Source organism: Odocoileus virginianus, chromosome 18 (assembly GCF_023699985.2).
Source record: "Odocoileus virginianus isolate 20LAN1187 ecotype Illinois chromosome 18, Ovbor_1.2, whole genome shotgun sequence".
NCBI classification, from domain to species: domain Eukaryota; kingdom Metazoa; phylum Chordata; class Mammalia; order Artiodactyla; family Cervidae; genus Odocoileus; species Odocoileus virginianus.
In genome coordinates this window covers 5,623,007-5,695,095 of record NC_069691.1, presented here as the reverse complement: position 1 = coordinate 5,695,095, position 72,089 = coordinate 5,623,007, and positions in this window count along the sequence as shown.

Sequence of the window (72,089 nt, the reverse complement as noted above, 5' to 3'; positions counted from 1 at the left end):
ATTCCACTCAAACATATCTTACCCATCCTTTGATGAAGTGTCTATGGAGGAAGTTTCCTCAGTGTTCTCCAGCTCTTACTGATCTCCCTTGTTTCCAGACTCTTAAAACATGTGTGGTCTGCTATACACTAAAGACAAACAAACCAAAAAAGTGTCTTCACTCCAGAGGTATTTCTAACCCTTAAAGTAGCTACTCTTAGGAGAGAAAAGACCTAGAAGTAGACTTTGAAACTCTGGGCTCAGAACCTGGTCTCTACCTAGAGGATGTGGGAACTTGTTACTTAACATCTCTAAAGCTCAGTTTCTTCATGGGTAAAACAAGGATCACATTCTAAAATTTTATCCTTCCACAGGGCATGGAATATGATTTGTCAATCACTCCTTGATTTGACTGATTTATTGAGTGATTGAAAAAATTCTCACCGATAGTAAAACTACTGCAAGCCCCACAAAATTCCCCAGTAGAAAGCAGATGGTCAATAAGGTTGTCTTTGTGTGGCTACTGTTTCAGCATATATCACCAAGATAGAGTTTCTTTTCCTGATACCTGTGGAGTTCAAGAGAGCTGCACATGCTCTGAGATGGTATGGAAAATTACATGTGTACATTCACATATGCATTTGAGGGACAGGAGAGACCAAAAGTGGTGAGAACCACCATTCTCAGACAATATGAAAGACTAGAGCAGGTAAAGGAGCAAATGGGAATAAGCAACTCAAGGTGCTATGAATTGGTGAGGGTTGGAGGCAAGACCCGTGGTCAAAGCAACTATAGGCTGAGTGCTATTCTACATCTGATCTGCCCTAACTAATCCATGACTTCTTTATAATTTGTCTAACTAGTCAACTTTGCCTTGTTGTCTACAATATCCCCAGTTCCTGCCACAGTGCCTGGAATATAATAGGCATGTAACAATTACCCAGTAAAAAAATTATTTTAGTTTTCATACATGGAAAATGAAAAAGATTGAACAAAACTATCTCTAAGCTTCCTTCCAATTATAAAACTCTATTACATTTGAAACTAATTATTTTATGAAAGAAAACCATTGGAATTGCCTCCCCCAACTAGCAAGGGTCAAAATCCAGAATCCCATTCAAGCATGACATTTAATAAAAATGCTTCTCAGAAAGCTTTCTCCTCAGAAAGATGACTTTTATTAGTTTATTATTATTCTCTTAAGTAAGCTACAAATGTTTCCTTAAGATTCCTGCTTCTTTGGGGGGCTTCTGAAAAAGGGCAGATAACAGATACAGTACATTAATAAATCAGTATTATTTGAAGAATTAGTCCTCTCACAGCCAGGCCTTTAACAGGCCTGAATTCAATTGGCATTTCTTTCACACATATTTCCTTTATCAGCATTTGAAGTTTCGAAGAGCAATCAATGTCAAGGATGTAAACACTGAAATACAGGAGACCTTCAGAAATGCAATTAGCATATTCTCCTATAGATAATTAACTGAAAAAAAGTTACCTCTACTGAGGTCTTCTTAGAAAATATCAATGAATTGTAGGTGCTTTGAAAGATTTAGGTGTTCAAGCTACAAAGTGGGCTGCCTGGGCTTTGTGTAGCTATTCCAACAGTGGTGATTATTTTGTACTGAATGAGCTTCCCAGAGCCACCTCTTTATCCCCCTGCCCCATCCTCATACTCACATTAACTCCAAAATACTCTTTACAACACTGTTCCTCAGGGCAACAGCCTATAGTCAGAAAAGAGTTCTTTCTGGTGCATGCAAAGGGGCGTTAGAGGAATTAAGCCTACCAATGTTCACTTCATACTCCTCTGAAGAAATATAAGACAGCTGAGGCAGAAAAGCAAAGGTAAATGATACTACATCAAACTAAAGACTTCTGCATAGCAAAGGAAACCATCAACAAAATGAAAAGGCAATCAATAGAATGGAAGAAAATACTTGTAAGTCATAAATCTGGTTAATATGTAAAATAAAGAAGCCATACAACTCAACAGCAAAAAACTAAAACAAGCAAAAACAAATAAGCTGACTGAAAAATGGGAAGGGAAACCAAATAGGTATTTTTCTGAGGAAAATATACATATGATCGTGAAAGGTCCATGCAAAGTACTCAGTATCATTCATCAAGAAAACGTGAATCAAACTACAAAGCCCTATCACCCTACAGCTATTAGAATGGCTACTATTAAAAGATAAGAAATAACAAACGTTAATGAGGATGTGGAGAGAGGGAAGACTTGTGCAGTTAGTGGAAATACAAACTGGTGCAACAACTATGTAAAATCTTATGGAGGTTCTTCAAAAAATTAAAAAATAGGACTACCACATAATCTAGAAATTCCACTTCTAGGTATTTATCAGAAGGAAACAAAATCACTATCTTAGAAAGTTATCTGTACCCCCAAGTTCCTAGCAGCATTTATAATTGCTATATATGAGAACAAACTTAATAGTCCATCAAGAGATAAGGAAAATGTAAGATATATACACACACATAAATACATTGGGTTGCCCAAAAAGTTCATTAGAGTTTTTCTGTACTATCTAACAAAACCCAAATGAACTTTTGGCTATATATATATATATGTATATACATATACATATGTAATATTCACTATGTTGTATGCCTTAAACTAATGCAATGTTATATGTCAACTATATCTCAGGAAAACTTTGGGAGAAAAGAACAGAAAGCAGCTGAAGTTGACTTTAGTACTGAAATGATAAACATCACAGCACAAAAGTGTTGCATTTGACTAAATATAAAGGCATTTCTAACAGTTAACAGTTGTCAGAAATGAAACAGGATCCCTTAAGGGTGGTCTACTCCTTGTAACCAAATTTGATCAACCAGATCCATTGGGTCTGCTATAGATGGGATTCCTTTATAAAGTAGAGGCCTCTTTTCAGGTCTTCCAAAGCTTTGAGTTTCTCCCTTTCTCTGAATCAAGTCTTGTTTGATAGTAATGACATGGAAATTAAACACAAAGAGACAGGAGCCTCACATAATATTTATCCTCTAAAATTTTATGCCAATATATCTACATTTATTTTTTTTTCTTTTATATCTACATTTAGACTGGCCTACGTTAATCCTCTATGGGACTCCTCCATGATTTAAGCATCCTTGAGCCCCACAGAATGTGTCATCCCTTCCTTACTGGGCAGATGGAAAAGGTCCCATCAGTTCCCCCAAAGGAAAAAAAAAAAAAAAGTTACATGGTCCTACTAGAGCATAATAAGTCTCACTTGAGAATTTTCCCAAACTTCTCTCATAACAATTGTGTCCTTCTCTTAAGGAAGAAGGGTAGTGAGCAGTATTTGTTGTCAGTTCAATTGCTCAGTAGTGTCCGACTCTTTGCAACCCCATGGACCACAGCAGCCAGGCCTCCCTGTTCATCAACAACTCCCGGAGTTTATTCAAACTCATCTCCACTGAGTTGGTGATGCCATCCAACAATCTCATCCTCTGTCGTCCCCTTCTCCTCCTGCCCCTCAACCTTTCCCAGAATCAGGGTCTTTTCCAATGAGTCAGCTCTTTGCATCAGGTGGCCAAAGTATTGGAGTTTCAGCTTCAACATCAGTCCTTCCAATGAACACCCAGGACTGATCTCCTTTAGGATGGACTGGTTGGATCTCCTTGCAGTCCAAGGGACTCTCAAGAGTCTTCTCCAACACCACAGTTCAAAAGCATCAATTCTTCAGCGTTCAGCTTTCTTTACAGTCCAACTCTCACATCCAAACATGACTACTGGAAAAACCATAGCTTTGACTAGATGGACCTTTGTTGGCAAAGTAATGTCTCTGCCTTTTAATATGCTATCTAGGTTGGTCATAACTTTCCTTCCCAGGAGTAAGCATATTTTAATTTCATGGCTGCAGTCACCATCTGCAGTGATTTTGGAGCCCAAGAAAATAAAGTCAGCCACTGTTTCCACTATTTCCCCATCTACTTGCCGTGAAATGATGGAATCAGATGCCATGATCTTAGCTTTCTAGGTGCTAAGAGAGGGCATCAGAGGGCAGACAGACTGAAACCACAATCACAGAAAACTAGTCAATCTAATCACATGGACCACAGCCTTGTCTAACTCAGTGAAACTAAGCCATGCCATGTAGGGCCACCCAAGATGGACAGGTCTTAGTGGAGAGTCCACTGGAGAAGGGAATGACAAAATACTTCAGTATTCTTGCCTTGAGAACCCCATGAGCAGTATTTGTTAAGTACCAGGAAATAGGCTAACAGGCTCACATATTTATATTTCATTCATTCATTTCATTCACAATAACAACACCTTGAGGAAGCTTCAGGATGTCCATTAGACAAATAAATTAAGTCTGAGATCCATAAAGTATAAGTTAAATGCACAAAGTTACATCACAAGCAACTACAAAAGTTGGAATTCAGATCTAGGTTTATATGGCCTGAAAAATTAGGCCTAATTCCCTATTCCATGATTTTTCCCCTCTGAAGATCTTTGCTCAACTCCAGACCAAAAGCTATTAAACCACTTCACATAAACAGTTGGTTATTCTACTACTAAATCACTCTAAGAATTGGTGTTTTTAACCTTCCTTGAAAAATATCCTAAAAACTTAGTGCCAGCACCTAATGTTTTCACTGAAATTCCAAATAAACATTAATATGTGGTCTTGAGTTTTGTCCTTTCCTGAATCAAGTCTTTCTTTCTCTGACTGTAATGACATGGAAGTTAAACACCAAGAGATAAGAACTTCACACAATATTTATCTTCTAAAATTTTACACCAATATGCCAATATATCTACACTTAGACTGTCCTACTTTCATCCTCTAAAGGACTCTTCTATGATCTAAGCATCCCTGAGCCCCACAGCATGTGTCATCCCTGAAAGTACATAAAATGAAGGCTAAATCTTCCCAAAGACTTTACTCTTTTATTCCTTAATGTGCCAAATGACTATGATGTGTCTTCACAATGTCCCTCCAGACCTGTCTAAACTCTAGCATGTAAAAGTGTGCTCATAACCAGGAAAAAATGACTTGTGTTTTAAATTAAAATATGCATCTTTATTCTAACCATGAAATTATCTTTTCATCGGGCTTCACTAGAAATAAATCATTGGAATGCAAATAAACTCAAGAAAAAATCTTTTTCTCCAAAAACTCAAGTGAAAAGATATGATAGAGCCAGGCAGCAAATTGTTAGTGAGCATCTCTACTGCAAGAAACTCATACACATCAATCAGCTCTTGGAGTCTGTGCCCTAAGAGAGAACTGACAGGAAATTACACAAGAAGTTATGAGGCTCAAAACACGGAAGTTCTTCTTTGGGAGGAAAATCATCTTTCATTTTCAGCTGACCTGATGAAGAGAAGGGATGGAATAAACCTGGAGATGACAATCTGAGGAAATGAGGTAGGGTTTTGGTGCAGTGCGGATGAGAAGATATATTTTTAAAAATTGAACATCTGCATAGAACATGCTGAAGTTAAAATGAATGCCTCTTGTTCAGCTAATATTTCAGGAGTTCCTCCATGTTCCTCATGGGGAGAAAGGTACCCAGATAAATAACCCAGCATCAGAGAAGCTAGTGGTAGGATAGACTCAGAGCAAGACTCACAGTCAGAGCACACTCACAGATGGTTTTGAACATTAGACCTCTGTTCTTACATAGGCTGAAGACTCATGAATTTAACAGAACTCATGCTGGGAATTGAGAATCCGTGAAAAAAGAATAGGGAATATGCAGCATTTGGTGATAATATCTTGATTATAGCCAGAAGAGCGTTTTTTTCTAATTCTCAAGGCACTGGAAAAAAGAATCTTGGCCTCTAGCTCACACCATACCCAAAAGTTAATTTAAGAAACTATACTGATTTTAGAAGAAAATAGAGTATTTTGTGAAAAATGAAAATTTTTTCTTGGATGGCAGAAAAAAGTACAAACCATGAAAGCAAAAGCCGCAGACTTAAGTTTATTCTTTCCGATGCAATGTCCAATTCCAGCTCTCAGCTTCTCCATGAAGGCTTTCTTGGGAGGCAGGGGTGTGAGGGGTAGACACACACACACACACACACACACACACACACACACACACACAATGATATTTCCCTTCTCTCAATTTCTGTTGCAATTAATGACTGAGTTAGTTTAAAATTATCTCACAAAGCTATCATATTTATTGTATTGTTATTTACTGGCTGCCAGCAGTATACTGGGAAATGTTTAGCAACTAGCACTCTAGGGGATAAAGCCCTGATATGTAACGTTTGCCAATTTCTGTGGTGTAAGTACTTCCATGACTGATTTCAAGGAATCAACATAAACTGACTAGATGCAGCACTGGGAAGAGATCCAGACAACAGGAGTGCATGTGAGCCAACACAAGCTGGTTTCAGGGCATCCCTAGTTCCCTGTCTTCCCCCATTGTGTCTGTAAGCAATCTCTAATGGTATAAATGAAGTTGACATGGCTCCTTATTTGGCAAAAGTGGGTAAACACACCCAAAAAAGTAAATCCCTTAGAAGAGACTTAAGTCTAGAGCTCTATTTAAAGTTTAAGAAATTAGAACGAACATTTGCAGAATGTCTCCAACATCTGTATCTTCTACTAGATATAGACTTTGTTTTCTGTTTGGGTTCCATCTCTCTTTTAGTCCTTGGTCTTTGGGTTAAGATCCTTGCCCGACTAAGGGATAGATCAGGTGACCAAGACCAATTTCCACATCCTATCCTGTGGTCAGTGATTGGTTGACAGGATTGTCATGTGATCCACTGGTAACAATAAGAAGCAGTGGCTAAAAACACTGAGATATAATTGGACATTTGTTCCCTGGGACTTCAGCCAAAGAGAATATAAGATCTGGAGCTACTGTCATCTCCTTGCCACTGCATAGAGCCTGCAAATTATACGAATCCAATAGGTAGAGAAAAGCTAATAAATAATGACAATGTTTGAGTTCTGAACTCAGAAATGCTAAGAGCAAAACTTCAGCCTTAGACCTTTTGTTTATGTAAGCCAATAACTTTCCTTTTTTCAAATGTCAGTTTGTATTAGGTTTTCTCTGACATACAGCAAAAAATTTGCAAACTGATGCAGAAACATACCCTGATTAACAAGCTCACTATATTATTAACACAACTAGAAATATTAGCAAAATTTTATAGCATATCAAAATACTTTTGAAAGCATCATTTTGGTATTTTCTTATAAAGTTAATATACACTTGTTGCATGTCCCAGTTTTGGTAGGCACAATGAGATCCCCACACCCAGCCCACTCCAAAGATATCTGCATCCACATCCCTAAACCATGTGGGCCCAATGTAATTATAAGGAAGACAAGGATAGAGTCATAGAAGATGTGACCACAGAAGCAGAGGTCAGAATGAGGCAGGACCACTGGCCAAGGAAGAGGGTTGGAGTCTAGAAGCTGGAACAGGCAAGAATGTGGATTCTTCCCTACAACCTCTGGAAGAAACACAGCCTTGCCAAACCAGTTTAGACTTTTGACCTCCAGAACTGTAAAAGAACAGATCTATGTCATTATGTTGTTTTAAGTGATTAAATTCATAGTAATTAGTTATAGCAGCAAGAGAAATCTAATAACCTAGCAATCCCACCTTCAGATATTTTACCAAAGAGAAATGAAAACTGATACACAAAAACCTGGATGCAAATGTCTATGGCAGATTTAATCATAATTGCAAACACTGAAAACCTTCTAGTAAATGTTTTTCAACTGCCATATGAATAAATTAACTGGATGGTATTGAATCCAATGAAATACTACCCATCAAAAAATAATGAGGGATAAATTGGGAGATTGGGTTTGATAATATACACACTACTATATATAAAGTTGATAATAAGGATCTACTATATTCCATAGTGGCTTCCCTGGTAGCTCAGATGGTAAAGAATCTGCCAGCAATGCAGGAGACCCAGGTTCGATCCCTGGGTCAGGAAGACCTCTTGGAGAAGGAAGTGGCAGCCCATTCCAGTTTTCTGGGCTTCCCTGGTAGCTCAGATGGTAAAGTATCTGTCTGCAATGAGGGAGACCTGGGTTCGATCCCTGGGTTGGGAACATCCCCTGGAGAAGGAAATGGCAACCCACTCCAGTATCCTTGCCTAGAGAATCCCGTGGACGGAGGAGCCTGGTAGGCTATAGTCCACAGGGTCACAAAGAGTCAGACACAACTAAGCGACTTCACTTTTCATATACCATAGGGAACTCTTCTCAATACTCTGTAATGATCAATGGGAAAAGAATGTGCAAAAGAGTAGAGGGTCTTCCCTGGTGGTCCAGTGGCTAAGATTCTACACTCCCAATGCAGGTGGCCCATGTTCAATCCCTAGTCAAGGAATTAGATCCCACATGCCACAACTGCTGCAACTAAAGATCCTACATGCTGCAACCAAGACCCAGTGCAACCAAATACTTAAAAAATAAAGTAAAAGAAATTGTAAAGAGTGGATATGTGTATATGTATAACCAATTCACTCTACTGTACAGCAGAAACTAACACAACACTTTAAATCAGCTATACTCCAACAAAAATTGAAAAAAAGAAAAGAATGAACTACTGATGTATGCAAAAAAGGATGAATCATGAATGTATTAAGTGAAGGGGGCTAAATTCAAAATGTTACACACATTACAATCATTTTATATGACATTTTGGAAAAGACAATACTACGATGATAGAAAGCAGCAATTTCAGTAGAGGGTGGAGAAAGGGTTGATTGCCAAGCAATGGCACAAGGAATTATAGGGGTGAAGAAGGAGTTGTTTATCTACTTCACGGTGGTACTTTCACAACTCTGCATTTGTCAAAACTCACAGGTCTAGATATCAAAAAAGTGAACTTTATTGGACACAACTTACAAAATAAATTGGTCAACGGTTCAAAAAAAAAAAAAAAAAACAGCATCTGTATGAGAACAAGTTTGAGATGCTCACATGAAAATGCCTACTTGAGGACCTGCTTTTTCTGTTCCCGTCTCAATCACATTCAGTCAGGCTTTCACATCCAACCACCTTTCTTTCCCTTCAGCCATCATTTCCACAACAACTAAACAACAGCATAAAAAAAAATGCGCTAAGCTAAAAATTCAGAGTATCAAGAGGCAAGTCCCTGAAGGGTCCAATGTCTCTAGAAACTCAGTCAACAATAGCTCACCATTCTTTTAAAAACACAATGCTTAACGAAACTCTGACCCTATATTGTTCCCTATTTTTCTGTTCCTTTTATTCCCTTATTAATTTTTAAAAAGCAGGCATTTCCACAGTTACATTGGGTTTAAAACCAAATATATATATTTGTGTATATATATATACACACACACACCTTCTGGTTTTAAGATTTCCCATCTTTGACCCTTTGTGCATCACCAGAGAAAAGCACTGACTCTATCTTTAAAAAGAGAACTAGGGAGAAAAGAAGAGCATTCTGATAAAAATGAATACAGTAAGTATATTTCTAGGAAATGAATACAGTAAATATATTTCTAGGAAAAGTCAATAGATGCATGGAGAGCTGTGGGTGACCCCTGGCAGGGGAGGGCAGACGTCCTCCTTCATGGCCCAACTTCATCTCATCTTATTCTGTAAGAGTACAGTGCCTCATTTCCTTTGCGGTACAAGGTCACAGGTAGATAAAAACAGAGAAAGAAAAGAAAAACAAGAAACAACAGAGCCATTTTCCCCCGGATCTCAGAAATGGAGCTCAGCATTTCTATAACACTTTAGTGGTAAATGAAGGAGGTGTACCAAGCCTAGTTTTTTTTTTTTAATGAGTTCCCCCTTTCTAATACCTGGAAATGTTTCCATATTACTCCTGCCACAAATCAAGGAAGTAAAGGCAGTCTGTCTTTATTCTACTATCACATGATAATGACCATGAAGTCCAGCAGATCCTTAAAGAATCCCAAAGTGCTCTAAGAGTGATCCAAATGTAAGCCGTCACAAGGTAAATGTGAGTTAAAGGTTTTACCTCTACCATTTCACTACTTCTTGTCTCAAAAACCCAAAACAAGAGTTCCTTTCCCTAAATAGGTGATCTTGAAATCTCCAAATAGAACTCACTTCCCAATTCTATAAACAAGATACTCCTTCTTCTTCCCTTCTAGCCGATCAGTCCCTGTTCTTTCCCTCTAAGAAAACAAACTCACAAACAAAAAACTCATCTCCTCCCAGGATTTCCTTGCTAATTGATAACTCCCATAGCTACTTACTCAATGCCTACACAATTTTACAGACAACTCATTTTTACGGTGACCTGGGAGATGGGAGGTCACAGAACTGAAAATTCTAAATTATTTCTTTCACAAAACAATTAGAAAAAGCATGTCTGTGCTGTACCAAGGGAACAAATGACCCTAAAGGAATACACAAATTATAGCAAATCTTATTCTTTTAAGCAGAAATAAAACTGAATATTATTTTAACTTGAGAAAAAAAAATGTCAGGAAGGAAAAACTGTGGCATGCTCATGTCTCATGCTCAGTGACTAGAAACCTGTGAATTAGACTAAGAAAATAGACATTAACAAGAGAAAAGGCATACAATTTTTATTGCTGTATTACATACACAGGAGTCCCCAGAAAAGAAGGAAAACTCAAAGAAGTGGCTAGACTTAGACACTCACATACAAGTCTAACAAAGGAAAGGGAGTTTGGGCTTCAGAGGATGATACATCATGGGGAAGTGGCTAGAAAATATATAGGGGAAAGTAATGGACAATAGGGTTATCTTAGTGACGTTTGTTTATGGGAACTCATCTCAGGGTTGACTGTGTCTGGTGATAAGAGTCCTGCTCCTCTTCTTGGTATAGGTGAAGAACACCTTCACCAAGGGAAATATATGCCCTGCTTTTAGGCAGAGAACTCTTCCTGCATCTGTTGATTCTCAATTGCTTTCAGCACAAATAATGTGTACACCAAAATGGCCTGTTTGGGATAGCATAGCCTGATTCCCCTTAAAAATCTTTCCAAAGTATGCTTGACCCATAGAAAATATTGAGTTGGCCAAAAAGTTTATTTGGGTTTTTTCATACCATCTTTTAAAAAAATATTTATATTTATTTGGCTGGGTCGGGTCTTAGTTGTGGCACACGGGATCTTTTTTACATCATGTAGGATCCTTTGTTGTGGCACACAGACTTTCTAGCACAGGCTTAGTCACTCCACGACATGTGAGATCCAAATTTCCTAACCAGGGATCAAAGCCACATCCCCCGCTTTGCAAGGCAGATTCGTAACCACTGGGTCACCAGGGAAGTCCCTTTCCATACCATCTTATAATAAAATTCTAACGAACTCTTTGCCCAACCCAATATAACAATCTTTTTCTAAAAACAAGGTCATCACTAGGAACACCAGTTAACATGACAACATGCGAAGAGTTGACTCATTGGAAAAGACCCTGATGCTGGGAGGGATTGGGGGCAGGAGGAGAAGGGGACGACATTGGATGAGATGGTTGGATGGCATCGCCGACTCGATGGGCATGAGTTTGAGTAAACTCTGAGAGTTGGTGATGGACAGGGAGGCCTGGCGTGCTGCAGTTCATGGGGTCGCCAAGAGTCGGACACGACTGAGCTGAACTGACTGACCGATAGATTAGCTCTGACTACTTCATTTTCGAACAAACCATGTGGGAAGAGAATATAGGATTCAGAGTCATACAGACCTGAGGGGCATTCTGGAACTTCTTGTGGCTTTGCGACCCTGGCTATGTTTCTTAACTCCTCCGAGGCTAAGGGGTTTTAATCTGAAACACAGAGACACATGTCTTCTTCCCAGGAATGCTCCAAAAGAGTATAAAGATATTGCTTATATCACTAAAAAAATGATGACTAGAGGACATGATTGATAGGTCTAGGTCACATGATTCATTTCTGTACGAGGCCTATTAAAACATTTTAAAAATCAACAAAAACAGAAATTACTATTATATTTTCTTCTTGATTTACTTTGGTGTCTGTTTTTTCCAAATGATTTTCTGTTATTTCTTTCACTGTCCCAGTATCAACTGCCTATTTATGTATTACTCTGTTGGTGCTTAAGGCAAATTATACTCTTTGTCTCACGTCTTCACTAGAGGATATGCACACATGTCTCACAATGAAGAAAGTACTTGACATCCAATGACTTTCAGTGTGACCACATGGTCTGCTCTGGCTAATGAGATACTAGCAGAATTCTACAAGCAGAGGTTTTAAATGTACTAGTGCAGCTCAACGTGTTTCCTTGTATTCTGAAAAGAAAAAGACCCAGGTAGCCCCTAGTCCAATGAGGACAAAATAACAAAGAGCAAACACTTACCCATCTAGCACTTTGGAGCCAAACTCAACTTATGTCGGCTGAACTCAAACCAACATGCAGAAGGGTAATTTAAGAATAAATGATTTTGGATTTGGGGTTGTCAACACAACTTCATGCATGTAGCAGTATATAAATAACAGCGCCCTCAAATCTTTAGGTTTTATCTCACTGACTGATTATAAATTTCTCAAGAACAACAAATTATCACTACTATCATGGAAGTCTCTTCCAGACTCCCTACACTAGACTTATCCCAAGACCACTTTCTTTTTTGATTATTCTAATTGCTAGGCAATTTTTAATTATATATGAATACTTTAGATTTGTGTGAAGAATAAGGATTAAAGAAGATTGTAAACTCCTCCAGGAAGTAACTACTTCAATTCCTTTCATATTCGGGCAGTCTGAAGTACCCTATCAAGCATGGAGGTCTTTGGGCAAAGGAAGGTTACATAATATTTGTGGATGTGACTGATGATAAATGGTCACTGCTGTAAGGTTCCTAATCCAATGAAGAAGCCCATGGACACTATCTGCTGTTTTCCAACCATGGTAAATTCTGAATTAAGCCCCAAACATTGTCAGTAAAAGACCACATGCCCCCTTATCCATGGCCCAGAAATCTCCTGTGGGTGACATGTGAGTTCTCTCACTCCTAGTTATACCCACTAGCTGTCAGGAAAATACAAATGGAAGTCAGGCTCAAAAAGTTTCACAATATAAATGATTTTAACATTCTATTTTAGTTTAATTTCAGACGGTTCAAAAACTTCATTTATTTCAGATTATTTTTAATATTTTGGCTCAGAGATTAATATTAAGTTTTTATCCCCTCTTTCTTGATATTGCTTTCTCCAACCAGTCTGTATGGTTAAAACTCTAATTAGAGAATAAAAGCATGGGTAAATTATTTTCAATATGGCTAAGACCAGACTAACTTCATAATAAAAGTCTTTTTGTTAATTAATTTAAAATAATCTCAATAATGACTTTTCTATTGACAATGATAACACAACACTGTTGGAATTATAATGATTTTATATTTTTTCTACACAAAGGAGAAAATTAATATTTCATAATGATTTACACTTTCCACAGATTTAATACAGCCCTATGAATAATTTTTAACAATTAGATTCTCCGTAGAACATAATCTTACAGCAGAAAATATCTGTGCCATGGTAAGGGTGTGGGATGAACATCTACAGCATGAGATTACCACTCCAAATGCTCATAGAATTAAAACTATTTGAGTTTGACCAAAAAAAAAAAAAATTCAGGATGAACTATCAGAAATCAACCAGCAGGTCCATAAACTATCAGAGTAGAGAAGAAAGTAAATGCAGATGTTAGGATTTTTTTTGGGGGGGGGCTAATTTGCATAAAATTTCCACCAATTTCTAGATATGATTTTCATATCTTGAAGTTACAGTACCAGGAAGGAAGGAATTTAGAGGCAACAAGAAATAAAGTAATATTGAAAAGCTAACAAAGTTTTCACCTATTTTCAAGAGTCTGTTTTGCTTTTATTAATACATGCCTGCATTTTTTCTAGTTTTCATACGCATACACTCTCCATATTTATATTTATGTAGAGAGAAAAAGTGCACTATATATATGTCAGTTAAGTCAGAATGGTGATTTTATAAAAATCAAAGATATTCAGATACAGGTTTTTACATTCAAGTCATATATTATTGTAGTAAAGGAAATAAAAAGGTGTTGATAAATGATTTTAATGCAAATTTTTTAGAATATGAGCTATAAATGAGATTTTTCCAAGGCTCATGGCAGGAAGGGGTGGATTTTCTGAGAGCACAGGAGAAAGATGTAAAATATTCTCAAAATGAAAAATCAGAGTCAAAACTGTTAGGTAGTTAGAATAGGAAAAAGGAGTCAGGAATGGCAGTAGCTAAAAGACAAAGAAGGGGAAATGCCTGCAAAAATAGAACAAAGGAAGATCTGAGGACTGGAGTGAGAACCTCAGGTAAAACAAACAGCCCTCCTGGCTAGCCCAATTTACATAGGGCAGGCTCAGGGGGAGGAGAAAAAGCATATAAAAAGAGGAGCCAAAATTAGGCCTCTCTTCTCTTCTCTTTGCTTCTTTTGGGTCTGCCCGCCCTCACGCCTACAGGATGTCTTTTCCTTTGCTTACCAAATAAAACTGAACAGTAAACAGGCTGTAACACTGGTCTGTCCATCACTTCAAATTTTTGCTGCAGCAAGACAGAACTGAAGAAATTACAAACTCCCCTGACAAGATGAAGGAGAAGGTGATATTCACTCTAGTTATAATCATGTAGAGGTCCAAAAACAGAGGTGACAGAAAGAAAATACTCCTAGCTTGCAAAAATGTCTGCAACAGAGAAATAAGATACTTAATAAAAGAAAATTGTAAACTCATTTGTTATTCATACATCAACTCATTCTCTAAAATATTACAGGTAATTCAAATAAATGCACATAAAATTAATAAAACAAGAATTAGAAGATTTATTCATTTAAAAAAGAAAGGTTTTTGAGTATCTCACATGTGCCAGGCTAGTAGAGAAAAAAAAAAAAATCTCTGCCTTCATGGAGTTTAGTGTGAGAGACTCACAATATAGAAAAATACATAAACAAATTTGTGATGCTATGAGAAATATAAAACAGAAAAAAAGAGAAAGAAGATTAATAGTGAAGCAGATCAGAATATGCTATCCCAAAATACAGTACTTTAACATATAGATTACTTTGAGCTGAAGGCAATTGAGAATCAAGAGATACAGAAAGAAGCCTTCCTAGAGCTTCCCTTATCTGACAAAAAGCAGAAACTTTTGAGAAACAAGAACTGCCTGCCATAAAGCCCCTCTCCCAGGACAGTTTTACAGTCATAAAGATGACTGGAAGTCAGCACCAAGAGAGTCGTATACAAACAAGTCTTACTAAAATGACCCTTATCTCTCATCAGTTTCCTCCATATACCTACCCTTCCCATAATCTGTCACCCTTGGAAGCCTGAAACTTTTTTTCCTTTGTCTTGTCACATTTTCAAAATTTATTTCTCTTTATTACAAATGGTATATAAGCCCTCAGGCCTAGCAACCTCTTTGGTCTCCATTTCTTTTCTAGGTATGCCAACATGTCAAGTAAAAAGTTAATATTAGTATTATTTTTTTTCATACCTTTTCTCCTGTCTTTTTGTCAGTCTAATTTGTATGGCCCCAACTGGAGACTGAAGCGTGTAGAGGAAAACTTTTCTACCCTTCCCTACACTGGATAGCGGAAGATATGCTATTTAAGATACATCAGTCAAAGAGTGCCCCTTTGAAGAAGAAGTTTTTAAGAAGAGACTTGAACTAAACAAGGAAATGGCTTTGAGTATATCATGGAGTCTCAATGGATGGGGGTCTTACACAGTAGCTTAGGGCTTACAGAATGTTCCCAGAAGCCCTAGTGGAAACTGCAAAGCCTCTTAAGAATTAGCTTCAAAAGACACATAATTTCACTTCCACCTCATTCTAGTCAACAAGCCATTAAGGTCAGCCTAGATTCAAGGGGAGAATTAGTCCCCACTCCTCAGTGGCAGAAGTAGCAAGAATGTGTAGCCATCCTTAGTCCTTCAGAGTTGTGCAAAAGCTTCTAATCAGGTGACATGTCTTTTAATAAAGCAAAGGTCTACATCAAGGGTCAGCAAATTATGCCTAAGCAGAAAATAGCCAGCAGGCCTAATCCACCTTTGCTTTGTAAATAAAGTTCTACTGGAACACAGGAGTACCCATTCATTTACAAATAGCCTGTCTATGGCTGCTTTTATCCTTCAAGGGCAGAGTCCAATAACTGCAATAGAATTCATGGCCTTCAGAGATTAAAATGTTTACTATCTGACCTTCACAGCAACAGTTTGCTGAGCCCTGTTCTACAGGAAAGTAATCATGCCACATAGGTCTCTAGCAACTTTATTTTCAATCTTGGCTACAGATCCCTAGAAATAATTAACTAGACTTTGAGTAAATCCAAGTTCGGTTAAGCCAGGTTCAGTGGCTCAGTCATGTCTGACTCTTTGTGACCCCATGGACTGCAGCCAGGCCTCCCTGTCCATCACCAACTCCCAGAGTTTTCTCAAACTCATCTCCATCCCGTCGGTGATGCCATCCAACCATCTCATCCTCTGTCAAACCCTTCTCCTTCTGCCTTCTATCTTTCCCAGCATCAGGGTCTTTTCCAATGAGTCAGTTTTTCCCATCAGGTGGGCAAAGTCCCGGAGCATCAGCTTTAGTATCAGTCCTTCCAATGAATATTCAGGACTGATTTCTTTTAGGATTGACTGGATGGATCTCCTTGCAGTCTAAGGGACTCTCAAGAGTCTCATCCAACATCACAGTTCAAAAGCATCAATTCTTCGGCACTCAGCTTTCTTTATAGTCCAACTCTAACATCCATACGTGACTACTGGAAAAACCACAGCCTTGACTATACAGACCTTTGTCGGCAAGGTCTCTGCTTTTTAAAATGCTGTCTAGGTTGGTCATAGCTTTCTTCCAATGAGCAAGCATCTCTTAATTTCATGGCCACAATCACCCTCTGTACTGATTTTGGAGCCCCTAAAAATAAAGTCTGTCACTGCTTCCATTGTTTCCCCATCTATTAAGTGATGGGACCAGATGCTGTGAAGCAACTGGAGCTTGGAGCCGCATGCTGCAACTACTGAAGCCCATGTGGCTGGAGGCCGTGCTCCCCAACAAGAGAAGCCACTGCAAAGAGAAGCCTGTGCACCTCAAAAAAAAGTAGCCCCTGCAGCTAGAGAAAGCCTGAGAGCAGCAACCAAGATCCAGCAGAGCCAAAAGTAAATAAGCAAACATTTTTAAAAGAAATAAAAGCATCTTAACCATTGGAGGTGTTTGCCATGATGTCTCTTTGGCATGCTTCCCAATACCTAGCAAATCACCCTCACCCAGAGACAAGACGATAGCACATATTACACCTGTCCTAAAAAGTGGGGGCATCCACTGACATCAGGGTTCCAAATTAAATGCACTAGAGTAGGATTCATGTTTCAATAAGCCAAATGAGCTATCTTATCTCTAAGGAAAGTGGAGGTATGTAAAGCGTACAACCATAACTGCTACAGAATAAATTTTATAATAGGCATATTAGGACTGAACAGCATACAACATCAAAAGAAATATTCTCATGAAACAAGTGTGATATTTCTCTAGATAAAACCATTTTTGATGTTGGAGGGCTTCTCATGCATATCTTCTCATAATTTGAGATTAAACCTGTATGTGTAGGGGGCAGTGAGCAGGGTTTTCCCTCTGCTGCATGCATTCTTGCCAGCCATTATACAAAAGTCAAGGACTAACTAAAACAACTACAGAAATCTAATGAAAGTTGTTATTAAAAGTACACAGTAGGTATTTTTAAAGTACACATTGATAAAAATTATGTAGAAAAGGAATATAAATATATATTAACATTAACAAAAAGCAAGTAACAAAGCCTTTAAAACAGTATGTGTTTTAAATATAAATGCCAAATAATTTTAAACATAAAGCATGAACATAAGAAGTGACCTTAACTAATTAAATATGTTTAACATGACATAGATAATAAAATTCAAAGTTCAAAGTAAGGATAATATACATTCATAAACCTGGATTTCAAAGTAAGAAATTAAGAATGAGAGGTTTTTAAATCCATGGCTAATTCATTTCAATGTATGACAAAAACCACTGCAATGATGTAAAGTAATTAGCCTCCAACTAATAAAAATAAATGGAAAAAATAAAAAAAAAAGAAAGAAAAAAAAATAAAAATTAAAAAAAAATAAATAATAAAAAAATAATAAAAAAATTTAAAAAAGAATGAGAGGTTTTGAATTATGAAATAATAAAATGAACAATTAATATAGATGATACAAGGTAAAACTAGCAAAATAAAAGCAAGCTAATGAGAGTTAACAGGATAAAATATTAGGGACAAGAATTAGAAGATAACAGAAAGACAATTTTCAGAAAATATAGGAAAACACTAGATGTAAGTTAGCAAAGTCCTGAAATGAGCTAAGAATGGCAGATAAAGAACAAACAAAAGAGCATGAATCAGTCTGTTAGCAGTCCTCAAACCCAGGACTATGAAATGGTTCTTTTTTTTATTTACTTTTAATTGAAGCATAAGTGCTTTACAGTATAGAATCCTTTATTACAAATAAACACCCTAAAAAGAACAACTGCCCAGAAACAGACAAGTCACAGGACTCAACAGAAACAGAAACACCAGCTTGTCCTGGGCAGAGCGCTCCAGGACCTGAGAGGCTGTGAGGATGAGCAGAGGGAGGTGCCCTTTCCTCCTGCCTGTCGTGGAGAGGGATGCCCTCTGTTCAGGCTCCAGCTCAGCCTTCACGTATGTGCTCTGTGCATGAGCGATTGACTGCCTAATAAGGAATGCATGAAAGGTAAACAGAGGGAAATCAGGCCAGACACACAGGATACTACAGAATGCTTTAAATGCCACACTAGATCGGTGTTTGCCAAACCCGGGCATTTGATAAAAAATATAGGTCTCATCCTGGAGATTCTAATTTCATAAATTTGGAGAAGGGGAGGGGATGGGGAGGAAATGCTGTGTGATTGTCACTGACAACCTTTTTCAAACAGGTTCTGACTTTTTAACAGGTCACACACACACTCACCCCCAAAGTAATTTTTATATTCATCCAAGTTTAGAAAATAATGATTTATGATCTTAAGACAACAGAGGCTTTTCAATATCCACGGGGTCAGTTTCTAAAACATAGGTGATGAGAAAAATGCTTTGAGTAATAGCAGGTCAGAGTTACACAAACCCAGTAAAAGTTGCAGCCAAGTAAGAGTGATGCTAGAAACTAGTTGCTTTCATTTGAAACTCAACTGTTTTTAACACTTTTTGCTACTGCCAAGAACCACCAAGTTAAGAGGAAGTCATGAATATACGTGTCACTAGTGGCTTTTAAGTATCAGAATATTGCCAAAACAAACAGCAAGGGTCCTTTGATATTCATATTTCTGTGAGATCAAATGTATGCACTCCAAGTCATATCAACTTGTAGCAAGACACTGAAAGGATAAAAACTAAGATGACTCAAAGTCTTTCTTCTCAACTGCTGCAGCGTCCAGTGCTATGTGTATATTGCTGGCACACCTAGGAAATGATCATGTTTGCACAGCCCACTGAATAAGCTGCAGGGGATTTAGAAGCCTCTGCATGGATATGGTGAAAAAAATCCAATGCATTTTTTTACATCAAATAATTAAAAAAAACAAAAACAGTTTCAATGTAGTATTTGTGGGGGCAGGGGATACACATTCCAATCCCTCCTAGAAAATGGGTTTCAACACCTCCAGCAGCCAGTTCCTACAAGGATTGCCTCACCCTCCCCAAGAACACACCTGTTTTGTGGGGAAGCCCATATCTAATGACCAATCAAGGTAAGAGTATAAGGACCCAACCATATTGGCCCAACAGGGAACAACTCTGCGGAGCCTTGAGCACTCCAGAGCTGCCTGTGGGGAAGGGGGATTTGGCCCAGGCTTTGGACTCATCATAATATAATCTCCTCTACCCAATCCTACCCTACCCACTTCTCTCCACATGGGTGAGTCCCTAATAAATACACTGTCCCCAAACTCCATTTTAGCAACAGCTTCTGAGGAACAAACCTGCAACAGTATTCAAAATTGATGTGAAACTTCCAATCTTTTCAAAAAAAAGAATTAAGAAACTTGATTTAAGAAACTTTAATTAAGAAACTTGAGTTTGATTTCCTTATTTTACCTTTATTATTTCACCTTTCCTATCATGATTTTTGGTTGAAATGACTACTTGTAATTTTTTAATCAGACTTTAATAATGAACCCTTCAAATATTTGTGAATCCCCATCTAAGAGAAACTTTGTTCATACACAAGAACAAAATTTTTGAAACCAAATTTTACCACCATCTAAAAAATGTGCAATGATTGAAAATCTAGTTTTTAAAAATTAATATCTTTTCATTCATTTGTGTAAATAATATTGAAATAGTTCATGAAGTATTTTGCATCCAATCAAATAATTCTTCCCAAATAACTGACAATAATGGTGAAGCTCTTATTTGTAGTGTGTGCATACATGCTAAGTCGCTTCAGTTGTGTCCAATTCTTTGTGACCCTATGGATCACAGCCTGCCAGGCTCCTCTCTTCATGGGATTCACCAGGCAAGAATACTGGAGTGGGTTGCCATGCCCTCCTCCAGGGGATCTTCCCAATCCAGGGATCACACTTGAGTCTCTGCCATCTCCTGCACTGGCAGATGGATTCTTTACCTCTCATAAGGGGCTTTACCTGGAAAGCCCCTTATTTGTGGACTGCACACATACTGTTGGAGCTATCATCATGTGCCTCAATTTGACATTACTGAGAGTGAACAGCAACTGCTGTTTACAAAGAATAAAAGTCTTTGGTGTGAAATTGGGGTTCAGAGTTGACCCTGATAGCTACGTTAAGTCAGAAGACCCCAACCCTCTTTAGGCTCATGCAACATGAATCCATTCATAAACTCAGACATGGCAGCCACTCAGTGATAATACCTTCTCTAAGCCGTGGTCAGAGTATCCTAGCAGAATGGCAAATGCTGTTTTGCCACCATCTTTGCTACCTGTTTTCACTGCTGGGATGATGATCAGACCTCTTCATTCAATCAGTTCCCTTTAAGTCCTGGATGAGGTTGCTCAAGCTAAGTTTGCCAGAAAAAATACAGGATACCCATGTAATGCTCACACTGCATGGAACTTATTGTACTAAAAATATGCATTTGTTTTTTATATGAAATTCAAATTTAATTGGGTGTCATTTATTATTACTTGCTAAAATTACCCAACTCCACTTTAAGTCCTGAGGACTGGTGAGCCCAAGACCACCCAGCCTGGGATGGGCTAAGAAGATCAATATCTCTTCAAATACCTATAACTCATTTTCTCTGTGTATCTTTTGGGAAATACTGTTGCTAGATTTGATGTTGTTAATTCCTTTAGTTTGCCTTCTGAAAGTTTTCTTTGCCTTTTGTGATGTATCTTTTTTTTTTAAACTTCTAATATTTGACCAGTGCTCCTCTGGATTCTAATTATTTCCAGGTTGCCTAAATCAGAGATTAGTCACTGTTTTCTATAAAAGGTAGATTGGAAGTATTTTTGGCACTGAGGGCCATACAGTGTCTGCTGTTAGCACACTGTCCTTGTAGGGCAAATGCAGAACTGACAGTATGTAAATTCTAGAGTATAGCTATGTTCCAATAAAACTTTATTTACACTAAAAGGTGGTAGACCAAACTAGACCCACAGGCTGCAATGTGCCAATCCCTGCTGTAAATATCACTATCCCTGGATCTGTCCCTGTCTATAATTCCGCCTTTGTCAATCTCATCCAATTACATGACTCACCTACCACTTGTATTTCAGAGACAGCCAAATCTGCACCTCAGACCCTACCTTCCCTCCCAGTCTAGAGTCTTACATTCCAAAAAGAAGTAAGATGATTCTTCCTGAATGTCCTATAGACACTTTCATTCATCAAGTCCAGCTTCCTGCTGACTCTCCTGTTCCTATGCCATGTTTATATTTTTGTCAATAGAACTTTTATCCTTACAGATAACACAGCTCAAAACTTCCACAGGAATTTGGTTTCTCCTTCCCCCAGCTGCTCAAATTCCTCCAGTTGATGAATTCTATAAATTCAGTACATTGACACCGAACGTAGGTAACCCCTCCTTTCCTACCAGCAAGGGGATGCTTTCTGTACCTTTCACCCAATCCTGGCAGTATCATTCAGATGACTATTAGGTATCAGCATCTGCCTTTTCCAGTCAGATTTTCTCCAATACCATCAGACTGCCTTTCCTTAAAGTGACTCTAATTTTTCTTTTTTCATCAAAACCTTTTGAACCCTCGTAATGCTTTTGTATGAAAGTCCAGGTTCTTTTGCCCGACACCAAAGACCCTCTGGGAGCCAGTTTCATATTAATGATCCAGCTGTTTAACTTTGTGTATCATTAACTGTAGTCAATTCTCGAGTCATCCAAATACTTCCTTATCTGCTTAATTTCCCCATATTTTGGTTTTCCCCTGCCCTTCCCAACCAAGGGCCACTTAAAAGCCCTCCCTCACCTTCCAGCTAAAGAAATATTTCCATATTTAGAGCTCCTAACTAAAGGTAGAACATGCCTCTCTTACAGTTATTATCATTTCTTACCTTGTATCACTCTTAGTTATTGCCCTGTCTTCCCTTACACACTGCTTGAAACCTGGAAACAGATTCTCTGAATATTTTTTTTCTCAAGCCACTCAATTAAAAAACTCCCAGCCTTCCTCATTTTAGATATTAAACACATACTTGAAAAAATGAATAAGAAACAGAAGATTGGTGTTCTGTACACAAAAGAAGATATGTAAATGTAAATGTGCTGCTTCTCACATTAAACTTCACGATGAAGCTGAGAGTAAGGACTCAAGACTTAAAGGGTGCTTTTTATTACATACATATTAAGAAATAGAAAACCGAAGTATAATAGCAGTCAGGGCCAGATCAGGAACTAGAAATCACACTAGTTAATTTTAGCAAAGAGAATTTAATATAAGGAATTTTGACAAGGAATAAAGCTGTAACTAGATAACTTTTAAAAAAAAGAAAATAAAATCCCAACATATCAAAAAGGTGGTAATTAAAAGAAGTACCTCATCCCTAGGGCCTGTGAGAAGCAAAAGGAAGTTCACAGTATTGAAACTTAGAAGCCTAAACAAAGGGTCTCAGGGAGCTGACAGACACTGGAAAGGGTGTACCTATTTAACGGGTGTTGAAAAAATAATTGCAAGTGGATTCAGCTGCATCCACAGAAAGGAACTGCTACTGTCGGGAAGAAGAGCCACGGCTGGGGAAATGCTCATAGGAAGGGGAAGCAGATAGGAAAGAGCAAGCGCCTTCCTCCTCGGCCAGGCCTTCTAGCGCCCCCTATGGACACAGCCTACCTGGTAGCAGCCAGCAAAACAAGCCTCAGCAAAGCAAAGACACAGAGAAAGGTGGGCTTTCAAATGAAAGGTAATAACTGTAGTGACATAGGAGGAATACATAACAATAAGAACCCGTTGAAGTATGACACTTGTGAGCTTGAAAATGAAATCAAACAAACGAAGGTAAGCAATATGGGACAGATCTCTTGCCTATTTAAAATAAAACTGTAAAAACTTCCAGGTGGGGACCTGAAGGCACGTAAGAGCAAAAAATGATGAAAATACATTTGACCTCAAAAATCAAATAACAGCTCAAGAAAGCAACACCAAGACAAATTACCCATGGTCTTGAAGACAAAAAAAAAAGGAAACTTGTCATAATTGGTAAAGTGCTGTTAATTCAAACCCCAAGGAATTCTAAAATGCCATTGTTTCACACTAGAGGTCACCCCCTGTAAGAAAATATAATTGTACTATCCTTTATTGTCTCTCTGTAGCTGCTACAATACTGGAGAGCTGCTCCTAACTGCAAAGAGATTGGATTTTTATGAGACTGACATGCTAAGCAGCTTTCTAGTCAAGTAAAATACTGCATTAAACAGGATTCACTTCCTTATGTTAGTGAGAAGTAGATATATTGACTGTATAGTACAGGAAACAGTATTCAACACATGCACTCACTGACCTGTTTCTAAGTACCAACTTTAATCAGAGGTAGGTCAACACTGTTATGAAGAAACAATACTTTGTATAACACAGAGACTGATATTAGGTATGTTTTCTTTTTTTAATTGGGGAAAATATTGCCTCATGTCAGCAGAAAGCAAAGATAACCTGAAACAATTAGACCAAATATTTTAACAAAAGCACTAATTTTGAAGTTTATCACCGTAAATTACTTACAGCTTAGGAAACTAGACTGCCTTTATCATTTTATGGCAAATTATGATGATTCAAGGAAATGATATTTGTTAGAATTCTTCATGGTGGAGGATCCTCTTTAAGTGCGGAACTCTAATTTTTAAAATCATTTTGAAAACACTAAAAATAAGCTGATCATTCATTAACAAGATTATACATTGATGTAATTGAGGTTTTTTTTTAACTTTTTATTTGGTATTGGGGTATAGCCAATTAAAACAATGTTGTGACAGTTTCAGGTGAAGAGCAAAGGAACTCAGCCATACATACACACATGGTCATTCTCCCCAAAACTTCCCTCCCATCCAGACTGCCAAAAACATTGAACAGAGTTCCGTGTGCAATAGAGTAGGTTCTTGTTGGTTTTCCATTTTAAACTCCACATTATACACTGAAAATATCAGTACCTTCCTTTTTAAAAAATACCCAAGTCCGGTTGTGTCTCTTGAAGACGTCAATACCAGTCCTATTCTTTAAACCATCCAAAAGCCCAACTTCTCAGGTCCCCACCTGCCTCACCCTCTGTGGTCTTTCCCTGTACCCCACTTCAGCCGCCAACTCACACGGTCACATCCCTTTCCTTCTCATCAAATAAGCACACCACCTTCAAGACGTCTACTACCACTGCTGATCCTTCCAGCGCTTTTATGATAGACATACATACACTTATTACATTTCATTATAATTACATATACTCTCATTAATACATCCATCCAATCCAATCCATCACTTCTTATGTTGGTACCCTATTGAGAGCCTGTGATTTATCATTATAATCACTCACTTGCTGCTTACTCAACTCTGTTGTCCAGTTCCCCTCTAGTATTTCCTCTGGGTAAATCCTGATCTTGGTTAAACCCAACTATCTCCCTAATCTGTGCTTCTCTCCATAAAGCTGAATGGAATCAGGGGAAAAACACAGAACTGCACTGTCAGCTCTAAATTTGAAAGTCATAACCAGAGGTACATGGAAATCATAACCAGAGAGTCAAAAAGGTCTCTAAACAACCCAAACATACGTTCAGGATATATTCACTCACCTACTTACCAAAATGGAGTTTTAATATCTTCTCTCTCCTTAAACCTCCAGCATTACTATTTCTCTAAGACACGTACACTCTCGGCTAATGATGTTGCCACATGTTTGACTGAGAAAATGAAGCAGCTAAAGAGACCGACTTCCTCTTACCTCCCCAAGTCCATCACCTCCCTGGATCTCCTCCCTTGTCTCTAGCTATCCCTCCATTACAACGGATGAAATGTGTCTTTCCTACCACTTACACTCCATTTATACTCCAGGGCCCAGCCTTTGTCTACTTCTCAAGATATTTATTCACTTCCTGGTAGTAAACTTCTCCCTCTACACAAAATCCTTCCCATCACCCTATGCACCTTCTTAATTACATCCCAATGACATCTACTCCTATGAACCCTGTATAACCTCCATCTAGCCCAAGATCCACCTCCAGTTTCTGGAGTACCTTTCTGCTCATTCGCATGACAAAAAATATTGAGTGGCTTACTTATAGACCATGCCATCTCTTCTGGACTCGTTATCTTTTCCACACAATTGATTCTTCTTGTCAAGGTTATTGGGACTCAAAGGCCGCCATGTTTCCAAATTTACTTGGTACTTCTATATTTTTTCATCTTACTCAAATTCTTGACAAGCTTAGACACCAATGGCCATTCAATCCTCTTTAAAACACACCCTTAATTTTTGTGATTCCACATTTTTCTGTTCTTCTCCCTTATACACTAACCACTTCCTCTTGTCTCTTTCTGTCCCCTCCCTTCAGTTCAAACTTGAGAAGCCAGAGTATGCCAGGGTTTCTCCAAGGCTCCACTGTTCTCTAACTCCAGTGTTTTCTTTGGTCAGTTTTTACATATTCCATAATTTTAAATACCACCTGTGGGAGACTGTCAAATTTGTATCTCCATCACACCTCTCCATTGAGCTCTGAACTCTAACTAATAATCCTATGACTGACATTTCCACTTGAATAGCTAATCATCTTATTAATCCTAAAATGGCCGAACAGAATCTTCATTTCCTTGATTTTGTCTCCAACATTGGCAACTTTGGCACTCTCCCACCACCAATATCTTCACCAACAACCTGGTGCTCAGATACAACATTTAGCATCATTTTGAGTCCTCTCTTCCCCTCATCCCTCCTCACTCACATGCCGTCCTTTAAAATATTATGTAAGACTCATCTCCAAAATAGATTTTAAATCCACCCACTCCTTTTAATCTCTCCTGCACCAGAACTTTCAATCATCATCACCTGCAAAATTGTTTTGGTCTCCTTCAAGAGAGATCATTTCCATGACTGTAGAAGATTTGCTTTCACACACACAAAAATCTAAACTATCTTTTAAAAATTCAAATCCTCTCATGTAACACAACACACTCCCAACACACACACACACACTTAAAGCCCCATCACTTATTTCCCTTTGCACTTATAACAAAATCTAAAGTCCTTATCACCACCTACAAAAAACCAATATGACATGACCCAGTTCCATCTTTCCAGCCTTAGGACCTACCACTCTCTCCCTAGCTCATTATACCCCAGCCCAAATAACTCTGCTTTTCTTCCTCAAACTCACAAAGCTTCTCTACCTCAAGGTTCTGTATTTGCTATTAGCCTCTGCAGGGGAGACTCTGCTCCTAGATCTGTATGCTTGGCTCTTTCTCATTGCAGCTCAAGTTCCATCTTCACAGAGGCCCCGTTGGTCTGCACTGTATCACCCTGCTTTCATTTCTTCAGAGCACTGATCACTCTCAAGATAGAAAAATCTGTCTTGCTCATTTTCTTATAGTTCACTTGCTTTCTTCCATCTCTCAGCCCTCCCTGGCCCAGAGGCTTTGTATATATTTTTCATCACTTTATTTAGAGCCTAGACTATCTAGACCATGCATGCATGCATGCATGCAAAGTCACTTCAGTCATGTCTGACTCTTTGCAAGTTTATGCACCATAGCCCACCACATTCCTCTGTTCATTCTTCTCCAGGCAAGAATACTGGAGTGGGTTTCCATGCTCTCCTCGAGGAAATCTTCCTGACCCAGGGATCGAACCCACATCTCTTATGTCTCCTGACATCTCTTATGTCAGGTGGGTTCTTTACCACTAGCACCGCCTGCTGGGAAGCCTATCTAGAGCATAATGGACACTAAATAAAATCTGTGCAGAAAGTAGGAAGTTGCAAGGGAGAGATGGACAGAGGAAAGAAGGAAGGAAGAAAATAGGGTTTAATGATTTTTTTTCATAAAAGTAATGATAATGCTACTTGTACAGTTTTTCTAACATCTCTTTCCAACTCCGTCAACCAAATTTCCTTGCAAGTTGTCTCTGCAAGCTGATGTGTAAAAAGTACAGGGTACAGCTTAGCTGAGGTATAGCTATATTAAGTAAAACTAATCTGACAGGATCAGACCGCTGGAGTTTGGTCATTCATATTCTGGATGGCTGGAACGATAATGTGCCAAACCTCCTTGGGTACCCAGTGAACCACACTCTCCACCATCTCCCTACACACTCCAGTCAATTACCCATCTGGCTTGCCTGGCTCACCCGGTTGTGTTTGAATGAAGGTTTTCAGCTCAAAGTGAATGGTGTGTGTCCGACCTGAAAAGCAGCCTCCAGCAGCTGTTGCATCCTGAGCCTCCCATCACCTGCAGCCCCCTTCTCCAGACAGGAGTCAGAGCCTCCCCCAAAGCAGCAGGATGGTCAAAGACAGAGGAGGAAAAGGAGGCCCACAGCGGGAGGCAGGAGACCTGGGTCCTGCCTCCAGCTCACTGTGTGACTTGATACAATCCCTGCCCCACTCCAGGTTTCTGCTTCTCCAGCTGCAACTGTGGGGTTCACACTAGGTAATCTCCAGGAATTCCTTCCAGCACTAACATTCCAGACTTAAAAGCCTCCAAGTGGTAACCATTTGCTGGGCAGCAAATTCTCCAAATCAATAAGGCAATCTCCAACCTGGGATGAGCAGTGATATATTACTGCTATTTAGGGGTTTTTTTATTTTAATATTTTCCCAGAACCCCATAATTACAAGGTTACCATCACCACACCCTTTTGACATAGAATCGGTGACAAGCTCTAATTACCCTGCTTTGCTGGAGGTGGAAGGAAGGCACAGAATGATTCCATGACTCACCCTCTGTTCAGCAGAAGCAGTGGTCTGGCAGAGACTAGAAATGCATGAGCATCCCAGTTGTAGACCTGAGCTCAGGACAGTGAGCCCCAGGGCTCTGCCAGAGCAGACAGATGCTTTACTTTTTCTTTTTTTTTTTTAATTCTGGGATAGATGAAAAACACTCATGATTGCATTCTTTCTGAACAATTCACTGCTACTAGTGCTAACGCAACTGGATTAAAAAAGAGTTCTATTTACTTCAACAAACCACCTAAGAACATTCTGTGTGGGCAGGCAATGAGGTATGGTGCATGGGGAGAGTGTGGACTTTAAGAGATACTCGCCTTTGTTTTGTGAGCAAACATTTTTCTAGGTATTAAGAAAGCATAAAAAGGATAAAGGTGTATAAGAATCAATTCCACTCATAGCTCTGCAAAATACTTAATTCTTTGAATCTCGGTTTCCTTATGTGTAAAATGCTACTGGTAGACTTGCCCACAATACTCTCACAAGGATGATATGCTATGAGAAATGGCAGTAACTCCCTTTTATGGTTCCTCAATTAATTAGCACTTTTCTCTTCACCCTCTAGAGGAAGCAAAGAGGCATTCCCTTTCTACACACCGTACCATCGACGACCAAAGCCCCTGCTACCATCATCCAAAGAAGAATGACCACAGGCTACTAACACAAGTGGTCCATCGTCCATGGGGTTACAGGAACCCCTGGGATCTCTAGTCCCATCCTCACTAATGACATGCTGGATCATAAGAAATGAACAACTGACCCTGCATCTCCACCCATAACATTACGGCTTATTAAATTGTCCCAGGGAATAGTCTGGAAGGAAGAGTCTTCCAAATTATAATTAAGAAAGGGTCTGTGAAAGGTTTATACATCATTGGACATAAAATGTAGACAAAGTGCTATGACTTTTAACGAGCAGTCTTTCATGTCACGCGTAAATGTCTCTAGTTCACTGAATAAACACTTTAGCCTCCTTGTCCATCAGCTGGTCCCTGTCATGCCAGCAGCAGGGTCAACCACAGAAACCAGAGGATAAGAACAAAGAGACCAAAAATAGGGAAAGAAGGCAGTTTACCTACATGTCAAATATCTTATCTCAGCTTATTTCCTTTTCTTCCCCTTCAGAGACTTGGAGAATAACATTTTCCAACATCAGGCTTCTGTTGTCAGCCAACACTGTTAAAAACAAGGGACTCCAAATGACAGACAAGCAACAAGCTTACAGGTGGGTGGTCTGCATCATTCTATAATGCAGGAGCAGCTTGGGATGCTGAGATGGGAAAGGCGCTCTCAGGTCTGCAGGAGATGGCACTCCTCAGTGAACTGAGACTCAAGTTTCCCCAACTCTGTATAAGCCAGATAAGAATGAATTGTCCCCTATATGCTTACAGAACTAAACTCCTATGAATGCTGGAGTAATGTACATAGAGGCTAACACAGAGTATCCACACAGGCTTTATATTCACAGTGTTGAGGGCCCATAAGCCCAGAGATTTATTACTATCTTCACAGGTTCTGAGATGGCATTGTTCACTTCTTAGAGGTAGTAATAAGTTTTATCTCCCTGAGAAAAATATAAACTTGTGCAAGAACAATGTATTCAACACACCTATATCATTAACAAGTTTCCCAGGTACTTCAGATTAGAAAAAGATCCAAGGATCACAATTTGAGAAACTCTGGTCTATACATGCATATTCTCAAACTACTAAACAGGAAGAAATCAAGGGGCTAGAAAAGACATCTTTACTATTTGAAAGAAACCAGTAGTAAAAATGCCACTTAAGCATGATTATCCTCAAAATGTAGATGGAAATTTTTGAAAACACAGATTCCTGAACCCCGTTCCTTACCTATGAAATCAGACCTGTATAAAGGGGGTATTAATGGCCCATATACAGGTATATTTGCAAAGGCCCTAAGGCAATGCTGCTGATGGCCCAGGTTTTGGAAACCACTGTTAGAAAGTAAAGCCTTGGCAGCCAAGTCTGGCAAGGATGTCATTCCCTCTCCTCAGCACCCAGTGGAAGTCATCTCTCCCCTCACTTGTGAACATATGTGATCATCATCGTAGAGAGCGGGCTTGTTTGTTAATGGGGGGGTGAGGGGGAGGGCAGAGGGGGAAGAAAAGCTATTTACCTAGTTTGCAAGCCAAGGGAGAGCTTAATTAACATCAGAGCAGATATCATTTCCTCCTCTCTCCTTGCCCTAGGAAGTCACAGGGATGATGAGAGGATTTTTAATTAATGTTTGAAAAGCAATCTGAGATCCCTGGACAAGAGGCTGTGGAGAAGGGCACAACATGATTATTGTTATTAATAGCAGTTGTATTAATAGAAATAATGAAGTTCTCTAAAGTAATTTTTTAGAAAACCTGTGACAGCCATCGCCAGTGTGTTTTTGTGCCAAGAGTTTTTTGACAGAATAAAAGAAAAATGGAAAAAAAAATTAAAATGCTTTTTCCCCAATTCTTTTCTTACCCACTGAAAGAGTTAGTCATTCAGTTGTGTCCAACTCTTTGTGATCCCATGGACTGCAGCACAGCAGGCTCCTCTGTCCTTGGAATTCTCCAGGCAAGTATGCTGGAGTGGGTTGCCATTTGTCCAGGGGATCTTTCCGACCCAGGGATTGAACCTGGGTCTCCCACATTCCAGGCAGACTCTACCAACTGAGTCACCAGAGAAGAAATGGATAAAATTTTGAGGTTCTAGTACATGAACTCTATGTAAAGTTCTTACATATTTCCAAGGTAAGTTAAAATACAAATATTAATCTCTATATTACCAGTAAAGGACTGTGGAGGGCCATAGTTATGATGTAAAGAAGTCATTCTGAAACATTCTGAATTTAAGGATTATCACTTGTTAGTTATTGACTTGCCACTTACTAATTTTTCAACTTGCAGCAAGTCTCATTGTCTAAATTTCTTTATGGTAAAACTGGGAGATATCAAAATATGTTCTACTGAACTCACAGACTAATGAAGATGGATGGAAATGGAAATGATAAATGTGGGAAAATTTTATGCCTATAAGTTATACAGATGTTACTGATGATGATGAAAATGATGATAATGATAATGATGACAATGATTCCACGAAGAATCAAACTGTAAGAGGTAGAAATGAATCTACATTACTTAAGATGGGTTTTTGAAAAATATATATTTTATGTTATGAAGTAAAATTATTCTATAAGGCTCACAATGAAAAGCAGCTTTCACCCTAGTCCTTATTCCAAGAGAGGCTCCTTTTCAAATCCTCAGCTGTTTCTTTTGATGTTTCTCTTCATACTGCCAATTAATGTGGTCAAACTGTTATAACTTGCTTTGTACAAATAGGAAATAATCCATTTCCTATTGTAATAGATATATTAACTTTTTTTACTACCACTCTCATTTACCCTCCTCCTTTCTATGATACAGTTAGTTTACCTCTGCTGAAATTAATATTTATGAAGTACATCATGACTATTGCATAAATATTGTTTATTGCTAACCAACTAGTATACTATTATGCATTTTTTCTCATGCAATTCCTTTTTTTTCTTAGAGTTATTAATTGGTTGACATTTTTAAAAACTTTGATTTCTACTTACTTTATCTTAGTTCTTTCCATATATTCTTAGAAGAAGCAAACAGAAACAAATGAAATAGAAAGTAGAAAACCAGTATAACAAAAATCAATGAAACTGAGCTGATTTTTCGATAAGCAAAATTATTAGTACAATCTTCTACCTAAAACTTCAGCTAGACTTAATCAAGAAAAAAGAAAAGAGAATCAAATAAAATTATAAAAGAGGGGACATAACAATCAACCCCACAAGAATAGGATTAAAAGGGGTTACTATGAACGATTATACACAAAACTGGTGTATAACCAGTTTGGATTATAGGTGGAAAACTAGGTAGACAACCTAGTAGGAAATTAATAAATGTCTAGAAATATACAACTTACTAAGAGTGGATCAGGAAGAAATAGAAAATCTGAACATATCAATAATGACTAAGGAGAATGAATCAGTAGTCCAAAATATCCAACAAAGAAAAACCCAGGGCTAGGTGGCTTCACTTGCAAATTCTACCAAACATTTAAAACAGAATTAATGCCAGTCCTTCTCAAACTCTTCCAGAAATTGAAAAGGAGGGAACACTTCCAAACTCATTTTGCAAGGCCATAATTACTCTGATACTAAAAGCCAGGTAAGGACACCACAAGAGAAGAAAACTATAGTTAATACCCACAATGAATATGGATGGAAAAGTTCTCAGCAGAATACAAACAAATCCAATTCAATATTGTATAAAAAGGATCATACACCATGAACAAGTGGGATTCAATATATGCAAAGAAACAAGCATACACATTATAGAATGAAGGATAAAATTCATGAGATGCTCTCAGTAGATGAAGAAAACAAATTATTCCATGATTAAAACTCTCCACAAATTGATACCTCAACATAATAAAGGCCATATATGACAAACCTATATATATATCATGTTCAATGGTGAAAAGCTGAAAGCTTTTCCTGTGAGACCAGAAACAAGACAATGTGCCCACTCTCATCACTCTGTTCAACATAATAACAGAAATGTTAGCCAGAGCAAAGTAATTGGTAATTAGCAAAAAGATGACATGAAAATTGGGGGAAAAAAGAAGTAAAATTATATCTGTTTGCTAATGACATAATCCTATATGTAGAAAACCCTAAAGATTCCATCTATTCTTAGAACTAATATACAAATTCAGTAAAGTTGCAGGATACGAAATCAACATACAAAAAATGTTGAATTTGTAACACTAACACAAAATACCTGAAAGAGTAATAAAGGAAATGATCCTATTTACGATAGTTTAAAAAACAACAGAATACTTAGAAATAAATTTAACCCATTTTGAGTTTATTTTTGTGTATGGTGTTAGAAAGTGTTCTAGTTTCATTCTTTTACAGGTGGTTGACCAGTTTTCCCAGCACCACTTGTTAAAGAGGTTGTCTTTTTTCCATTGTATATCCTTGCCTCCTTTGTCGAAGATAAGGTGACCATAGGTTCGTGGATTTATCTCTGGGCTTTCTATTCTGTTCCATTGATCTATATTTCTGTCTTTGTGCCAGTACCATACTGTCTTGATGACTGTGGCTTTGTAGTATAGTCTGAAGTCAGGCAGGTTGATTCCTCCAGTTCCATTCTTCTTTCTCAAGGTTACTTTGGCTATTCGAGGTTTTTTGTATTTCCATACAAATTGTGAAATTATTTGTTCTAGTTCTGTGAAAAATACCGTTGGTAGTTTGATAGGGATTGCATTGAATCTATAGATTGCTTTGGGTAGAATAGCCATTTTGACAATATTGATTCTTCCAATCCATGAACACGGTATATTTCTCCATCTGTTTGTGTCCTCTTTGATTTCTTTCATCAGTGTTTTATAGTTTTCTATGTATAGGTCTTTTGTTTCTTTAGGTAGATATACTCCTAAGTATTTTATTCTTTTTGTTGCAATGGTGAATGGTATCGATTCCTTAATTTCTCTTTCTGTTTTCTCATTGTTAGTGTATAGGAATGCAAGAGATTTCTGTGTGTTAATTTTATATCCTGCAACTTTACTGTATTCATTGATTAGCTCTAGTAATTTTCTGGTGGAGTCTTTAGGGTTTTCTATGTAGAGGATCATGTCATCTGCAAACAGTGAGAGTTTCACTTCTTCTTTTCCTATCTGGATTCCTTTTACTTCTTCTTCTGCCCTGATTGCTGTGGCCAGCACTTCCAAAACTATGTTGAATAGTAGTGGTGAGAGTGGGCACCCTTGTCTTGTTCCTGATTTCAGGGGAAATGGTTTCAATTTTTCACCATTGAGGGTGATGCTTGCTGTGGGTTTGTCGTATATAGCTTTTATTATGTTGAGGTATGTTCCTTCTATTCCTGCTTTCTGGAGAGTTTTAATCATGGATTAAAGATCTAAATGTAAGACCAGAAACTATAAAACTCCTAGAGGAGAACATAGGCAAAACACTCTCCGACATAAATCACAGCAGGATCCTCTATGACCCACACCCCAGAATTTTAGAAACAAAAGCAAAAATAAACAAATGGGACCTAATGAAACTTAAAAGCTTTTGCACAACAAAGGAAACTATAAGTAAGGTGAAAAGACAGCCCTCAGATTGGGAGAAAATAATAGCAAATGAAGCAACAGACAAAGGATTAATCTCAAATATATACAAGCAACTCCTCCAGCTCAACTCCAGAAAAATAAATGACCCAATCAAAAAATGGGCCAAAGAACTAAACAGACATTTCTCCAAGGAAGACATACGGATGGCAAAAAAACACATGAAAAGATGCTCAACATCACTCATTATCAGAGAAATGCAAATCAAAACCACAATGAGGTACCATTATACGCCAGTCAGGATGGCTGCTATCCAAAAGTCTACAAGCAATAAATGCTGGAGAGGGTGTGGAGAAAAGGGAACCCTCTTACACTGTTGGTGGGAATGCAAATTAGTACAGCCACTATGGAAAACAGTGTGGAGATTCCTTAAAAAGCTGGAAATAGATCTGCCATATGACCCAGCAATACCACTTCTAGGCATACACACTGAGGAAACCAGATCCGTAAGAGACACGTGCACCCCAATGTTCATCGCAGCACTGTTTATAATAGCCAGGTCATGGAAGCAACCTAGATGCCCATCAGCAGACGAATGGATGAGGAAGCTGTGGTACATATACACCATGGAATATTACTCACCCATCAAAAAGAATTCATTTGAATCAGTTCTAATGAGATGGGTGAAACTGGAATCCATTATACAGAGCGAAGTAAGCCAGAAAGATAAAGACCATTACAGTATACTAACACATATATATGGAATTTAGAAAGATGGTAACGATAACCTTATATGCAAAAAAAGAAAAAAGAGACTCAGATGTATAGAACAGACTTGTGGACTCTGTGGGAGAAGGCGAGGGCGGGATGTTTCAAGAGAACAGCATCGAAACATGTATATCTAGGGTGAAGCAGATCACCAGCCCAGGTTGGATGCATGAGACAAGCGCTCGGGCCTGGTGCACTGGGAAGACCCAGAGGGATGGGGTGGAGAGGGAGGTGGGAGGGGGGACCGGGATGGGGAATACATGTAAATCCATGGCTAATTCATTTCAATGTGTGACAAAAACCACTGCAATGTTGTAAAGTAATTAGCCTCCAACAAATAAAAATAAATGGAAGAAAAAAAAAGAAAAAAAAAAAAGAAATAAATTTAACCAAGGAGATGAAAGACATACACACTGAAAACTATAAGACACTGATAAAAGAAACTGAAGACACAAATGGAATGATATTCCTTGTTCATAGATCAGAAGAATTAATATAGTTAAAATGTGCATATAACTCAAAGCCATCCATAGATTCAATGAAATCCCTATCAAACTTCCAGTGGTATTTTTTTCACAGAAATAGAAGACAATCCTAAAATTTGTACAGAATAAATAGCCAAATGGCTATTTGTACAGACCTCAAATAGCCAAAGCAATCTTAAGAAGAATAGATCTGAGAATACCACATTTCCTGGATTCAAAGTATACATCAAAACTATCATAATGAAAACAGTATGGTAATGGCACAAAAACAAACACATAGACCAATGGAACCAGACTGAAAGCCCAGAAACAAATCCATGTTTATAAGGTCAAATAATAAAGAAGCCAAAAATACTCAACAGAGAAAAGTCTTTTCAATAAATGATGTTGAGAAAACTGAATATCCACATGCAAAAGAATAAAATTGAACTTTTGTCATGCACAACTCACAAAAATTAACTGAAAATGAATTACACACTTAAGATCTGATGTAAAATGCCTAGAAGAAAACACAGAGAAAAAGTTCCTTGATATTAGTCTTGGGAACAACTTTTTGAATATGAGAACAGTTTTTTTGTATATGACACAAAATCCACAAGCAACAAAAACAAACAGATGGATCTATAAAATTAAAAAACCTTCTGCACAGCAATACAAATCAACAAAATGAAGAAGCAACCTACAGAAGGGGAGAAAATATTAACAAACCGTATAGCTGACAAGGGGTTAATATTCAAAATGCATTACAAACTTATAAAATTCAACAGCACACAAACACACAAATACAATGCAATTTAAAGTGGGCAGAGGACCTGAAGACATACAAATGGCCAATAAGTACTTGAAAAGAGCTTATACATCATTAGTTTATGGGAATCAAAGCCATAATGATATATCACATCACATATGTTAGAATGGGTATTATCAAAATGACAAGAGATAACAGATGTTGATGTTAAGGATATGGAGAAAAGGGAAACCTGGGGCTCTGAAGGTGAGAATGTTAACTGACATAGCCATTATAGAAAACAATATGGAGGTCTCTCACAAAACTAGAACTGCCATATGACCCAACAATCCATTGTGGGATATATTTCTGAAAGAAATGGAATTACAATCTCAAGGAGATATCTTCACCCCATGTTCATCACAACATTATTCACAACAGCCAAGACATGCAAATGATCTAAGTGTTTATCAACAGATGAATGGATAAAGAAAATGTGACATATATACATATGCCTACAAAGGAATATTATTCATTCATAAGAAGGAAGGAAATCCTACCATATGTGTCAACATGCCTGGACCTTGAGTGGATTATGGTATGTGACATAAGTCAGACAGAGAAAGGCAAGTAGCACGTGGCTTCCATGGCAGCTCAGCTGGTAAAGAATCTGCCAAAGAAAAAATATTTATATATAAGAAGGAAGAAAGTCCTTCAACATGTGGCCACATGGATGAACCTTGAGTGAATTATGGTACATAATTATGGTACATAAGTCAGACAGAGAGACAAATACTATACTAAATGTTAAAAGCCAGATTCATAGAAACAGAGAGTAGAATAGTGGTTGCCAGGGACTGGGAGTTGGGGAAAGTAGGGAGATGTTGGTCAAAAGGTATAAATTTCCATTTATAAGATAAATAAGTTCTGAGGGATCTAATGTAAAGCATGGTGACTGTAATTAACAATACTGTATTATATACTTGAAAACTGCTAAGGGAGTAAATATTAAATTTTCTCACAACAAAAGACAAAAATAATTACATCAGGGGATAGATGTGCTAACTAACCTTACTGTGGTATTATTTTACAACATATACATGTATCATGTTATCATACTGTACACCTCAAACTCACTTAATGCTATACATCTATTATCTCAAAAAAGCTGGGAGATTTTATCATGAAGCTACAGTAGTCAAGATATACATATATAAGTAGAATTGAGAGAACAGAAATAATTTCTTACATTTTTTGCAAGGGTCATTCAATGAAGGGGAAGAGGGTGAGAATGGCATGGAAATAACTGAATATACATGCAAAAGAATAAAATTGTGACCTAACCTCACAAAGTATACAAATATTAACCTAAAATGAATCATAGACTGACATGGAACAGTCTAAGGCCATAAAACTCTTAGTCAAATCTTCAGAGTAAATCTCTTTTATCTTTGATTTGGCAATGGTTTCTTGGAAATGAAAACCAAAAACACAAGCAAAAAAGAAAAATCAGACAAAGCAGACATTATCAAAATTAAAATGTTGTGTTTAAAGCATGCTATCAATAGACTTACTGTGGTGATCATTTCTCAATATGTAAAAATATTATTAAATCATTATGTTGTATACCTGAAACCAATATAATGTTACATCAATTATATCTCAATTATTTTTAAAATCACACTATCAAGGGAGTGAAAAGACAATCCATAGATACTGTTTCATTTTTGCCATCCAGACCCCTTCAGAGAACATCTTTAGAAAAAAGAATTTTCACCTTTAGCTTAACCTTCTCAACTGTCTAAAAATTACACATATGTTTGTAAGTGTGTGTACTGGCAAGAACAAAATAGGAGAAACACATTATTAGTGTCATTATTTTCATAGTTTTTCAGGTGTTTACTGAACTAACTCATCTGTTTGGAAGCTATATGGATATACCACTGAGTTATAAAACAAAATGCAATTCTCATACATAAGAATCCATGATTTCTTTTCTGTCAAACAGTTCTACATCACAGAAGAGCACTGCTGGGGGCACAGTAGACATCTAGAGTTTGCTGCAGATAAAATATATCCTAACTAAGACTTCTGGCAGTAACGTTTTTACTCTTGATCACTGTCTAAATTCCAAAACCAACTCCAATCATATCAGCTTCACTCAAAACCTTTGGGAATGAGTTTAAACTCATACTGCCAGAAAGAAGAAAAGAAGGAAAGAGTTGAATAGGAAATTTGAGGCACTCTCAGCACTGTAATCAGCATTCTTAAAATTAAGTTGTAAAGCTGAAACAAACTTTACCAATGAAAGTAAAAAGGAGAAAGACACTACTTATGGTTACCAAGCGGTTGTCATTATCAACAGTTGGCCCACCAAATGGTATTCAGTATATACTGAGAATCTGCAGGGCTTTGGGTCCTTGAGCTCTTCAAAACAATGACATCATCTCTCAAAGGACAGAAAGGAAATGCCACCCATGGAATTACAGCCTTTATTTAATATCCTAAAGCTAACTCAATATTACTGTGGTCATTTTGCTGTGGCTACTAGTAATAACTTGCATTTTTACTATGCTGTGTTCAAAGCACTTATACATTTATTTAATTTTATTATCACAGTCATCATCTAAAGTCAGAAGAGATTAAGTATTATTAGTACCATTTTCCAGATAAATCAACTGAAATACAGATTTAACTTCTTGGCTTGACAACCTCGTTTTCACAGGCCCATATACCTTTCTCTTCTTGAGACACTTCTTTGTTAAAATACCACAAAAATATGTGGAACAAAGCTGGTAACTAAAGCATGCATGTATAGGAGTCATTGATTAAGACCATCCCTAAGAAAAAGAAATGCAAAAAGGCAAAATGGTTGTCTGAGGAGGCCTTACAAATAGCTGAGAAAAGAAGAGAAGTGAAAGGCAAAGGAGAAAAGGAAAAATACACCCATCTGAATGCAGAGTTCCAGAGAATAGCAAGAGGAGATAAGAAAGCCTTCCTCAGTGATCAGTGCAAAGAAATAGAGGAAAACAATAGAATGGGAAAGACTAGATACTCTTCAAGAAAATTAGAGATACCAAGGGAACATTTCATGCAAAGATAAGCACAATAAATGACAGAAATGGTATGGACCTGGGAAAGACTAGAGATCTCTTCAAGAAAATTAGAGATACCAAGGGAACATTTCATGCAAAGATAGGCACAATAAATGACAGAAATGGTATGGACCTAACAGAAGCAGAAGATATTAAGAAGAGGTGGCAACAATACACAGAAGAACTATATGAAAAAGATCCTAATGACCCAGATAACCACCATAGTGTGATCACTCAAGTAGAGTCAGACACTCTGGAATGCGAAGTCAAGTGGGCCTTAGGAAGCATCACTACAAACAAAGCTAGTGGAGGTGATGGAATTCCAGTTGAGCTATTTCAAATCCTAAAAGATGCTGCTGTGATAGTGTTGCACTCAATATGCCAGCAAATTTGGAAAACTCAGCAGTGACCACAGGACTCAAAAAAGGTCAGTTTTCATTCCAATCCCAAAGAAAAGCAATGCCAAAGAATGTTCAAACTACTGCACAACTGCACTTATCTCATGTGCTAGCAAAATAGTGCTCAAAATTCTCCAAGCCAGGCTTCAACAGTATGTGAACTGAAAACTTTCAGATGTTCAACCTGGATTTAGAAAAGGCAGAGGAACTAGAGATCAAATTGCCAACATCTGTTGGATCATGGAAAAAGCAAGAGAGTTCCAGCCAAACATCTACTTCTGCTTTATTGACTATGCTAAAGTCTTTGACTGTGTGCATCACAACAAACTGTAGAACATTCTTAAAGAGATGGGAATATCAGACCACCTGACCTGTCTCCTGAGAAACCTGTATGCAGGTCAAGAAGCAACAGTTAAAATTGGACATGGAACAACAGACTGGCTCCAAATTGGGAAAGGAATATATCAAGGCTGCATATCGTTACCCTGTCTATTTAAGTTATATGCAGAGTACATCATGCAAAATGCCAGGCTGGATGAAATATAAGCTAGAATCAAGATTGCCTGGAGAAATATCAATAACCTCCAATATGCAGATGACACCACCCTTATGGCAGAAAGCAAAGAGGAACTAAAGAGCCTATTGATGAAAGTGAAAGAGGAGACTGAAAAAGCTGGCTTAAAACTCAGCATTCAAAAAATAAACATCATGGTATCCAGTCCCATCACTTCATGGCAAATAGATGGGGAAACAATGGAAACAGTGACAGACTTTACTTTCTCGGACTCCAAAATCACTGCAGATGGTGAATGGTGACTGTAGCCATGAAATTGAAAGACGCTTGCTCCTTGGAAGAAAAACTAGACAGCATATTAAAAAGCAGAGACATTATTTTGCTGACAAAGGTCCATCTAGAAAAAAGCTATGGTTTTTCCAGTAGTCATGTATGGATGTGAGAGTTGGACTATAAAGAAAGCTGAGCGCTGAAGAATTGATGCTTTTGAACTGTGGTGTTGAAGAAGACTCTTGAGAGTCCCTTGGACTGCAAGGAGTTCCAACCAGTCCATCCTAAAGGAAGTGGACTGATGCTGAGGCTGAAACTTCAATACTTTGGCCACCTGATGAGAACTGACTCATTGGAAAAGACCCTGATGCTGGGAAAGATTGAAGGTGGGAAGAGAAGGGGACGATGGAGGATGAGAGAGTTGGTGACATCACTGACTTGATGGACCGGAGTTTGAGTAAGCTCCGTGAGTTGGTGATGGACAGGGAAGCCTGGTGTGCTGCAGTCCACGGGGTCGCAAAGAGTCAGACACGACTGAGCAACTCAACTGAACTGAAAGTATGCATGATCTAATCTATTCTCTAATAAGCACACACATATTTTTCAAGCTAGCTCCTTAGAAGAATTTATACCTTTTTTATAATTAATTTTTATAAATAGGAAAAAGATAAACCTTTTAAGTCCAATTAGATGCTTCAACATACAGTGCCCTGAAGAATAAATATGTGACCTCTAAACGAAGTTCAAAAGAGCCAGCCACCAACTACTGAAGCAATTTCAAATAGCATTTAAGCATGTCTCTTAGATAACATTATCTTTGTAAGGCATTCTACACCAGAGATCATTTGCTAATTTCCCCATGAAAATGGGCCTAGGATATGGCAAAATGGGACTGATGTCACATTTAATGTATTTATTAAGCAATTACTCTAAAAATTTTGTTGAGAATGAGAGGGTACTTCAAGTCTCCTTTCAGGATCATTTTACTAAAGAAACAGATCAACAGTATTCAAGCATAGCATTTTTACATTTATTATTCAGTAAATATAATTTATTTCTATGTGTCAGGTTTATTGGTGTCACTAAAAATATAGTACACTAAACAAGAACTAGGAGGTCTTTGCCCTCATGGAGTTTACATTATAGTAGAGAGAAATGAAAAACAAACAAATGCATATGTAAGAGAATACTGGTGAGTAGAAGCTTATACAGAGAGAACCAAAATAGGGCAATGTAAGAGAATAATTGAGCAGATATGTTTGATTGGATAGTTACCTCTGCTGAAGGTGATATTTAAACTGACATTTAAGTAACCAAGAGAAGCAAATTGAACAAGGATATTGAAAGATCCCACAGTGTTCTAAAATGGAATGAACTTGTAACTTTTCTAGAAATAGTCTTTGGGTTCTTTTTTTTTTTTTTTTTTTCAGTTAATCTTTGCCCCCTACCATCTTTTTTAAAATGTATAAACTAATCCTTTATTGAAAGCAATCTATGCAAAGTTGTACAATTTTCTTTGGAAAACTAAAGATGGGTATATGTATGAATAAAAAAAAAGAAAAAAAAGCTTAACTTGGCAGAAAGAGAAAGAGAATCCTCCTGTGATTGTAGTGGTTACCAGATGATGTCAGAGAGATAGGTCAAAGGCAGATTACACGGGGTATTTTGGTTAAACCAGAATAAGAGTTTTTTTGTGTACTAATAGGGACAATCTAGCATGTTGGGAATGGTGGGTGAAATGGATATTGGTGGACAGAGGAGTATCATAACTCAAGAACATGATACTAGCTTTCACTTACCACTCTTATTTTATCCACTATTTTGGAGGTGACAGAACTGGAGTACAAGTATACTGACCACTCTATAAATATAACAGTGGTGAAGATTTCCAGTAAAGATAGCTCCATTAGTTCTGACTTTGAAGCAATCTTTTTGCTCCAAGCAATGAGCAATAATACACAAAGGTAAAAATAGTTACAGACATCTCAAAATCAAGATAAACATTTCTTTAATGAAAAGGAGTAAAAATAAAAAGCACTCAGCCAGGCTAAAGTCATGCGCTGTAGACTCCTAGGTCTGAAAAAAAGGGTGACTAGCATGCAGGGAGAAGGAAATGGCAACCCACTCCAATATTCTTGCCTGAAGAGTCCCATGGACAGAGGAGCCTGGCGGGCTACAGTCCATGTGGTCGCAAAGAATCAGACACAACTGAAGCGACTTAGCACGAACAGCATGCAGGGAAGAGACAGAAACCAGGCTATTACTTGAAGCAAAAGACTTTGGTGGGGCTATTTCCCTTTTTGGATAAAAAATTAAAATAAATTCCCACCATTTGCCTGAAACAGTGGTTCTCTATTGGGGGTGCTTTTGTCCCACAGGAAACATTTGGCAATGACAGGAAGTATTCTGATTGTTAGAACTAGGGATGTGAAGATGCTACTCACATCTGGTGTACAGAGGCTAGAGAGTCTGTGAAACATTCTGTCACACAGACAGAAAAAGTCCCCCACAGCAAAGAATTATCTGGTGCAAATGGTCAATATTGCTACCATGTAAATATGCAGTACTGAGTACCAAGTCTCAATTGTGAGAAATCATAGTCACTTAAAGCCTAGAGACATCAAAAATACAGGCAAAGTCTCTCAACCAAAAACTAGCCAAGCACTCCAATGGCTCAGTGATCACAGCTGTGAATTCTCCAATATCACTTAGAAGCAGGAGCCACAAAATGAATAATGAGACCTGCTCATGGACTGCAGTCCTAAAAGTCCATCACTAAACCCATAGGAAGGGAAGAGTGGGAACAGAAGAGAAATGTGAAGAAATATCAATTCAAAATTAGCCTTTTGAACAAAACTCCAAAACATGTGAAGAAATGCTAAAACAGACAACACAATCAAAAACTAGAACATAAACGTACTTAAATTACATATACAATCAACAAAAAAACATAATCTACTAAAAACTGTCAAATTTCAAATTTGAGTAAAGAATACTTTGCACAACCAACAAAAAACATTATCAGAAAACAGCTAAAAATTTAACAGATGTCAGACTTTTCCAAAGCAATTCTTAATATGAGGAGACTACAAAGCAATGAAGAAAAAAGTCTGAAGAAACTGGGATATATAAGACATAACAAAACTCTGGTCCAAATATAAAGACAAGAGAAAAAAATTTTTAATGAAAAATTAAAATATACTTCAAGACTTTTCTATAGGAATTACCAAAGAATTAAGTGAAAAATTGTGGCCCAAGAATGAATGAGTATTGAATTCATTTTATCATAAAATTAAAATAATCTGGAAGCTATACAAAAGAGAATATAAATGGACAAAAAATATGTAAAGAAAGCTGATAGGGAAAGGGAAGAAGAGAGGCAGTGAATATGCATGGATTTATTCATCTCATCACCTGTTAGCAAAAGATATCCTACAGGTGTAATAAATTAAGTAATCATGGCATTAAAGATACAAAGGTAACATTAATAAAAAATATATTCAACAGAAAAACTGCATGGCAAAATAATAGAAAGAGGTGAAAATGGAGAAATTAAAATTGTACTCGTTCCATCATTGCTTACAGAAAGGAATCAAGTATAGCTGTTGGCTCACAAACAGGTACCCATATACAGAGTGCAAAAAGAAACCAAGGGGAGAGGCAGGCCATCCCAGACTGGTAGGTTTCAGGTTAACCAAGCAAGAGAACTCACTTACCAGCCTCGTCTTGGGCGGCAGCACTAGGAGCATGAGACAGGTTGGGGCCTGGGACACTTTGATGCAGTGCATGCACCTAAACAGACATCTACTCCAGCCACAGATTCACAGAAATTATAAGGGACCAAAAATAACTGCACACATGTGCAGTCGGGGCAAATCAGGAACAAGATAGGAAAAAGCCAAACCCAACTGCAGGGGGTTGTGGAAGCAAAAGCAGGGTAGGAGCATGATCCCTGGGCTGAGCACCGCCAACGTGGTGAGCAGACTGCCTAAGTCACGCCTTCCGATCAACTGACCCATCCTCCACCGCCCCCGCCAACACGCTCCCTAGTTAAGGAGCCAGCTCGCCCCAACCCCCAGGGAACCAGCAAGGACACCTGTTAGTTCTTTCCCTCCCCTCCTGCCGCACCCCAAGCCACCATTAAGCTTTGCCTGAATTCCTTCTCTGGCCTGTTTTCAATTTCTATTGATTAAAGAGTCCAAGAACCCAGGTGGCTAACAAGTAGATGCTCTACACCGGCCCAATAGAATCTTTACGCAGAGGCTTAAAGTTTACGCAGAGGGCTTAAAACAAGGTTCAGTCACCGGCACAGTCCAGATCCTCTCAACAACACAGAGCTCTCCCAAGGCTGCATCTTTGAAAATAGCTCCCACCGAGGGCTAGAGAGCAAGGAGTACATTACAAAGACAGGGGAGGGGGTGAGGAACCTCCCATTGCCCTGGTCCAGCTCTAGGGTCAACCAGCGGTCACATCCTTTTGATGACCTCCTACAACAACGGTTCATAAAAATAAAAAAGGAAATGCTGAAACAAAAATATGTTGAAGGGCCCTGCAGAGAATGGGGTTTCCCCGGTGGCTCGGTGGTGAAAGAATCCACCTGCTAACGCAGGAGCTACAGGAGATGGGTTTGATCCCTGGGTTGAGAAGATCCCATAGAGGAAGAAATGGCAACCCACTCCAATATTCTTGCCTGGAAAACTCCATGGACTGAGGAGCCAAGCTGACTACAGTCCATATAGGGAACAAAGAGTCAGACACGACTGAGCATGCACGCAGCAGAGCCCGGGGCCCAGGGTCAGCAGCCTGCACCCCATTGCATGGGCACCTACCTCGCCCTGCCCACGACAGCTTTAGGGGCTGTGGGCAGTGAACATCTAGATGCTGCGGACAGCCATGCTCTGCTCTCCATGTGTACATTTACAGACATAATGGATACCAAAAGGGAACAGTGTCGGAACAGTGAGAATGAGCGATTTTGCACAAGAAGCTTTGGAAGATGTTTACTGTAGTCTGCCTGAGACTGGGACAAAGTTAAGCAAGTGAGCAGAGTTTGGTGCTTTGGAAAGTGTGAAAGCTGTTCTCTGTCCTCCTCTATCAAGAGAAGTAACTGAACTGAATGAAGTTCTAGCAGAAAACCCAGGACTTGTCAACAAATCTTGTTAGGAAGACGGTTGGCTGATCAAGACACACAGTAACATTTTAGAGCTAGATGAACTATAGAGTGAACACATATATGAGAAATACACAAAACCTATTGAGGAGTGAAAATGGAACCCCTAAATAAACTAGTTTGAAACCAAGAAAGCTCTGAAAATATTTATACACAGAAACATACAAATCTTATGGTGAAAGGGGGAATATAGAAGTGTTGACCTGAAACAGACAAATTGCCAGATATTTCTCTAGCAACGATGGACAGTAGATAACTGTAATTCAGAATTTGCAGCCACGAGCGAAATCCCCTCAGGACGAGAGAAGAAGAACTCTTATAGAGGAGAAAAGGAAGTTAGGAGGGCTGTTGTTAACAGTCCATGGCTTCTGAGTGGTTGAGTCCTGGCCGGGAAAGAAGAGTCTGTTTGCTTCCTATTGGGCTGTGCTATCAGTTCAGGCCATGAGAGCTCCCTCTGCTAGTCTCCCAACTCTATTTAGCTGAGGTTGCTACTTATTAATTTTTACAGAATGACTTAAACATAAGAGAATTAAGAAAAATAAGAAAAATATAAATAAACATACTGTATGTTTTGTACATATAGTGTAAGGGTATGTTAAAAGAGGAGTGCAAAGCAAGATTCAGTTCACTGCCAAATTCAAAAGTCATGCTGTCCTAACTTAGGCTTCCCTGAAAAAGCAGCCTGAAATAGGTGGTTAATTTGGGGAAGTAACCACAGGAATCGGGAGTGGAGGGCAGAGAAAGGTGAAACAAGGAAGTGGTGTGTCATGAGGCTGATTACCCATGGGCAACCTGAGCATGATCCCACTGGGATCTTTGTGCAGCCATGGGGATATATCTCAGAATATACCTTTCCACCCAAGAGATGGAAAAATTTCATATCACTGTCCCCTGCCCCCATTAGTCATGAATTTTTGCCCATAATAACAACTGAGCAGGTATGTAAAAATACATAACTTCATGTTACAGGCAAGGTGAGGTAGTCAGATTACACAAACAGAGAGCCAGCTGCTGCAACAAGAGTTGGAGTGAAAAGTGGGCCGCAAGAATGCGAGGCAGGGCCCAGCTGTGTCTGATAGTCATGCCTCAAAGAAATGGCAGTAAATAAAACAAGTTGGCAAAAGCCTTTGGGGTAAATGCATATAGAGGAAGATTTCAGACAAGGTTGAATTCACAGCAAATAGTATTTAAAGCGTACACTTCACAGAGAAGATCTGAAAATTACATCTTTGTGATTATAAATTATATCATTGTAAAAAATAACACACAGCAATTTCCATAAAGCAAAGGCAACAGAAAACACAAGGTGAAAGACACAGAAGACAAGATGATAACAAAATGTTCAGGAACAACTCTGGAGTCCAAAAAGAAATCATAGTGAAACAGGCAGAATGTATTTTGAACATAACAATTAAATAGAAAAAAAAGAGGAAAAAGTATAAGAGTTATTCTTCAAAATAGTAACTGGCTCCAGTTTTTTCATCAAGAAATTCTACCAAACTTTTTTCAATTGACATATAATTGACCCGTAACATTGTATTAGTTTCAAATGTGCAACATAATTCACTATTTGTATATAATGCAAATTGATCACCAAGATAAATCTAGTTAACTCTCATCACCACATATAGTTACACTTTTTTGTGTGTGTGTGAAGAGAACTTAAAGTTGAACAAACAAGAAGAGTTTGGTGCTTTGAAAAGTGTGAAAGCTCCTGGGGAACTCTCAGTAACTTTCAAATAGAATACAGTATTATTACCTATAGTCACTATTCTGTGCATTACATCCCCATGACTTATTATTAAGAAACAAATAGCTCCAATATTTCAACTCTTCTAGAAAAAAGATTTTAAAAGGAAATCACCCAAATAAGTTTTATGAAGCAAGTGTAACAATGATACACAGCCTGACAAAATAGCATGCACAAAAAAGGAAACTACAAATAAATTTCATTTACAAATACTAATACAGATATCAAAATATATTAGCAAGCAGAATGCATCAGAATTTTTAAAAAATAATAAACCATGGCAGAGAGACAAATTAAGAATATAGGGTTAATAGATACACATTACTATATATAAAGTAAACAACAAAGACTTACTATGTAGCACAAGAAACTATATTCAGTATCCTGTAATAACACATAATGGAGAAAAATCTACGAAAGAATAAATATATGTGTGTGTATAATCAAATCACTTTGCTGTATACCTGAAACTAACACATTATTATAAAATAACTACACTGCAACTTTAAAAAATAAATAAACCATGACAATGTCTTATTCAAAGAATGCAAGAATACCAGAAATACCAGAAATCTGCATTTACTCACCATATTAACAGCTCATAAACAGAAAATCACACAAAAACTATATAGTTGCTGAAAAGGCATTACAGAGTTTAACAACATTCTTCACAAGAATTGGTTTTAAAAATAGATTTTTTAAGAAATCTTCACACTGTTTTCCATAATGGCTGTACTAATTTGCATTCCCATCAACAGTGTAAGAGGGTTCCCTTTTCTCCACACCCTCTCCAGCATTTATTGCTTGTAGACTTTTGGATAGCAGCCATCCTGACTGGCGTGTAATGGTACCTCATTGTGGTTTTGATTTGCATTTCTCTGATAATGAGTGATGTTGAAAAGCTGGAAATAGAACTGCCATATGACCCAGCAATCCCACTTCTGGGCATACACACCGAGGAAACCAGATCTGAAAGAGACACGTGCACCCCAATGTTCATTGCAGCACTGTTTATAATAGCCAGGACATGGAAGCAACCTAGATGCCCATCAGCAGACGAATGGATGAGGAAGCTGTGGTACATATACACCATGGAATATTACTCAGCCATTAGAAAGAATTCATTTGAATCAGTTCTAATGAGATGGATGAAACTGGAGCCCATTATACAGAGCGAAGTAAGCCAGAAAGATAAAGACCATTACAGTATACTAACACATATATATATGGAATTTAGAAAGATGGTAATGATAACCCTATATGCAAAACAGAAAAAGAGACTCATGTATAGAACAGACTTGTGGACTCTGGGAGAAGGCGAGGGTGGGATGTTTCAAGAGAACAGCATCGAAACATGTATATTATCTAGGGTGAAACAGATCACCAGCCCAGGTTGGATGCATGAGACAAGTGCTCGGGCCTGGTGCACTGGGAAGACCCAGAGGGATTGGGTGAAGAGGGAGGTGGGAGGGGGGACCGGGATGGGAAATACATGTAAATCCATGGCTAATTCATTTCAGTGTATGACAAAAACCACTGCAATGATGTAAAGTAATTAGCCTCCAACTAATAAAAATAAATGGGAAGAAAAAAAAAAAAAGCAAGAAAGTTCCAGAAAAAAATAAAAAATAAAAATAGATTTTTCTGTGTATGTGTAAGGCTTCCCTGTTAGCTCAGCTGGTAAAGAATAGGCCTCAGTTCAGTCTCTCAGTCGTGTCCGACTCTTTGTGACCCCATGGACTGCAGCATGCCAGGCTTCCCTGTCCATCACCAACTCACAGAGCTTACTCAAACTCAGGTCCATTGAGTTGGTGATGCCATCCTCATTTCTGTTGTTGACAACCATCTTGTCCTCTGTTGTCCCCGTCTCTTCCCACCTTCAATCTTTCCCAGCACCAGGGTCTTTTCCAGTGAGTCAGTTCTTCTCATCAGGTAGCCAAAGTATTGAAATTTCAGCTTCAGCATCAGTCCTTCCGATGAATATTCAGGACTGATTTCCTCCAGGATGGCCTGGTTGGATCTTCTTGCAGTTCAAGGGACTCTCAAGAGTCTTCTTCAACACCACAGTTCAAAAGCGTCAATTCTTCGGCACTCAGCTTTCTTCACAGTCCAACTCTCACATCCATACATGACTACTGGAGAAAGCATAGCTTTTTTCTAGATGGACCTTTGTCAACCAAGTAATGTTTCTGCTTTTTAATATGCTGTCTAGGTTGGTCATAGCTTTTCTTACAAGGAGAAAGCATCTTTTAATTTCATAGCTGCAGTTACCACCTGCAGTGATTTTGGAGCCCCCCAAAATAAAGTCTCTCTCTATTTCCATTGTTTCCCCATCTATTTGCCATGAAGTGATGGGACTGGAAGCCATGATCTTAGTTTTTCTGAATGTTGAGTTTTAAGCCAGCTTTTTCACTTTCCTTTTGCACTTTCATCAAGAGGCTCTTTCATTCTTCTTCACTTTCTGCCATAAGGGTGGTGTCATCTGCATATCTGAGGTTGTTGATATTTCTCCCAGAAATCTTGATTCCAGCTTGTACTTCATCCAGCCTGGCAGTTCACATGATGTACTCTATATAGAAGTTAAATAAGCAGGGTGACAATATACAGCCTTGATGTACTCCTTTTCCAATTTGGAACCAGTCTGTTGTTCTATGTCCAGTTCTAACTGTTGCTTCTAGACCTGCATACAGATTTCTCAGGAGGTCTGGTATTCCCATCTCTTTAAGAATTTTCCAGTTTGTTGTGATCCACACAGTCAAAGGCTTTGGCATAGTCAATAAAACAGAAATAGATGTTTGCTGGGATTGTCTTGCTTTTTCCATGATCCCGTGGATGTTGGCGATTTGATCTCTGGTTCCTCTGCTTTTTCTAAAGCCAACTTAAACATCCGTAAGTTTACGGTTCACATACTATTGAAGCCTGGCTTGGAGAATTTTGAGCATTACTTTGCTAACATGTAAGATGAACGCAATTGTGAGGTACAATAGGCCTGCAATGCAGGAAACCCTGGTTCAATTCCTGGGTTGGGAAGCTTCCCTGGAGAAGGGATAGGCTACCTACTCCAGAATTCTTCCCTGGTGGCTCAGTCTGTAAAGAATCTGCCTGCAATCCAGGAGACCTGGGTTTGAACCCTAGGCTGGGAAGATTCCCTGGAGAAGGGAATGACTACCCCCTCCAGTAGTCTTGCCTGGAGAATTCCACGGACAGAGGAGCCTGAAGGTCTATGCTATCCATGTGGTCGCAAAGCATCTGACACAATTAAGTGACTAATACTTTAATCCCCAAAAGACAAATACCATGTAGAATCATGCTCTTGAATATGTATTAAGACTATTTCAATTTTCCCTAGATTGATCTACATTTAATCCCCCTAACAGTACTCACAGTTTATTTTTAACAAGTTGATTCTGATATTTATATTGAAAACATTAACAAGCAAGGAAATCCCAGAAAACTCTGAAAGAATAATGAAAGAGAAAATGCACTACCATATGCTAAAACCTATAAAATTACAGAACTTATCATGAGTAGACATAGCATTCAAATAGAACTGAAAGTTCAGAATTGGACTTAAATGAAATCTAGTATATGATAAATGTGGCATTTTGTTTCACTGGGAAAAAGGTTGATTATTCAATACACTGTTTTGAGATAACTGGGTTGCCTACCTGGATTCCTACTTTGCACTTATACCAAAAAATACATGTGTGTACACATGTACATACACACACATATGTATCTATCAGATAGATCAAATATTCAAATATAAATTTTGTGCAGAGGTACTACATGAACTTATTGGAGAATTTTTTTCTATATAATTTTTGAAGAATTACAGGTAGGACAGAGGTAGGGCACAAAGCTCAGAGTCCTAAATGTAAAGACCAATAATTTTGATTAATAATTTGATTTGATTACCCACTTGGCAAAAAAATCATAAATTATATCCAAAATGGGACTACACATTGAAAAGTATATTAATATTCATTATATAAAGACCTAATTTCTATTTCCTTAACATATTTTGAGTGGTCAAAATTCCATAAGAAAGTGATTTTTAAAAATAGAATTTAGACAGACAAGACATAAAAATAACTCCTAAATATATGAAAATTTTATCAACCCCACTGAAGGAGATTAAAATATGCTATGTTGGTATAATGAGTATTTGAGCTGAAGGCAACTGAGATACACCAAAGACAGGAAGAGCTTCCCACCATCTCCCCATCTGCCAATAGGGTGCATTTCTTATAAGAAAGGCATCCTGCCTGTACCAGGTAGAGGTGAGCCCTGTGATCACCAGAGGAAAGGAATCAATACTGAGATGAGCCTACACAAATAAATCTTACCAAAATAACCCTTACCTTTGATACATTTCCCTCATATTTCCTCATATATGTCCTAGTTTACCTCATATATTCTTTGTTTCTCTTCTACAATTTATTGGCCCTAGAACCAAACCCCCCTTTCTTCTGTCAAGTCACTTCTCCACAATTTATCATTCTTTCTTAAAATGATATATAAGCTCCCAAATCAAACTGCTTCTTTGGGTTTTCACTTCTTTTCTGTGAAGCCTCCATGCACATAAAAATATTAAAGTCAATAAAAATTGTATACCTTTTCTCCTGTTATTCTGTTCTTTTATCAATTTAATTTGCAGGTCCCAGTTACTAAACCTAAGAGAGTAGAGGGAAAGTTTCTCCTTCCCTAAACTACTAACAAGAAAATAAAAAGTTATAAAAATACCATTTTTACTTATATTGACCAAGAAAAAAAATCACACTGAATTAGTGAAAAAATACAAAGCAGGCAGATCCAAGTGTGAATAACTTCCATAAAAACAACTGAACCATCTCTTTTGAAATTAAGAGTGAACATGATACAAATTAAATTATGTACTAAACAGAAATAGAGACTAAACTTATGGTTACCAAAAGGGACAGGGGTGGGGGATAAATTTGGAATATAGGATTAACAGACACACACTACTACATATAAAACAGATAAACAACAAAGACCTACTGCATAGCACAGGAAACTATATTCAATATCTTCTAATAACCTATAATGGAAAAGAATCTGGAAAAAAATAGATATGTATAACTGAATCACTTTGTAGTATACCTGAAACATTTTAAATCAACTATACTTCAATTTTTTAAAAATTTGAATAAACATATTCATTTTCCTGGCAGTGCTGCTCCTAGAAATTGCTCCTATAAATAAACTTGTACATATTCAAATTAATAATTTACAAGTATTCATTGAAGTAGTGTTTGTAACACAAAAATGTTTCATAGAAAGGAAGCCAAATAAATAACGGGAAAACTTTTCATACAATGGGATCAGAGGCAGTCATTTTAAACAGTTATTAAGCTCAAAATTGACTGATAAGGAGTGATTCTTTAGATGCATTTTAAGCAGGAAAAAAAATCAAGGTTGTGTGTAAGGAAAAAAAGACTATATACACGTGTGCTCATATATGCATAAGCATAACATAGCCCTAGAAGGATCCACTAGAACTAGCAAAAGTGGTTGCTGCTATTGAGAAGACTGAGTTACCTAGGGGATATATTTTTTATTTTGAATTATATTTAGGCATTCTCAATTCAGAAAATAAAATTTAGAATATACCATATATGCTAATGTGTATTATAAATCTTTAGGTGAGGTCTCTGAAATGTACTGAACCACAGAGCCATTTTTCAGTGAATATATGGTAGAAACTCTCACCCTTGCTCAAAATCTTCATCAGTAAGAAATGATCTTTCCTTTCTCTTTTGCAGTCATCATATGGTTTTGCACATCGTATGTGCTGTGTCAGTACTTAGACAGTTAAGACTTGGATTATACTCACCTACATTCTTGTTCGCTCCACCCCCTTTAGATCACAAGGTCCTTGAAGTCATTCCTAGCTCCTTATCCATCTTATTCATCACCAGCATTCATCAAAGTGCCAAACAGAAGAATATGTTAAAGTGACACATCCCTTATCCTTCCGTTTTGCATTGGAAGGAAGAGTCCTGGGAGGGCATGGGGTCGCCACAAACAGGGCCATATGGTACGGCTCGGTGAGGCATGGGCTGCCCACCCATCCAGAAGAAATCTGACTGGCCAGTCCCCTTGGTTACCCTGACCGGTCACTTGACTATCCAGCAGCCCTTGTTATTGAAATCCCTCAGAAGGCCATCTGCTCTGCTCATGTGGGAGGGCTGGCCTCAGGGAGAAGTGCTCAGCTGCCCTGCATCCTCGAATCAGGTCAGTTACACCACGGCTCCTTAATTGCTCATGACGGCTTGGCCATTGTGTATGAAGCGTCAGTAATTTTCAGTTCATTGTGGCTAAAGATTCTGGGCTAATGAAGGTTTCAACCTGTCCCTCAGGGTTCCTGGCACCACTCAGACCGTACATGTTGCTCAGCATGCGGGGCTCCCTTTCAGACCCTATCAGCCGCTGAATTTCAGGCTAAAGTCTAGGGTGAAATAAAACCACACCACAAAGGACAAGGCAAGGAGGATGTCTTGTAAAGACAGTGATTCATTTTCCATGAAGAGGAGCAGGGAGAGCATAACCCTGACAACAGCTCTAATTAATCCTTAGACCAGCAAGCAGCCTGTGGCATTCAGCACGCGTGGTGGTGGTGACTCGATTCATCAGATGCATGACTGGTTCCACAGGTGATAGAGGTGAACGACTTACTGGGCCGAATTTAGGGGCTTTTGTAATATTTCAGATAAGTGAAATTATCTTTTCAAACTTCTCATTTAAGAAACTCTGGTGCTCATGTTTCATCTTGCCCTGGTATAAATGAATAATCTTGCAAACTCACTACATTGTGAACAGTTGGGTTCCTTTCATCTGATGATGAACAAAGAAAAAGTTGAAGGAAATTTCCCAAGTAGCACATTTGAAAAGACTGGATTTGTAACAAAAACAACCTCTTCTAGCTCTTAGTCATACTTAGAAATTTAAACATTTCAAGTTTCTCAATTTCTCTTGTGCTCCTCTCTCTCTCTCTCTCTCTCTCTATATATATATATATATATATATATGATTATATATAATACTCAGAATTAATTGCATACTAGAATAAATTTCCAAGTTCAAGGATTCATTGATAAAGTCTTTGATAAATGTACTAACAAACAGTGGATGTCCTGTCAACTTTACTTTCTCAGTTTTCAGACAATTGTACTTAAGAGTTCGGATTTAAATAGATGCTGCTTCCAACAAGGCATCACACTAAGCCAAAATGCCAGCCTTTTGCTGTCATCTCACAATATTGTAGCTAACTATTTTAAATCCAACATTCTTTCTTAGAATTATTTCAAGGAGTTATCCAACTAAAAGTAAACTTCAAGAATATCTTGCTAAAAAACCCTTCCCTTTCAGACTAAGGAATCTAGATAGGTTAGATGTATTTCCAAGCCACATGGCTAGATAGTGGTGATCACAGACCCAGCACCAGCTTCCTGGGGAGGCAACTGGGGGCCTCAGGGAGCTTCCACTTGCCTAAGAGACCCCCAAACCCTCTTTCTTTCTCTCTCTCTACACAAGCACAAAAGCAGAATGTTTAGCTTTTCATCACCAAATGAAACTGTGCCACTTGAATTAAAATAATCAAAATTTGCTCCTTCTTTTCTCCTGAATGTTACTTGGAGACTGTAATAGCATGTGTAACTCTGGAAAGTATTTCATTCAAAGGAATTTTGAAAACGCACTTCCCAGGTCTTGACACATGAAATGCAATCTAGGGTTAAAACATGTTTGGCAGAAACTTCAGATGATAGGTATAGGATCATTGGCTTAGAAAGGCTAAATGTCCTCCATTTGAGGTGAGGTTACATTTAAATTATTTTCTAGAGAAAGGAAGTTATTATATCCTGATAGATGTTAAGAAAGAAGAGCCCACAACACTTCCTGGTGACCCATCTCTACATCTCCCATCTATTGCAGAGAGAATTCTGAGCTAGAAGTCAGAAGATTTGAGTTTTAGCCAATCTTTTTCCTCACTTGAAGGGTGGCCCTGAACATAGAAGTTTTCTAGCCCTCATGTGTCAAGGAGAGCAGATCCTTCCAACTCTGCCTCTCCAATCCCTTTAGTTGCATGGCCATTATTCCCTAATCTTATTTTTTTAATGATGCTTTTCAGGTTTCCTTGGTGACTCAGATGGTAAAGAATCAGCCTACAATGCAGGAGACCCAGGTTCAATCCCTGTGTTGGGAAGATCCCCTGGAGAAGGGAATGGCTACCCACTCCAGTATTCTTGCCTGGAGAATTCCATGGACAGAGGAGCCTGGCAGGCTATAGTCGGTGAGGTCACAAAGAGTCAGACACAACTAAGCAGCTAACACAAACACTAGCCCTCTTAGAGAGAGAGTAGGTACATGTCCAAATAAATAAATAAAGGCCTCGGATTGTGACACTAAAGTAATGAATGGGTCATGTATTTGTTTTTTAAAAAATCATTACAGCAGTTATCTTCAAGATAAGTATTCCTCCTTTTAAGCAGCTATCTTAAGAAGTTATTTGGCCTAAAGTCAGTTTATATGGCACATACAAAATTTCACACCATTACCTTAGAACATCTTTTCATTTAAAAAAAAATAACAGTTTTGCCCACATCACTCAATTTATTTGCCAGATTGGCCACAGATAACTTATGAGCATTCCTCCAGATCAGAATACCATGAAGGATTAAGGTGTGTCATCACTGGAAGTACATCAACTGAGTGGCCTCAGGCTTCAAATATAGTTATAAAAGGACAGAAAAAAATTCTTTAAGTCATAGTAGCAAGAGTTGAAGAGGAAAATAGCCTCCCAGGGAAAGGATGCTGAAAATAACCTCCCTTACTCTAATGTGTGAATATTAATATGCTTTTAAAATCAGTGGCATGGAATGGAAAGTGCAGGAATAAACCCTCACATATGAAGGGGTTCAGAATATGCCACCGCCAAATATGCCACTTTAGCATACTGATTACTTTGAGTGGAAGATGCTTGAGAAACAGCAGAGGCAAGAAGTCTCTCTGACCTTCCCTTTCTACTTAAAAGCAGATCATAAAGTTTCCCATAAGAAAGGTGCTATGTCTGTATCAGGAAGAGAAGGATGTGCTTATCACCAGAGACTGGCAGCTGATGCTGAAATGGATCTGTATGAACAAACTTAAGAAAATAACAATTATCTTCCATTAGTTTCCCCATATATTTCCTAGTCACTATCCCACAATGTACTGCCTGTAACTCAAATCCCTTTGTCTTATCACATCCTCACAATATATTGTTCTTTATTTTTAGAAGTATATTTAAGCTTTTAGACCTAACAGTTTCTTTGGGTCTTCATTTTCCTTTTAAAAACACCCATTACACACAAAAAAATATTAAATAAAATTTGTGTGCTTTCCTTCTGTGAATCTGTCTAATGTCAGTTTAATTCTTAGGCACAGCCACAAAACCTAATACAATAGAATAAAGTTCTTCCTCCCCTACACACATATGGTCAAATGATTTCCAACAAGGATACTAACACAAATGGGAAATCGACAGTCTTTTCAACAATTAGTGGGAAAATGAATATCCACATGTAAGAGAATGAAATTGGACATTCTTTTTATGATATGCAAAATTTAACTCAAATGGGTAAAAAACTTAAATGGAAGAGAAAAAAACCCATACAACTCCTAAAGGAAACCACAGAGAAAAAGCACAACATTGGACTTGGCAATGTTTTCTTAGATATAACACCAAAATCACAAACAACAAAGAAGAATAGAAGATTGAACTTACCCAAGTTAAAGCATCTGTGCCTCCAAGAAAACTACCAAGAGAGTGAATAAGCAACCCACAGAATGGGAGAAAATATTTGCCAATCATACATTTGATAAAGAGTTACTAGCTAGATTATATAAAGAATTCTTACAATTTAACAACAAGAAAATCAAACGTGATTTTGAAAATTGAAAACAGACTTGAACAAACATTTCTCCAAAGAAAATATATAAATAGCCAATAGATACATGAAAAGATGTTTAACATTACTAATCATTAGGGAAATGCAAATCAAAACCACAACAGGATATCACTTCACATCCATTAAAATGGCTATTAAAAAAAGAGTAAATAGCAAGTGTTAGTGAGGATGTAGAGAAATAAAAATGTTTGTGCATTGCTGGTGGGAATGTAAAATGGCGCAGCTATTGTGGCAAACAGTATAGTGGTTTCTCAAAAAGTTAATCACAAAATTACCATGTACACCAACAATTTCTCTTCTGGGTATATACTCAAAAAAATTGACAGCAGAGACTCAAAAAGATATTTATATACCAATAGTCACAGCAGCATTACTCAGAATAACCAAAAAAATAGAAATAACATAAATGTCCATCGACAGATGGATAAAGTGTGGTATATACATGCAATGGAATAGCATTCAGCCTTGAAAAGGAATGAAATTCCAATACTTGCTGCAATATAGATGCACCTTGAAGACATTATGCTAAATGAAATAATGACAGATATTGCATGATTTCACTTACATGAGGTACACAGGGTAGTTAAATCCATAGAAACAGAAAGTAGAATAGTGATTACCAGGGTCAAGATGCAGGAAGAATGTTTAATGAGTAGAGAGTTTCAGTTTGGGAATGATGAAAAATTTCTGGAAATGGATACTGATGATTACTACACAACAATGTGAATGTACTTAAGCTACTAACTTATATAAATAAAATGGTTAAAATAGTAAATATTATGTCTATTTTACCACAAAAATCAGTAGCATTACTTTGAGGCACATATCTATCATAGAGGTGGCCCAGATCACCCGGGAAAGAACTTGCTATTCAACTGCAAGGAGTGCAGGTGACTGAGAGCCTCCTGCTGTTACCACCTTCAGGACACATCTCAGCTTTCAAACTGAGACCACACCTTTCCCAGGCAATCTCTGAGCCAATGGCTGAGTAAGCAGAACCATAGGACAGGCAATTTCTGCCCAACACCAGAGTCCTTATGGGTAATCTTAGCTCTAGAGCTCCTGTTGGGTTGGCTGAGATTTTGTGAGACCTGCAACATGGTCTGTAGGCTTTCTCTGCCCAATCCTGCTTGGACCCCTTTTTCCTATTTCAGTCATTAATCCCCAGTGAACCTCTTGCCCTCCTCACTCTTGGTGTCTGATTCCTGAAGGATCCGAATGTCAGAGCTGTTACCGGAAGTGACCCCAGAAAGCTGGCAGTAACCTGGGATTTGGGGAACAGATCACTCTCTGCCCAGCTGACAATGAGGACTTCATCCCAGCTGGTATGCAGGACACAAAGAGCTCGTGGCATTATGTGGAGGTCCACTTTTCACTGGTGGTAAGTTGACAGAATGTTCTGGTAGAGCAAAATACTCTGATGAAATGAAACATAAATAATGATGTAAGAAGTTGTTCATTATCTCCTGTTTAATAAAAATTACAGGTTATAAATTGATTTATCCCATAATTATTTTTTAAAGTATATACATGCATATTCATAAATGCCATAAAAATATACCAAAGAGTAATAACTGCTACATCTTAGTATAATTATGAGTTAATTTTTTCTTCTACTGTAAATTATATTATTAGTAAAATGATAAAAATACTTTCAGATTTTTAAAAAGACACTTCATGAGCTAAACCCAGTTGTTTACAGCACTTTAGAGAATAGAATGTATGTGTTGTTCCCATCCTCTATCCTCAGAGATATTTAAATGTAGTATCTCATATTAGCAAAGTGAAATTTTAATATTGAAGAAAAAGTAAGACAGTGCTTTATCAAATTTGATTACTGGGTATTGAGTGTTCAAAAGTGCTATTTAGAACAAAAAACCAGGCTTCTTCACCTAGTAATTGTATTATTTGTCCTTATAGTGATAACTTCAGATATATTTCTCAATATTACTCCTATATAAACAGAGAAAAGTGTCCCTAGGAGGTAACCAAAATATTTTAGTCATGTTTCCATTTAAAAATGGCCCCTAGCAGATCTTAACATAGCTTCTTCTGAATTAAATGCTAAAATATCCATGTAGAAAAAGGGACTACTTAAAACAAAATATTGCATTTTATATCTTTATGGTGTTGTTTAACATGTTGCCATATCCCCTGTGTTTATAGAAAGCTAGTAATTAGGTCTTGAGGCTTGAGCACATTCAAGTTGGATGTTTTTAGTAAGAAAAGTTGTACTGTATACTTAATTTTCATTTCTCTTATAACTAGCAATGTTGAGCATCTTTTCATGTGCCTGTTAGCCATCTGTATGTCTTCTTTGGAAAAATATATGTTCATGTCTATGATGAGATGCCATCTCACACCTCAGAATGGCTAACATCAAAAAGTCTACAAATGACAAATGTTGGTAAGGATTTGGAGAAAAGGAAACCCTTATACTCTGTCGATGATATAGTAAATTGGTGCACTAAAGAAAACAGTATGGAGGTTCCTAAAAACTAAAAATAGAACTATCATGTGTTCTAGCAATTTCACTCCTGAGTATATACCCAAAAAATACCTCAAAACACTAGCTCAAAAAAAACACATGCACCCTAATATTCTTAGAAGCATTTTTTACAATAGCCAAGATGTGTAAGCAACACAAGTGGCCATCAACAGATGAATGAATAAAGAAGATGTGAGATAGGCATATAATGGAATACTACTCAGCCATAAAAAATGAATATAATTCTGCTCTTTGCAACTATGTAAATGGACCTGACTACTATATTTAGTGAAATAAGTCAGAGAAAGACAAATACTGCACACTATCTCTTATATGTGAAATCTAAAAAGTAAAACAAACAAATGTATATAATGAAACAGATATAGAAAAAAAAACTAGTGGATACCGGTGGGGAGAGGCAAGAAAGGGGTGTGGGATTAAGAGATGCAAACTACTATGTATACAATAGGTAAGTCTCAAGTATATATTATATAGCACAGGGAAATGTAGTCATATTTTGTAATAACTTTAAATGGAGAATATTTTATAAAATACTGAATCATTATGCTACACACTAATATTGTAGATCAACTATACTTCAAATTAAAAAGTTGTGCCATAGAGTCCCATCATGAGGTATGTAAAGTTTAGTTGTTGTCTCTTAATGTTAAGATTGGCTGGGAGTTTATACATGTTATCAGTCGTAGCCTCCCTTAAAAAGTTCTCCATCTGCTCTTTACCTAGTAGTCTTAGCAGCCATTGACAGTACTACCTTTATCCATTATGTTAAGAGTTACAAGATGGCATATTTCAATTCTGTCATTCTTTCTTCTTTGATAATTCATATATAAAGAAAAACTTCACCTCATCAACTATTTGGTTCCACTTAAGTGGAGTAACAGGAAAGCCAGTACAAATGCTTGATTTTGAGGCCAGAGCACTGCCCTCCAAATCTTCAGTCAGACTTGTCCAAGAGTACAAACGAGCCAGCTCCTAAGAATTCCCAGAACACTTGAAAGGGAATGGGTCGTGGGATAGAGAGTTGGGGGTGGGAAGGAGGGGGCTTGTCAGATGAGTAACTGGAGTTCCTGCTGAAACAGGGAACACATAGTGAAACTTAATTAACATTGTTAAAAATGATCCAATTACTATGCATAGGCTCAGGATGCATGGGAAAATTCAAGTTACATTAGATTTTAACACAATGTCAAATTACTGAGGAAGAGAAAGATTATGTATTAAACTAGAATGAGACAGTTAAAACTCTGTATTAAAACAAAGGGAGACAATTGCAAAAATATTTCAAGTTTAAAAAGTTATAACACCTTTAACTCAAATGTTACACCAAAGAATGCCTTTTGAATTAAAGAGTTAGATATAAGAAATAAAGCAAAAGGAGCATGGGATTCTTGATGTATACATATATATATACACACACATATATATAATATATATATCTCCAACTTTGTAGTAAAATTCTAAGGATAATTTCGAAGGAAAAAGCTACACTGAGGAAAAATTGATGTATTTGATTTCACATAAATTTTAATGCATTTGTCAACTCTGACATAAAGGGTAAATGACAACCTGGAAAAAAATTAACAAACAATATCCTCAATCTATAAGAAGCCCTTCTTGCCAAGTCAATAAGAAAATTATGAACAATAATAGTAAAAAGAAAAAATAACAAAACAGAAGATATATATGTCATTCAAGATGGAGAAACACATCCAAATTAAAACACAATAAAATTCTACCTCTTTCCTTTAAAACTGATACCAAATTTTTCTCTAACATTGAAATGTACCGTTAAAACCAATACAGGAAAAAGACCATGGTCTATAGAAGGAATCATATATCTGTATAATATTTAAGAAAAGCAACTTGGTATCATAAATAAAGAATCTTAAAAATATTCTTACCTTTTGAGCTAAAATATCCTGTATTTAAAACATACTATACATTAAGAATTTCTTATAAACACATAAACAGAGATATATATTAAGATTTGTGTACAATGTTGTGCCTGGTAGGGTGAGAGGATTCAGAAACAATTTAAATAAACAATGTGGTAAAAAACTATATTGTTATTAAATATATCTCCAGAAATATCTTAAAACATGTGGAAGTCTTTCACTATATAATAATGAGAAAAAATAAATCTCAAAATTATCTCTATAGTCAAAATCTAGTTTCATCTAATTTCACTGATATACACAAATTTGAATATATATACACATTTATTTACACATAAACATGTATAAATGTATTTTATGTTTGTATATATATACTTATATATTTATATGTTGTGTGCATGTGTGTGTATTGTGTGTTTGCATGAAAATAAATGACATAATGCTTACTAACAGTATTAAGTGTAAGGATTTTTTCCTAAAAGTTTATTTTTTAATTGAAGTATAGTCGATTTACAGTGTTGTGTTAATTGCAGGTGTATAAAGTTTTTCATTATGCTTTTCCCAATGAAACATCAGTTTATAATTCAAAATAATGGCGAATATTGTATATTAATCCATGTGCACGGCATCTACAAAGATGGTACTGATGAACCTATTTGAAGGGCAGCATTGGAGAGGCAGACGTAGGGAACAGATTTGTAGACAGTGTGGGAGGGAGAAGTTGGGATGAACTGAGAGAGTAGCATGGAAACATACATTACCCCATGTTAGACAGCCAGTGGGAACTCGCCGTGTGACCCAGGGAGCTCAGGCCAGTGCTCTGTGACAACCTAGAGGGGTGAGGGAAGTTCCAGACAGAGGGGACATATGAATACCTGTGGCTGATTGATGCTGGAAAAAAGAAAATCAGTATTAGTTTAAAGGAAATGTCGTGTGATTCACTCAGCTGACCTGACTGTGTACATTCATTTCATCACTATCAAATTTACAAACATTTTCTATTATGTGCCAGGCACTATCAGTACTAGGATCCATGGGAAAAGGGCCTGGCAATCATTATAATGTTGAATAAGATGCTGACCTTCACCTTAGGGAAGCATACCATAGTGGGAAAAAATAGGTCTTTAGAGAACTAAGTATGATGCCCTATCCTCAGAGCTCTATAAAAAGTAATACATACTAAGATCAGACAGCTATTACACAATCCAAACTTTTTCCCTCAGTGTAAGATCTTTTTTGGGGGTGGGGTTGGGGGGGTTGGGGGGTGTGGGCAGCATCATGAGGTATCTAAGTTCTCTCACCAGGGATTGAACCCATGCCCGGTACATTAGCAGCATAGAGTCTTAACCACTGGACCATCAGGGAAGTTCCTACCTCAATAAGTTCTGATTGGAGCAAATACAAGGTTTGCAAGGCCAATGATCTGTGCAGTATATATAGGTCTCCAGCAAAAAGGGTAATGTAGACAGAATGCAAAAGACTCAATGCTGTATTTAACATGAACAGTGTCATTGACTGTTACGATGCAGCACTATCTATGCCATTGCTGTATGGTCCTGCTTTTCTCTTAAGTCATCCCTACATTCTTAGTGCTGAGGGTTGCAATAGTTCAAGCTTTTCCCATTAAACATAAGAAACAGTCACAAGCCAAGCTTATCTTTCTCAGCCTCTCTGCCCTGTTCCATATAAGGTAGCACCAATCCAAACCAACCTTGGAGGTTTCGCTTCCTGAGTTACATGGGCAGAGTTAATGGAGCTATCACTTGCTCTTATCTGCAAGCAGGGAATGATGGATGGCTATCTGTTAGTTGCTCCTTAGCATGCAAGAGAAAGACAAAATTCAGATTCTCCATTTCTTCACTCACCTCCTGCATTCTAGGAAGCTTTTGTCTTCTCTTCCCTCCTCATGCTAACTAACATAACTAACAAGTTCCTCAGTGTCAACCCACACGCACAGTATTTAACACATTGCATCCATTCATTTATTCTACAAACATTTATTGAGAACCCATTAAGTGGCAAAGCTCTGTGCTAGGAGCTGGAGAGACAAAATGAATAAAACATACTGCGAGTACTTGAGCTCTAATGATATAGTAGGAGAGAGAGACATTAAAACAAATCATTGAAATAAAGGATTGGAGGTGTTCTAACAAAGAGAATATACAGAGGAACAATTATAAATCCTTTTTATTGAGAACTTGCAATATAAGTACCATGATAAATATCTCACACACATTAAAGTCAGTCAATCCTTACAATATCCCTATGAGACAGTAAAAAGTTAAACCAACATACTTTCCTGGAACAATATTCTCATGCTTGTGTGCTAAAAATACTAGGACCAAGCTAAAGGAAGTACTCTTTTATTCCATGAAATATTTGCTACCAGAAGAGAAGACTATGAGCCAATTAAAATGCCTTATCAAGATTTAACTGCTCATCAGGGCTTGCTTTAAGATCTTGCCTAGCTATGTCTACCATCAAAAGTTATTTTATCTTCATCACTGGCCCAATCCCAACCAATTCCCTGCCTTGAAAGGTTGCCCTTAAAATCATACAGCTTAGGTCCTAAAATGTCATAAATATCCTCCCCTCATTCTCCATCTTGAGACATTCCTAAAAGTCAGCCCTTACTGATTTGCTCTCCCTTACTTCAGTAGGCCTGGTGAACTTAGCTCTGCTCAGTCAATAGGTTTTCCTGGGATCTTTTGAGGGATCTGTGATCAGCAACTGATATTATAGTCACCATTTCACATATCTATCAAGATTTATGTGAGCCCCTGGGTCAGGAAGATCCATTGCAGTAGGAAATGGCAACCCACTCCAGTTTTCTTGCCTGGAAAATCCCATGGACAGAGGAGCCTGGTGGGCTACAGTTCATGGGATCACAAAGAGTAGGACACAACTGAACACAGAGCACGCAATCTAAGCCTCATATTTCTGTCATTTATGAGGGATTGAAAGAAGTTATATTTTCTTGAAAAATGACTGAAAGAAAGGCAAAGTAGAGGTACTATTTAAGCCAAATCTATAAGATAGATTAAGAGAACTTAAAATTTTAGAAAATGGCTAGAGCTAACAATATAAGGTTGAGTGAAATGCTGGGAGATGAGGCTGGAAGTATAGGTGGGCTCAGATCACAAAGGGTTCTACTGCCATCCTGAGAGTTTTGATTTTATCTTGTAGGCGATGGATAAACATAGCATGGTGTTTTTAACCAAGTAATGACACAGTTGGCTTTGTATTTTTATGAAGATTATCCAGGCTACAGAATGGAAGACTAAGTTGAAAGTCTTAAGACTGGAAACGACAAGACTCATTAAAAGAAACTGTTTCAGTAACCTAGCAGAGATTCTGGTGACCTGCAGGATGTCAGAGGGATTTATGACAGAGATGGGAGCCACAGGATATTGTTAGGGAAAAAGAAGACTTTGGGATGACTCTAGGTTTCTAGTTTAGGTTAACGGATACAAAATCACACCATTTTGAAGGTGGGAAATTCAGGGAGAAAAACTTATTTAAAAAAAAAAAAAACAGATGCGTTCAGCTTTAGATCTATTTTTCAGACATACTGAGTTCTAAGTATCTATGAAGTATTTGGATACAAAGCTAGATAATGTTGGAGTATCTGAGAGGCCCAAAGAATAGCGTCCTTTCTACCCTGAGCAAGTGAAGAAATAAAATAGTGGAGCAATGCTGATAGTAGACTAAAATATCACCTTTTCTACTATACAGGCCAAGAAGGAAGCTGTGGCTTTAGCTTGGTTATTCAAATGGGCTTCCTAACAGGATCGCACAAATAGATAGGCACATCAGCTCTACACCTGGATTGGGATCCATGAGCCAAGCCAAGAATCTGAGAGGGAGCAGTCATAAGTAAATCAGAAAAGCCAAGAGAAAGTGATATCACAAAATCCAAAGCAGGGAAGTAAACAGAAGGAAGGAGTATGGAGTTTTAGATACTGTACAGGTCAAGCAAGATGAAGCCTGGAAAAGTACAAATCAAACAGGAAATTCAGGACTTTGAGACCTGAGAGCAGGGGACTTAGGTTGAAAAGACAAGTGTTCCAATCTGCAAGGCAGTGAAGGTGTTGCAAAATTCTAGGCCTCACTCCAGGGAGCTGTGGTATAATACATGGAAAAGACCAACACAAGAATCTTGGCTAATTCTTACACCCTTTTCTCATCTATTATAGCCTCCCAAGACAGAAGGAACTATAACCACATCTTCTTTCCTTGTTTAGTGGATAAGATCAAGCGATTTATAATGTTTGATACTGTTACTTTTAAAGCTCTAAGAGTTTGAGTGTAATAGTGAATGAATACCACTAGAACCATAAAGTCCCCAGAAGTGCTTCTGAAAGAGACAGAACTTGCAGTCTCCTTTGAGAAAGATGTTATTTATGGCTGGTTCTAATCAAGACATCCTCTTTGCTCCAAGACACATCTTTTCATTGCTACTTTGGAAAAACATTTTTATCCTGGCATGCAAGTATCACCCAGATCAGACCCTTGGCTACTTCCTTCTTGCATCCTTTCATCCATCCTACTTGCTAGTCCAGGAGTCAGCAAACTATGGCCAGTGGGCCAAAATGAACCTACACCTGTTTTTGTAAATAAAATTTTATTGGGACCACGGTCACATCCATCATCACTTGTAGGTATTGCCTACAAGTATCTGCAGTGGAGACCACATGGCCCACAAAGCCGAAGTATTTGCTATCCAGGCCTTTATAGAAGGCCATGAGCCCTTATGGTCTTTACAGCTGACCCATGTGATCCAGCCTATTCTTTCTGATGAATACCACTTAATTTATCTTTTTTACTTTATTCTCACTTTGTGGAATGCCCCTCAAATACTACACAACCTTCAGGAACCAGTTTCCTGAAGTGTCATGTCTTCCAGAAAACAGTTCCCTGATGTCCCTCCCTGGAGGGCATTTCTGCTGTTTCTGAAACCCCATAATACCTAAAGTATCTGGCGTGTATTGGGAATCAATGGGTAACTGAAAGAATTACGGAAGGGTTCTATTTTTGGATATTGTCCATTCTTTCGTTCTCATTATGCACACATCACTAGAGCCTCTATCTAGAGGGCGGATCAGTCTGCTAAACTTCTCAAGGCACAGTACTTTGACCCGGGTAGGACATGACAAGCATTTATGAAATGAAAGGCTCAGAGGCAGGAGGACAGTAGTGCATGAATTGGCAGTTAGGGGAAAGGAGCTCCCACCACTCTACATTCTGGATGCTTCTCCAAAGTGAACACAGATTCTAAAATCTTTGCAGGAACCTCACATCATTAGCTTTTATATGAATTTCTGCAATGGAAACATTGCTTTCTTTTTATTTTGCTCTCTGATATTTGAAATGGTTGAGCAGGAATCATGTGATAGAGAAATGAGAATTGACATCTGGGAACCTGAGACTCACAAGTTAGCTAAGTAGTCCAGGGAGATATGAAATATGCCATATCCTTGTGGGTCAGGAATCTAAAAATAAAGTCAAGGGAACTTTCGTTTGGATTGAGCAAAGCCTAAAAACTAAAACTAGGACCTGAATCACTATGTTTATAATTGTAAAATTTACAGAAGATAACATTTACCTTCTCAACCATTTTCAAATGCATAGTCGGTGGCATCAAAGGCAACCACAATGTTGGACAACCATCACTACCACCCACCTCCAGAACTTTTTCTTTTTCCCAAACTGAACAATTTCAGTTCAACACTGGATCTGCACATTTTAAATCTAGATTTTCTCAGGTACTCTCATGGGACAATCTGTGGCCTAAGTCACCAAGTGACTTGCATTATCAGTTTATTAGTACAAGTCACTTGGTGACTCCTCCCAAGTATTAATCCAAAATATAGCTGATTGTTTAGAAATAACCCTAAAAAAATGAAATTTTAGGAGAACTAATTATTAAGAGTGCTATTATTAAGAAATAATTATTAAGGACTCTAAGGAGATTCAAGCAGCTACAAAGAATCCACCATTTATTTCCTGGTGGGTAGGACTGGAATTAAGTATTGAAAGGAATTATCAAGAAATATATTTTATGCAAGCATCTGTTCCTTTTTCATACAAAAGGAAAAAGAAGCTACTCCCCAAACCATTCCCTGTACCCAGCTATACTCATTTCCAACAGATGTTCCCACGTGTCCAAAACAGTCCCCAGAGGGGATTCTATATCTTCCATCCAATCGTTTCCAGAAACACAATCTTCTCAGCTAACATGGCAATCGCTGCAGGGTGTCCCACAAGGGCGCCACTCTTCACCTTGTAATGTCTAACCATAGGAGTGTCTGAACAGTGGAGATTGATTTACTACCCAAGGTGTCTGGTCCCCAAGGGCCACTTGCTTCACTCTAGCCTTCAAGAATCGTATTTCACAGTCCCAGATAATCTGCTCGGGTAACAATCAAACTAAGCACCAGCACTGCTGAGGGAGCAGAAGGTCTGGTGGCCAGAGAGCTGGGATGGCCTGCTTTGAGGCGGGTAGCTGTCTCAGGAGGTAGCACTGACTCTGAGCCAGACTTCTTGATTGACTGATAAGCATCACTTTTGGCCCTCTGTCAACACAGAAAACTTGATTGACAAGCATCACTTCTGTCTCCTTGTCAACATCATCCGACAACTCCAATGTTTACCTGCACGGAGGGCTCTAGTTCTCCATCCAAAAAGGCCGTGTCTATTACTCAGAAGGCCACATTTTGGAAGGAGGTTGTTGGAGGTGCTCCATGGTTTTCAGCACTGGGGGTCACGGGACTGGGCCTCGGCCCCCAGCACCAAACCAAAGGGAGAGGAAGGGCTTCCGCTCCCTCCTCTCCCCCTGGGGCTGACTAGGGCCTGGGGCAGAGGCTGCATCAGATCAGGGCAGGCACCTCTTACTGTGTGCCCCATCCTCAGCACCAGAGGAGGCCAAGCTAAGGAAGTTCATAGGGCCCTGTGAGGGAGGGCTGGGGAGGGAGTGGTGGGGAGGGAGTCTGAGCTGGTGCCATTCTGGGTCCTAAGCCCTCTTTAACCCAAACAGCTTTTTATACATGTTAAAATGACTAAAGAAGACAGTTTATGAGATACAAACTTTAACGCTAAATGAAGCAGGCCGTCTCCACTCTCAAGGGTCCAGAGAAGTGCAAAATGAGACAGAAGGCAGGAAGCCTTTATAGGATAAAGAAAGAGAGACAAGGAAGAGAAAAATATAAAATGAATAAGGGAAAAACAAGTAAGTAAAGAACCCAGAGCTGGCCTGGCATTTTAGGATCAAATAACTGGATATTCTGGGTTTGTGATTGTGTGGAGCATTTATAGCAGCATAAAAGTTATAAGATTTGGTTTGCAGCCATGTATCCTGGGAGAGTCAGCTCCATCTTGGACCTAGAAAGGTATTTCAACAAATATCTGTGTGTGTGTGTGTGAATAACCATGTTTCATATTGGGGGAATCTACATAAGATCTATACAGCTTCCTCTTTTTAAAAGAATTCTGACATTAAAAAAAAATTCTCCAATGAGAAAATAGATATTTCTAGCACAATGGGCTTCCCTAGTAGCTCAGCTGGTGGAGAATCCGCCTGCAATGCAGGAGACCTCAGTTCAATTCCTGGATCAGGAAGATCCCCTGCAGAAGGGATAGGTTACCCACTGCAGTATTCTTGGGCTTCCTTGGTGGCTCAGATGGTAAAGAATCTGCCTGCAATGCGGGAGACCTGGATTTGGTCCCTCAGTTGGGAAGATTCCCCTGGAGGAGGGCATGACAACTCACTCCAATATTCTTGCCTGGAGAATCCCCAGGGACAGAGGAGCCTGGTGGGCTACAATCCATGGGGTCGCAAAGAGTCAGACATGACTGAGTGACTAAGCGCAGCACAGCGCAGCAGAGTACAGGTTCTTACAAACCGAGCGAGGTCCAGGGATGGGAATCAGTGTCTTCCTAACACCCATTGCTTCCTCCACACACCACTGCCAGTTTCCCAGTGTGCCCTTTACCTTTGAAATGCAGGCTGGAGAAGCCGTTTAAATGCTCTGGTCTCAATTATCAATCAGTGTGAATCGCAGGGGAAAATGAAATCTGAAAGAAGTCAAAAGGACCTGCCTGTGGACATCCTGAAAATCAATGATAAACCCAGAACAACCACAAATAAGCCTGCCTCGGGGTCCAGGGCTCTCTGTCCCTGAACTCATTCTCACCTTCCCATGAGCCCTCCACTGCCTTTGATGTCCGTAGTTCCTCCTTATTCGAGATGTACCAGATGAATAGTGAACTGCTGATGCTAGAATTTCCCCCAAATTAGGCCTATATCTGGGCCTTGTCAAGGAGTTCTGGGATTTCAGTACCTTCCCAGCTGGTATATTTTTAAATGAAGGCTTGCTTTTTCCATGCAGTTGAGAGGCTCAGGCCTTCAGATATGCTCCTGCAGAGGCTCTGAGTTAAGTGTGGGTGTTCCCTGAATAATTAGTATTCAATACCATGGTCAGTTACTAGGAGCAAGGAGAATCAGATTCCTGAGAATATTGCCCCATTTTTTTCAGAAATGGAAATAACTTCATATATGGTAGTTCCCAAGTTCTTTGCACTACATTATTCTCACAAGACCAAGTGTTTTTTGTTTTTTGTTTTTCCTCTAGATATTTGAGTGAATGTGTTAGAGGAAGCACACTGACTGAAACTGCCCACCCAGGCCAGGCAGCCTAGTAACAATTTGCATGAGTTGTTTTATGACAGGAAGTCCCAGTAAGGAACACAGAACTAATAAACCACCACCAACTGGAAGAGTTCAGGAAAGGTCAAAAGGAGACACCACATGTCCAACCACCTCCCAGAATCCTTCTTGCTGGCGTCCATCTTGGCTGAGAGATGCATGTGCCACCAGGAAGGACTCAGAGTCAGAATGATTGGCTAAAGACAAGCCAGAAACTAATCCTATCACCATAAGGCCATGTGGCAGAGCCGTCCTCCTGGGTTCCCTTATCCTACTGGTCTCCACCACCCAGGTCTCCCTTCCCAATAAAATCTCTTGCTTTGTCAGCACATGTGTCTTCTGGGACAATTCATTTCCAAGTGTTGGACAAAAGCCCACTTTTGGGTCCTGGAAGGGGTCCCCCTTCCTGCAACAAATGGCAACTCTGGTGGGCTCTCTTCTCCACTGCGACTGACATCCTGACCACTTGGGGTACTCAGGGACCAACTTGCCCACCAATGAACCAGACCCAGTGGCTGCAACTGGGACCCCTTCGTCCTTCGTCTCCTCCTGACATGGACAATTGGCCAGAGTGCCCCACCAGGTAAGGAACAAGAGACTATTGATCTCTCTCCCCTTCCCTTTCTTTCTTCTCCTTAATCCTTCCTATCCTATCCTACCCTTTTTTCTAGTCCCCCAGTCTGGGATGCAGGAATCCAGTTGAAGGGCCTCAGCCTGAGCTGACTGGAGAGTAATCACCTCCTTTTGGCAGAGAACTCGAATTCTGGTTCTGTTCTGGTCTGGTTTCTAGTAGGGCCGAGTTCCAGTCCTCGCTTCTCTGGAGACCCAGGGTAAAGTCCCATAATGCCTGGGTATCTGCAGGTGACAGGAGACATCTGTAAGGCCATCCCTTTTGCCCTCCTCTCCCACCTCCTCCCCCTTTTTCTTTCAACCTGGCTTCCTTTCCTCCGTTTGAAATCTTTGAAGACCTGAGACATTTTCATTTATTCTGTTAGTACTTGGATCTGACGTTCTGTGTCTATAGGAAGTTTTCTGAGAAACTGTAATCTTGTATTTAAGGGAGGGTCTGATTAGGACTGCCAGGTCTATGTGTGTGTTTTATACTCCATGTTCTGTGCTGTGACTTGTGATGGCCATTTTGCTTTGTGTGGCCACCATTTGGTTTAGACTTGCTGCATTTTGCTGGAATTTGATTTTCATTCCCTGTGCCTTGAGACCAGGGTTCTCAGGAACACTTATCTAGACTATCTCTAACTCCTGAGACTGAGGAAAAATGGGAAGAAGCCTTTAAAATTTCATTTATTCCAACTGTTATTTATAAACTAGTGAATTT